The 72,089-nt window shown below is 27.7% G+C and overlaps 1 protein-coding gene and 1 long non-coding RNA gene across 3 annotated transcripts; both read right to left on the reverse strand.

Annotated features, from left to right (window-relative positions):
* Positions 1 to 1,753: 1,753 nt before the first annotated feature.
* On the reverse strand, positions 1,754 to 10,824 carry LOC107163446 (calmodulin). Of its 2 annotated transcripts, none has more exons than XM_015510890.2 (4): positions 10,225 to 10,818; positions 6,472 to 6,646; positions 6,164 to 6,406; positions 1,754 to 3,385 (listed from the first exon to the last, which is right to left on the reverse strand). In XM_015510890.2, the coding sequence occupies exons 1-4, from the start codon at positions 10,225 to 10,227 to the stop codon at positions 3,357 to 3,359; spliced, it is 450 nt and encodes a 149-aa protein (XP_015366376.1). In that variant the 5' UTR covers positions 10,228 to 10,818; the 3' UTR covers positions 1,754 to 3,356. The 2 variants fall into 2 exon arrangements, with proteins under 2 accessions (XP_015366376.1, XP_089081603.1); XM_089225477.1 differs by having other exon boundaries at positions 3,355 to 4,047; positions 10,225 to 10,824.
* Positions 10,825 to 20,080: 9,256 nt separating this feature from the next.
* LOC149055936 (uncharacterized) lies at positions 20,081 to 51,215 on the reverse strand. Its single transcript, XR_016191718.1, has 4 exons — positions 50,971 to 51,215; positions 31,185 to 31,298; positions 22,130 to 22,220; positions 20,081 to 21,047 (listed from the first exon to the last, which is right to left on the reverse strand). It is a non-coding gene; the product is annotated as an uncharacterized LOC149055936 (long non-coding RNA).
* Between the last annotated feature and the right edge of the window lie 20,874 nt (positions 51,216 to 72,089).

Raw genomic sequence — 72,089 nt, forward strand, 5'->3', positions numbered from 1 at the left:
CCACTATATCAGACATCATTTAAAAGCAAACCAATTTCTGAATTTTAGGCTCAGTTAGAGAAAGATGTTTCAATAGTATGTTCAAAGGCTAAATTTCTCTTACTGCGGCCTTTTGATAATTCATATTTTTGTGAAACAGATTTTTCGAGGTGCACAGATACATAACAAAATTATAGAGCCCGTTTGGACCCAGTGACGATATGCCATATGCGTCTTGAATTGACTTCTGTGATAGTGGACATTGACGAACTTGGTCACAAAAATTAGGCACATTGCTCACATTAAGACGTATACGTGAAACGGTCTATTATTTTTCAATAGTCTTCACTAGTTTGGTTTTCATTTTGTACATTAAAATTTTAAATAATATTTTCCCCAGTTCTATTAATAAAGATTTTGTTATTCTTACCTATATAATATATATATATACATATAGCGTATAATATGCTTCATAGAGCACAGGCAAATAAAATTTGACTTAATATATTTCTTAGGGCTTAACGAGAAAACACTGCTTAAAAAACGCTCAGTGAATGAAAATGTTCAGGTAACCGCTGACAATAAATACAATTACATTGTAATATTGTATTATCTTAATAAATTATTATATTTAAATTTATATTGTTATTATTCAAGTACCTACCTACATATATATGATATTAATTATATTTAGGTACCTACTGCAGAGCCACGTTTTAATGGGGAACAAGGGGGTTAAAATTGCCTCGGGGTGGCAAATTTTTGAGGATCAACATAATATAAAAAGTATATAGCTTAACGCAGCTCTCAAGGCCGTAACTTGGAGGGAGGGGGGTCCGGACGTTGTCTATATGATTATTCGTCATTCATTATTAATAAACTGACGTTTTCAATTTGGAATATTTTTTCAGATGATTATCATTTAAAAAATTAATTATATAAATATAGTGAAGATATTAGAACAAGTTTTGGTTTCATAAATAAATTAAAATATGTAAGCCACGGCTAAAAGTAATATGCATGTAACTATTGAAATTTTCAATAGGAAGGATTGTATTTTTATAGATCATAAGTTCAAATAAAATATTGACATCCAGACAAAAAATATAGATAAGAGTATTGAAAATATAAAATATGATACACAAAATGATTCACCAAAGCCTCCCATTTTTCTTTAAATAATTTATTCAAATTCTCTTCTTAGAATTTGTAAGTGTACTTAAAGATAATTTATCAAATAATTATTGTTTATACAATAATTAAAGCATCGTTTTGATTTATTATTACTTCTGTAAAAATTTAAAATAGACATAACATTGAATCTAATATTTATTATATGTACTCGGACAATTTTAACAAACTATAATATTTCGATAAACAAATATTAATTTATATAATTTTATAATCATAATAATCAATACATCTACTGAACCTATATTAGTATACAGTGAATGACTCAAAATCTACTCGTTTAAATTTTGATGTACATACCCTACATCAATATTTTCAAAAAAGATTATCTCCAAACAATAACAGAAAAGATAACAATGGTTCAGATTTGAACAAAGAACTTTGTACAGTTGGTTGGTATAATAATAATGTCAATAATCAATTATAGATAGCCAGTATATTTAATCTCTGTCCAAAAACAATTTACTTCCAGTCGGCCAATTGCCTATTGTTTTAAATTTCCTTTATACTCCAGTAGGTATATTACTTTTTCAATTACTAAAAAAAGGTGTTTATTCAGCTATTATACCATTCCAAGAACAAGTAAACAATGATAAAATGTGTTTATTAGACAAAAAGTAGGACAACTGCGGTTATCAAACAAAAGTCTAGTAAAACAGATTAAAATATAATATAACCTAGTAAATAAATAAAAAATATATATATTATACGAAGAAAAATTTCAAATTCAGTACACTAATGCGCGTCAAACTAACAATTATTATAATACTGCAGGCGCAGGATGGTGAAGAGATAACGGAAAAAAGCTCAAGTCGATAAATGGCAGCAATCATCTGATACACATGGCACTTCTGTAACTGGTACTCTTTCTTATCTGAACATGTTTCTCCATTATAGATAGACGTTTTAATTATAATGAAACAAATAATTTTCGACATACACCATGCACCGCAGAAACATATATTAATAAATAATTTATTTCGAATACATCAGGTATTTATGTATAAAAAAAATTAAATAGTTATTCACGTCCGACACCACAATATATGATATACCATTGACTTTTGACTAATACACTAAGGTTAAGGTAAAACAAAACAGTATAGTATTGTCTCAAGAAATGGTATATAAACAATAAAATATATTATGTGTATTCATATATAATATATATATTATAGTATATACATCAATACAGTGTATTCTTTGCATATTACATTTAACCAAATGGATGTGGGTGTGTATGCGTGTGTGGCAGACGTGCATATTATAATGTTACCATAAAAATTGAAATTAAATGAGGATTAAATAAAAAATTTCAATTTTCTCTTTACAAGTGAAGAAATAAAACGTTTAATGTGTCTTTTTGTATACTTTTCAAAAATTATAATAATCATAAAAAAAAATTACAATAACTTGTAATAGGCTAATAAATATTATCATGCCAAAATAGTATGTAAAATGTTTTGAATATCATTGATTGATTTATTATAGCTCGTTTTTAAAAAAAAAAAATTTAACTTTATCGGTGAGTGAGGAATGTGAAAACGTCCCTAATATTTAATAATTAATATTTATATAATAATAATAATAATAATAATAATAAATTACTAAAACACTGGAGATTATAATTAATCGTAAAAATTACAAGATTTTAAAATTATGTTTTAAAGTGTAAAACAACAAATTATTTATAATATAATTTTTCATACTTAAGATTATTATTATTATTTTTATATCATATTATCATAATTTTATGTATAATAATATAATATGTTAAGATGAAAACATTGCTAGCAAAAACTGAAAAGAAAAATTGTAATATTTAAAAAAGAAAAACACGTTGCCGTCGGATAATTTTTTTTGTTTTTTTATGTTTGTTTTTTTTTTACAAAATTTACACAGCAGATTTACTGCTAAACAAAAGAACTGATTTTGGTGAAATTGAAAAAAAATTAACCATATAGATGATAGTATAACGAATATCTCAACACAAAAAAAAGTTCACAGAGTTCCACATGTGGTAAAAAGATAATTAATCTTTGTTTACTTTTTGATAATCACATTATCTTTTTAAAGCTTACTCGAACAAAAAAAAAAAAAATGCAGGTTAATTTCTTCCTTTTTTTTTTTTTGAAAAAAAAATATGATAAAAAATTACATAATAATAATTAATAATGAAACACATTTCACTTAGAAGTCATCATGGTCACGAACTCTGAAACAAAATACAAACAGTTGCATAAGTTATAATACCAACACATAAAATATCAATAATATAGTTGGTTACAATCATTTACAAATTCTACCTAATAAATTAGAAACAAAGAAAATTTTGTAAAAATATTGAATGGCCAAAGTACAGGAAATAGGGTGCATGGAAGGTTCTAAGTGTTCTTTTTGCCTTTTGATTTCTTTTGTGGTGTTTTTTTTAGAAGGTACTTTTGCATTTGATTTTTCACCAACAAAATGTATGCTAAAAACAAAGAAACACAACCAAGGAACAAAGGAAAATAAACAAAGATAAATAGGAAAAATGTATTTAAATAGAAGTAACACTCATGCGTAAACACAAGACTACATCTAAATTCTCACTTCAATCAATTATTTCTACATGCATAATATATTTAGAAATTGTATCATCATGTAAAAAATAAAAATATTGATCATACATTTAGTATAATAGGTAGGGTTACTAGGTTGATAACGTCAATCAAATACTGATAACACATTAATGATGGTACGTCACAATTCAACGAATTGAGATATCAAATGTAATTATAATGGGATTAAAAAAAAAAAAAAAAACACAAATAGAGATATGAGCACTGACCACAGTCACAGTACGTACAAAAATGGTCCGAGCTAAAGTATGGAAATCTGCAAAGTTAAAAAGAAAAAAATCTAAAACACCTAACTATCTGTGTCCTCAATAATTAGCAAATGCCAATGGCTACATAATATTTCAAACATTTCTAAACTGATTAACTAATTAAGATAACATTTTGCCCAACTAAAATATTATATTTTAGGCTGTAACTACAAATATTGTTACATTTAACTCATTAATTACCAAACAAAAATTGTGTTTAAATAAATAAAAGCGATTGAAAACAATTTAATATGAATTAACTAAATTACTGTTTTAATTATTATTAATAAAATTAATTTAAAATTTTTAATTTAATAGGTATCATTTGAAAAAGCATATTAATTAATAAATACTATCTGTAAACTACTAATATTTTGAACATTTTGTCTCCTATAGTAGGTATTATGTCATCTTAATTGAAATAAATTGATTAATTTTATGTTATATAAATATTTAATTGAGTCGTATACTTTTTGAACAATCTGATTAATTTAAAACACGATAAATAATAAAAACAATTAAAAATTGTTGATACCATTAACGCATATTAGAAATAAGTAAATAACTAACTATAACACAGGTTTTGTACAAACAAATTAAAACTGTTTTTAAGAATTTAGATAATATCTTAACTACCAATCATTTTTAACAAAATAAATTTTAAAGCAATTATTTTAAATCCAATTAATATTGATTCAATATAACAAACAGAAAAATGTGTATATGTGGCACTCAGATGTCTCAGAATAAATAATAATTGATGGGATAAGCTATTTAACAAAATATTATTGTTAAGGATATTCCATTAATATAATATAAATCAAACTCTTTCAAATTTTAAATGGTCATCTATTTTTAATTTCCGTAAGACATTTTGATGCAGATAGGATCCAATAGTTTATTACTTTAGATAAAAATAATTAAAACTTATATAAGTGGAACAAGAAATATTTTATACATCTAACAACTTATGGAACCAACACAATTCACAAATATTTGGAATATCAAACCATTACTACTCAAATAAAAAAATAAATAGATCAAGTTGAACATATAGAATATAGATAAATTAATCGTTTGTACTTAGATGGACAATGTATTGTATATTTTTTTATAGTTTAACTTAAATTTTAAAGTAGGTGCATGTTTAATAAAATAATCCATAATACATTTTTTCAGTTAAATATAACATATCTCAACTCCAGAAAGTTTTTAAATGTTTCAATGATTTACCAATACATTTAAAAAAAAAAATAATTTTGGTGTTAGTAAATATTTAAAGTTGTAATGGAAATTTTAAATAAAATAAAAATAACTACTGTAAACAATGGATGAATCATTTTTAGCAGGATATGATTTTGTTCTCTGGCAATGTAAGAAACTATTTATTTGTTCGTAGGGCGTTATGTTCAGAGTAGGCCTGAAGTCCTTGTTTGGGCGTCTATATAACAGAATTTCTAGTTATTTGGGTACTTGTAGGTTTCTGCCATGTCCAGTTCGGAAATGACGTCTCCCCCCCTAAACGGTTGCCTGTCCAGAGAAAGATCCCGCCCATGGCCAGAATTTGAACAGGCAATGGTACACATTAGATCCGACACCGTAGTTTGCTCAACCACTCCATACCCCAGTAAGTAATTATGAGATAAGTAGTATGAAAATATAATTTTTTTTTTCTATTAAATTTGTACCTACCCACTATTGTTAACATAACATTATATTATATCCACCTATAGGATAAGGAAAATGTACTTCAACAAGAAAAGCATTTGCATCTGCCCATTTGTACAAGTACCCACGGTAATAATGCTGTAACATGTTTATAAACCACTATCCACTATCTGAGTAGGAGAATCAGCATTGGAACATTCACTAATGTAAAAACAAATTCTTTCTTTTGTGGTCCAGAATATAGTATGAGTGAGAATCAATATAATCTGTTAATACTAATAATATTAAACTGATTTACAATATTATATTCAACAAGAGGTTAAATGTGTTATACACTTCTCTGCTAGCACTTCCCATATTAAAATATTGTCTCACATAGAGAATCGATAGGCAATTATAACATATTTTGTAATAACATATCATAATTATGTGATTATCTAAATTCCCATTAAATACCTTCATAGTTGACTTGACCATCACCATCAATATCAGCTTCCCTGATCATTTCATCAACCTCCTCATCGGTGAGTTTTTCTCCAAGGTTAGTCATCACATGACGCAGCTCAGCTGCACTAATAAAGCCATTTCCATCCTTATCAAATACACGGAAAGCCTCCCTAATTTCTTCCTCACTATCGGTATCCTTCATTTTGCGGGCCATCATAGTCAAGAACTCTGGGAAATCTATCGTGCCGTTGCCTATGAAAAATATAAACAAATTATTTAGTTGAAAATTAGTAAAATATAATATAATGTATCATTACCATCAGCATCGACTTCGTTAATCATATCTTGGAGTTCAGCTTCAGTCGGATTTTGGCCTAAAGACCGCATTACGGTTCCAAGTTCTTTGGTAGTGATGGTACCATCTCCATCCTTGTCGAATAGTGAAAATGCCTCTTTGAATTCGGCAATCTGTTCTTCTGTTAGTTGATCAGCCTAGATTATTTAATAACATATGTTTTAGAAGTAGCAATAAAAAAAATTAAGTATTTAAAACCCTCACAACTATTTTTCCCTTCCACTTTTTGGTATTACAACTTAAATATTTTGATTATTAATTTACAAAGTACTATTTAATTCAGATATAAAATGTAAGATACCCAATGCAAAATAATTCAAAATTAGGTACCTACCTAATGATTGTTATAAAATTTAAAATAAAATAACATTATTTAAAGTTTTAAAATTACTAAATTCTTGAATAAGATACCTAGATGACAATAAAAACTATATAATATCAATCTATATATCAATTAAATGTAACTTAAACCACTATTGAATACCTTTCTTTAGTAAAGTTACATTGTCTTAATATAAATTATTATTAAATAATCTCATACTCACATCAAGGTACCCACCCAAATTTATTACATATCTATATTTAATGTTTTTTATTATTTGGATAAAATAAATATTCTAACATTTTTAAATAAGTAGGAATTTCTTATCATATTATGTTTCAATGTAACAATTTGTTGTTTATTATTCATAGACCTTTTCTTAATGAACCGGCCTGCTTCATGTTTCCACTTTGTTCAGATAGGTTTTGATTTTTCAGTAATCGAGTTACTCTGACATGGTACAATACATATATTAAACGGGCTACATCACTGTTCCATGTCGGAATGTGACTATCAATGAACTTGGTAACAAATTGGGGGTCTATGAGTAAATGGTCTAAAAACATAAGTACTTATTGTAAGTTTAAGAGGGAAAACTAAAAACATTTTTATCCCCGAAGATATTATAAAAAAATAATTTTCATTAATTAGGTACATAATTTTATTTGTAGGTACCAATTCAACCATCAAAAACAAAATTACAGGTTATATAATATGTATAACAAATAAAAGTAAATAGTAATAGTACCTAATTTAATCACTTTGTACAAGTAATTATGAAAAAAATGCATAGGAATCATATTATTAACAATAAAGTTATTATTGATAGGTAGGTCTTTATAAACTAGGCCATATTAATATTAAACACATAAATTTGCTAAAAGCAATACCATGTACTGTGGATGAATAATATCAATATACATTTAGATTAGCTAAACCAAATACGACTAAAAATGTATATTATTATTATTTTAAATGCATGTAAAAGAGCAAATAACATTTCTAAAATGTTACTAGCACTATCACAAACTTTTGAATAAAACAAACAAGTAGTTACAATGTTAATTGGTATTTATTTAATTTATAGTTAAGTCAATGATGTTTATATATTTTAATGCAATAAAATTGAACTACAGAAACCTATCTAATAAAGTTATCATAAAACTTGATAATTTTGTTGTTTTAATTTACAAGGGTATTAAAATTGTAGTTAATGATAGATACATAATAATCATAAGTAGGTACTACTTTAGAATTTTAATCACAGATTTCATACATTAGGTTATTTTTCTAGTTATTATGTATTTGCCTATATATTATTGATGACAATACTTATGAATACCTATTTAAGCAAGGTTGGTCTAATTTTGGTAAGTAGGTAGATTATAGACTAAAAATGAAAAATAAATCAAACCGAGTAATAATAAATATAATAATAAAATAATATAATATAATAATAATAAACCTAGGTGTCTATGAACTTATGTTGAGCCTCAAAGTCCAAAACAAAACACAAACTCTAGTCAACAGAATCAAAAACACAACAACGATTGAAAAAAATTCAATCAAAGGCGAAAAGGCCAAGGTCATAACCTTTAACAGGTAAAATATCCTTACTACCCCACGAGATAAATTTGTTATTACTTATCAGAAGATCAGTGTCATAATTATTATAGCTAAGCAATTGTCTTAACAAAAATAATCAACAGATATAAATTAATCCACCAGAAATGTTAATAGGATAGGCAGTACAAAACTATAGCATTATTTATAAAAATTATAATAAAATTGATCACAGTAAAAATATTTCTGTTAAAAGAGTGCACTCAAAAAGCAAGTTAGTTATAACAATAGCCATTGGGCTGTTCATAATTATTAAAATAGATTGTTTTAAAAAAATGATAGCCCTCTAGATTTTCACAATAGTTGAGAAATTGGCTGGTGTAAAAATCACTCGACAAAAAATGTTGTCTACATATTGGTCAAAACGAAAAGTGTCCAAAAGCTATGAATGTTACCGCCATAGGCTGAATTTGGTCGAAAAAAAAAAAAAAAAACAGAATGGGGGGGGGGGCGAGAGGGCACAAGAAACGCCCTAGGGACGCGCATAAAATCCTGGTTTGGTAAGGTGGCTTTATCGTGAGGTAAAAAGGGGAAGGCTCGGTCAGGGGATAAGAGGAGGGTAGTCGATGTGCAAACGTTCGACGCTAGATAGCGTTCGGGGGCCTTTGACGGAAAACTACAGCTCACAACTACACAACACAGTACACACCAACACAATTCACGAGCAATCACGTAATGCGATGATCGTGTGGGTGCGGGGAACGAGGCAAATAAAACAAGAAAGAAAAAACTCGAAACGCCGCCAAGTACCTTATTGCCGGTTTATTATTATTATTATATTCTTTTACTCAACTCATAAAAGACGTCGAGTCTAATAATATAGGCAGACCATTATTATTTTTATTGTGTATGCCGAGTTATCGACGACCCGACCCGGCACTTTCTGAGAATGTCCACGGCCGCCGCATATTCAGACAGAGGAGCCCCGCTACCAGAATGCCTCAGCCCCTAGCCTCCCACTGTATCCGCCGAAACGGCCGATGAAATCGTTGTCACCGGTCAGCCGACGACCGGGGAATTAATAATAATATAATGCACATTATACACCGTATCGTCGTCGTCGTGCGACAAATAATAAAAATGCATGACGGCGTTTACGCACGTTTTAAGGATTCGAAAAATTAATAAAATCATAATGAACGACGAGAATTTTTTGACCAACACAGTGCGGCACACTGTACAGAAAACCGCGTAGTCGTCGATGTCAGCCGCCGTTGCCACCGTCATCGACGTTAAATTAAAACGAATGAAAAAACCCGACCACGATAAATACCTACCTACGCGAGAACAAAATCTTTGTGTCGCGCAAAGGTCAAGGCCGCCGACACTGACAGACCGTATAAATATAAAATATATAGTCTAGGTAATTGATTTTGGAAGGAAGAATTGTAGAAAACGATTAATAAAAACGTTTTCAAAACGGCCGCCGCCGCAGCCACAAATGAGGCGCATATGTACAGCGGCAGCGCCATGTTGAACACCTTGGCGGCTTGGCGACGACTAAGGCGGCGGCAGTTGGGACGGTCTAGACGACCACAAACGGTACAACCGATTACGAGAAAACAAAAAAAGTAAAATCATAACGGTTCGTCTAAAAATAAACGGCCTGGGCAACAACAACCGCGGCTGCCGCCACCTTCGGTAATTATTTTTTTTTTAACGGACACCGACTGGCCGCAAACGCGGCCGCCCATATCTTATCGTAACAAATAATACTAATGATAATAATAATAATTGTAAATGTTATAACATTGTATTGATGTCACTCACCATTTTGGTTATGATGTCGGTGTTACGTCGACGAGAAATTCAATAACGGACACGTTTGGCGTGGTATACGAGTATACGACGCGTTGCTTCTGACGCGGCGAGTGTATGTGTGCGTGAGTGCGTATGTCACCCGGACAAGCGGCGGTGGTTACTCTGTAGTAACGCGCGCGCTTCCGACGGATACCGCGATAACCGCGTTTCCAATGAAATGCTCAGGTCTGCCGGCCGGGATACTTGCCGCTGAACACCGTTTACCTCTCACTCGGTAACTCGATGACTGACTGCTCACTGCCTCTCCTTCTCGTATCGTATCAACGAAACGTGGGGTGCCGTCGGTAGTTTGTCGGACGCGACGGATAGAATACTTTTATTTCGAAGAACGAACGACGGTATGTATGCCGTTTAATGACGGAAAACAACTGAAAACGATGCGAAGCGACCCGGCGCGCGCGTGTGCGAGAGAGAAAATATAACCACTGTAGTACCTACAACACGGCAGCGTTGTATGTATAGTCTGTAGTCGCACTGGTGTCGTAGTGGGATCGTGCGCGAAAGGTAGACTGTGTAGTACCAGTAACCGTGTTCAGTCTTCAGTGTAAAACTGGTGTTGGTCGTCGCGGTAGGTGTGTGGAAGGAGTAAGCGCGACCGGGGCGATACCGGTGGCGGCCGTCACGTCACCGGCGGCGCGCGCACTGCCGTACGCCCCGGATGTGTTCTGGCTCTGCGCAGGAGAAATACGAAATAACACTCGCACACACTGAACTTCTACTATTACTACTACTGCTACTACTACTACTACTACTACTACTACTACTACTACTACTACTACTACCATATACTACACAACGTACGCACATATAATACGATAATATTATATTATACTACCTACCTTCCGACATACACCACTACGACTACTACTACCACTGCACAGCATTACTATTTACTACTTAACGATGGCAAACGAATTAAATTACAGCTCCTAAAATTATTTCGCTTTTTTTTTACTAGAATTTAAGTATGGTAACAACAATTTTTTTTCTTTTCATCTATTGTCGGGACCAATATTGTGTAGGTATAAATTAAAACGGTATTTATTTCGTCGTCATATTATTATTTTACATTAATAATTTATTGTCCGGCGGCGGCGATTAGGTAACCTCTCCGCCGCCGCCCGGCCGGAATATTTTTGGGTTGACGCGTTGCGCGCCACGGTGTATCGGATTTTTGCAGGCAAACGGACCTTGGCAGCCAGCCATTGGCCCGCCGGCACCTGCAATGCGCCAAGCGGCGCAACCACACTCGGGGCGACGCCGGGTTTTACCAGAGCTACGGTGAGCGTCGGCCGCCGCCACACGCTAATGATTTCAAAAATCTTACCGCACTTGCCAACACTTGGTCAAAATTTTAGAGTACGATAATTGATACGGGCAACTCGTACCTGCAACTGTCCTGCGCCGAGTCCACTGTATTGGCTGTTTTGTAACAATTTTACAGTTACAAAAAACATCCCGTCCCATAATTAGATCTATATAAGAATATATCAAAATTACATACATAATGCACTTACTACCCTTAGTATTTTGTGCTTTATGTATTACTTTTTGAGACTGGCTCAAGTTAACCTGATCCGTGTCCATGTCAAACATGTAACAGTCATGAATAGGTACTATAGGTATAATTATTAGTTTTTTCAGTATTTATTATTAGGTGTTATATTAAGATTTCAATAATGTAGTTATATTATTGCATTACGAATAAAACGTACACTTGTACTTTAAATTAAGAATCTTCTAACTGAATCAGTGTCATATATTTAGTTATATTTATTTTTTTTTTAACGATGAGGGTGGAGTATCTAGGAATCTGGTAAAATTAAATGATCAAAAAAAAGAAAGGAAGTATTTCAGTAAAAATTGGAACATCCCCAAAAATGTAAGAGGTGTATCTAACAACTCCCCAATCATAAATACGCCACTTTCAAACTATTTTTCTTTTATTGGAAAACTATTTAATGTATGAGAAAATGATAAAGTGTAATAATATGCAGTTAATGAGTGAAAATCAAAATTAGTTTTTCGTCAAGTTATACCTAAGCCCAAACTTTACCATTTTAGTTGAATATTTAAAACGGTATACAATAAAAACAGTTTTTGTTTGCATTACTTATTTTTTTTTTAAAACTGCGTTTTAATTACCTAGATTGATTGTTTAACCATTTTTTATTGTTAGATATAAATAGGTAATGTCACGCGGTACAACACTACAATATGTCGATATAAACGCGTTATCTTAAAATATATCGTTTAACGTTGCTATTATTATTATATGCATAGGCGTAAATGATCAAAGAGAAAGTGTTTGGTTAAAATCGAAAAAGAGAGTAAACGCGTACCTTCTATAGATATATATATATATACCTGTTGCCCTAGACGATATTAAACTTAGAAAGTTGACCTGCATGCTCGTCTTCAGTTGAGGACAACGGAACATAATAAAAATGAAATGATTATTAAATACGAAATAAAAATCAGGTAAATCGTGGATGTCGCTCTGCTGTACAGTAGTTTACAAGTGGGTTACTGTAATGGATGGAATTAAATTTGAATCCAATGATATTATATCATTGCATACGACAGACGACTCTGAGCGGAGACGGTTTATCTGTCTAGGATATAGGTATTATAGATTATTAAAAATTTTCAAATCTTAGATTTAAAAGTAAAAATTTTTAGCCTAGATAATTTGAACATTGTCGTAATTTTCATGTATTTAGTCAAAATTTGAACTTTAAATGCTTAAAAAAAAATCGTGCCTATGTATTATTTTATTTTTCAACTGCTATTGTAACAATATGTTAGAAGCCTTGTATTAAATTTTCAAGCTTTTCTACCCAACAAATAAATTTTTATCGATGTTAATTTAAAAAAAAACTAATAATGATCGAAAATTGCATATGCCTATAAATAGTTAAACTAAAGTCGAATTTTTTTAAAAATTGCATAGTGAATAGAATGTACTTATATAAACATTCGGTAAAAATTTCATTTATCTATTGGTATTTTTTTTTAAAAGTTACATCAAAAACCAAAATCGATTTTGTCGAAAACTGATTGAGCGTTTCCCCCTTAATTTTTAGGTTCTTTAACCCAATTATTTAGAAAAATATTGAGAAGTTTTTACTTTTTACCCCTCTAAGTACCAACTAGATTCACTTTCTGATCGAATGAAATACTGAAGTTGAAAATCGAAGCACTTTTACTGCCCCAAAAGTTGATTACAGGCACAAAAAAAAAAATTTAAACAATACACATCATGGTATTATGGTAAAATCAAATACATTCCTCGCTCCGCTCAGAATCTAAAATTTTTTTAAACGTGAATATTAAAAAAAATTAATTTAATTTGCAATCGAAATATTTTTTAATCAGTACAAAAGGATAAGACAAAATATTATGATAAATAAATTCAACCATGGGCATTTTGCTTTTTAGGAAGTCGAATTTACAGCTGTCAGGTGGAGAAAACAGAAAAATATGTGGCCAGAATAAACTAAAGACTATACGCACAATTTTAGCCATAAAAACATGTAAAATAAATTGTTATTGTTTCAAAACTAAAAGTTACAACAATTCATTAAAAAAAAAATAAACAATTACAGTTTTTGAATACCTACGTAGTATAAGTACAGGAAAATGAAAATAAATTATACATTTAAAATTTTGAATACAATTATTAGTTTTGGTATATAATAATGTACATATCTACATATCTATTCACCTACATTGATATTTCATTTTAATTTAAAGTTTAGTGGAAAATAAATTAGTTTCATTCGAATCCGTGTTAGAAAAATTGAAATGAACTATTTTTATAATTAATATTAAAGTAATACTGGTATTTTAATTAAATGATTGTCTGCATTTCGTATTCAACTAAGCTTTTAACTATATACAATAAATAAACTTAATATATTTTTTTAAATAATAATACTATTCAATTTTTTTATTATTCATCTAACAGATAACACTTTGTTGCAGGAAGAATCAATAATTATTAATTATATACTATAAAGTATGAATACATTTTAATTATAAAATTGTTTGCCATTTATTGTTATAAAGGTATCAATTAGTATGCATATTGCATTTGCTGCATTTATCCTCATTGAAAATGATTGAAATGCAAATAATCACAATAAAATGAAATAAAATTAATATTTATTACTAAATTATAAAACTAGTTTAAAAATATTTTATAGATAGAAGAAACTATATCAATTTGACTCTCACAATGAGTTTTGAATAGGTATTAATATAAAAGTAATTTTTGTATGATAATTGAGTCTAGGTACTATTTAATTTTGCGTTATTTTATACTGAATTGTTTATATATGTAGCAAGTTATCATAAGACAATTGTTTTAAAATGATAAATTGCTTTTTAAAACTACCATCTGTGCAATTGGAAGTATACCATATGGTTAACCTGAAGAATATCATATTTATTTAAAATGGTACAAACAGTTTTAACAATGTAAAATATATTTTATACCTACCTAATACCTGTAGACCATACACTCTAATATAGGAATATGATTAACCAGCATTTAGGAAAGAAAGGTACAGTTACTGCAGTGCTGCGGCGCAGGGCAGTGATTTATTACCTAATTATTATCATACAGTTTAATTTCCAATACTTAATATAAATTTATGCCATACATTTTACCATGTTTCGGTATTTTTTGGTAGTTTTTTCTTATACGCTTGCTTCTTAAATAACTAATCAAAAATTAAAAACACAATTATAAAGCAGATAACATGTCCAATTCATATATAGCTAAGGTTGTAATATATATTATTGAACATATCCCTTTTATGCTAAGTAAAATTATTTAAAATTAAAAATTAAAAATAATCTTTATTCGTACAATTATTTGATATTTAAAAAACGGATTTCAATGCAACATATAAAATATTATCCTCTATTAGTTCAAAACAATATATATATATACAATATATACATATATAACAGAATCATTATTCCCGTAGAGCGTATTTTTATAAACAAAGTTACATTGGCACCAGGCGCCTTAATGCATTGTTATAATATTGTACGTATTGGCTATTAATTTTATGAGACCTAATGACATTATATTGAGCAACAATATAGTAACGATTAACGAGAATGTATATAAAATTATAAATACGTCTTAATGTTAATAGTATAGCCGTATAGGTAATATACTACTACTTTACTTAAATAGTAGTTAAATCACATAATTAATTAATTAAATACAACTTTAATGTTTTTAAGCATGTGATAATTAATTGCAATATTTCCCTCGAATAAACTATACTTTTGACTTATTTTCTTTGACTTCAGATGCCTGAAAACCGTTTAGAACATTCATTTATGAACTTCACCTACGTCCTTGGATTAATTTCTATCAATAATTTTTACAATTTATTTTGACTACCTAACCTTATTGTACTTACGTTGATGTATTTTTGTGTGTGTATATGACGTCATTTTTAGAAGGAGTAAAGATGATTTTAAGCTTTGAGGATGTTTTATACTTTCTGGAGAAAAATTCTATTCAATATCTATTTTTGGTACTTAGTACTTACTCTAAAGTAAAATACTCGGGCTTTTCACTAATTTCGTAGTTCAAAAATGAAAAACTATTGACCAGAATTTTTCATCAAGTATCTATAAAGCATTTTATATATAGTTACATATAGTTGTTTTTATAATAATTTTGCTCTTTTTATAGTTTTTTATAGACTTATCTGCATAGCAGAATCACGTCTCCCCCCTTTTTTTGTAGTGATTTTTAAAGAATAACCATTTTGGAACATCAAATATTGTGTAATAACAAACAATAGTTCTAACTTCTAACACAGAACCACTTGTAAGGTACATTGTATAAGTGTAAATATGTTTAAGATATAAAACTTTAATATTTGTAAATTGTAAAAATTTAATTAAAATCCTAAAAAACTTGTTTTGTGGCCTCGGAATATAATAAATCAATAATTATTATTGGTAGCTGTCTGTTATACCTAATATATTTTAAATAAATACCTAAGAGAAAAGTTTTTTAATGAAATTAAAATAGTTATTGCAAAATACGGAGGTAATATTAAAAAATTATTTTATATTGCATCTCCATTTTTTTTCCTTCATAGAACGTATATAAATTAAATATTTTATTTAATAATTTAGATTAAATTCAGTATTTAAATAAATTGTAAAGGAATTAATTAGTTGATAGTAGCTGGTATCTATATATTTCGAGTTTATAATAAGCAGTATATTTTAGGTGCCTACTATACATTTTTTATAAAATAAAGTGGTTTTAATAGGCCTTTTAAAATGTTGACTTTTTTAATAATATTCAAATTAGACTCTTTTACCAGTGTACCACTATAAATTATAATGGTAAAGAGTACTTATTCGTTATAGACTGTAGTAACAGTATCTCTATAAAACAATATATTTATGAAACTATGCTCCTGTAATTAGTTTTAATCAAAATAAATATTATTAAATTATTATAATGTAAACATTAAAAAAATAGCTAGTGTAGAAAACCGAGTGTACCTTATCATTGAGTTTGTCATTATAATGTTTATGTTAAATTAGAATTCAATTATAAATAGGTACCATTGTTTACAAAAAATGACTCTGAACGAAGATGAGTTATGTAAGGGGCAGTAGCCGAATTGGTTCCCATTTAAAAAATTAATTCCCGTTTGAAATATGTATTTTATTTTAATTTGCATTTTAAACATTCTATTGCAATATTAAATCATATGTATGTATAATTGGTACAAAATATAAATTAGGTAGCTTCAATTATATATGTTATAAAAATGTTATTTCGATGTCTTACTAAATTATTGTTGATACCTCCATGTAAAGCTTACATGAAATTGTTTAAGTTAAGAAGTATTAACATAAAACTACGAAAAGAAAGGTGATAATACACTTGCGTGTGACAACAATTATGAATAAATTAATTAAAAAGAAAATGTAATGAAATACATTTTGTATATTTTATTTTATTTTATTTTATTTTGTGTACCTACCTTAGTGATGACTGATTTTCGTCCAAATCAACGATTTAAAATTTTCAATATTATATTTTAAAGCCTACTTTAAAGTTGATAGTCTTAAGCCTGTAAAATTGAGTAGGAAAACATGCGTAATTAAACGAGAACCAATTCAGCTTACCTTAATAAAATATCTTTTTTAAACGAGAACCAATTTGGCACCAGTCCAGTTATGTTTGGTTATATAATATAAGCATATTAATCTAACCCGATAGATCGTAAGCATAGTAGGTTTATATTATATGTTTAGATATACCATGTACTAAGTGTATTTTATGATATATTTATTATTTATATTTTACTACATATAAAGGTACACAATAGGTACCTACTATCTATAGAAATTGCATTATTTGTTTTTGACTAAAACATTACATTTATCTTTATCATATTATTAGGAAATATTTCATTATTGCAATTAATGTAGCATGTATTTATATTATATTATATTAATTTTTCATAACTTGTAAATCAATATTTAATACTGACTTACCCATGAAAACGTAACTGGGTATAATAAAAATTATAATATATTACGTAAATGTTTTTAATCCCCTCGAAAAATAATAGTTGAATTACAACAAAATAACTCAAATCGTTCTTATTATATAAATAATAAATTTCAAAACTAAAAATATATTTGAAAGAATATTTTTCATAGATATTTATAAAAGAACTAAATAAAGATAGACATTCGTCTCGTCTAATAGCTTTAAAAAAAGGTGTAAAAATGTTATTAAAATTAAACCACATATAAAAAGTCTTAACATTCTGTAAATGTTTATGTATCTACGGTTATTCATGTTTCGATTAGGTAAAGCAAAATATATCCTTCGTCTTGTGTAAAAATACCAGTTTTTCCTATTTATTTGTTTTTATTATTAGGAAATCTGATAATTTTGAATTTTGAACTTCTAAAACTACCAACTAGATTTATTTTTCTACCAGTACATGATGATACTATATACTAGCATCTACCAAATCTGTATAATATCAGTTAAATATGATACGTGGTATTATCATATATATTATATTATAGACATGGATTTTCCAATATACTCTGTAGAATCTGGTCCAAAAAGGATAGAACGTAAACATTATAATATTATACTGTTTAAATAAGTTTACTTTTATTACATATTAATTTAGTCAATAGAATCATTACTCTCAGGTAAGTCAATATTTCCTAACAATATTTTACTATAAATATGTTTATGATAAGATATTATAACGTATAACGTAATTAGAAATATAAAAATACAATACAGCATCACATAATTGAAAAATAAATTCATCGTTATAACATAATAATAATATAAAATATAAACTATATAAAAATCTTACTTACATGCCAACCAACTTAAAATTGTTATTATTTTCCCAAAATGCAGTAGGGTTCCAAAATAAATCCACTTTAAAACTAGTAGTTCATTAGATTTTCAAATGAGAGATTAAAATAATAGATTTTTATATTTGTCATTTAATGTTATATAAATGAATAGATCTTGTATAGATTATTCCAATTTTACTCAAATGATCTTAAAACTCCATCTTTTTTTAGCACATATGTAATTTTAAACACGTACCGTATAAACACTGAATACCTTACACAGCGTCACTTATAATTGTTTTTGAAGTCATTGATTTATCATTGTTTTCAAATTTATAATAAATAACTTAATAATACAATGGCTAGCGTCATGACGAAAACGAATCGAAACAATAAGTGGACAAAATCTATATTTTTGTCAGTATCTATTTTATTCTTTATTACCATTATAATAATTATAGCTAAATATGAAATAAATTACAATAGGTAATAACATTACTAAGTATACTTTATACTCTAGAGGATGAATCTTAAATTACTTATGATACCTAAGTAACTATTACATGAATTTACAAAAAATATTAACAATAGATTCAAAAAGATATTTCTGTTTCTTTTTTAATGGAAATAGACTCTTGATCGATACCAAACGCTTTGTTATAATTGCCATCGGGGGAGAAACTTAACCTTACGTTCCAATTTTTGAAAACTAAATTATTAGTTTAAATATTACTAAAAATTGAACTTAAAATTAAAAACATTATCTGTGTTTGTATGTTGCTTTTTTAATGTGTATGCCTGTTATATGAGTTTGAAGAACATTATACAAATGCTCTCAAAGTACCTATATCACTGACGAATTGATACATCATAACATAGCCAACGTAAAAAAACTATAAACATAGATAATGTTCTAAACTTAAAGTTAGATAGCAGATAAATAAATTCATTCTCATATCCAGGCTAAAAATATAGATTTGTTCGGTTAAACAAAAATTTGTCATGTGCACGTGAGTCAGAAAAAGAAAACAAAATGTAGTGCGTTGATATTTTATCCTCTCAGTATAAAATTGTCTTATACTGTAACGATCATTTCCTTTTTGATTTTGGCTAGTAATATTTTCTTGTCGTTCCTTATTTATTCGTTGTAGATGTGTGCGTGGTGGCGGTGGTGCCCTATACACCCATTTACAAAACATATTTGAGTAGTAATGACTATTTATCAATAGAATATGGCGTGAAAATCCTGTCACTTGTAAAATAAAAAAAAATGATTAAAACTGGTATTAAGAATGTTATGAGGATGGAGCCTCGCCGCATAGCTTTGTTTAGAGTAATTTTTTTTTAGTCTACCCAAGAAAAAAATTGAAAATGTGCTTGAAAATATTATGTAAAAATTGAACAAAGGTGTGGAGCTGTCCGTATTTGAAGGATTATTACGAACACTAGGCAGTAACGTAATCAAAAGTAAGAAAAAACCAATTTTTTCATTTTTTATTTATACAATAAATATTTTTTAAGTAGCATTGATGGTTAAAATAAGTCTGTGGCGCTTGTGTAAAAATGTAAAATAATTTTGAACCTTGTCACTTGATATTTATAATTATAAAACTAAAATATTATTTCTCGTATACTCAGTACCTAACACATGTTTCAATGTTTGTCATGAGTTGTGAAGTGTCTTGTTAGTTTCGCTAAGAGCAACTATAGTAGGTACATTTGTTGCTGTGTCAGTGACTCAGTGTCATTACTATTTATAAACCAGTGTCGCTATAATATTTCAGTTGTTGAGCAGTATCTGGAGAATGGACATTTATAACATACATGTTAGAATTAATGACAACGAGCGTAGTCTCTTCCATGAACTCTATGTAAATATAATAAGTAATCATTCAAAGAATACTTTTTAACCTCAAGGGTTCTCTAACTCTTTGTACATCGCTATAGATATGCTTTTAGTATCGTAATGTATATTGTGTTTTAAATAGTAACAAGTAGCTATTAATGTTTGAGAACCCTTTGAAATAGCAGGAAGTGTCTACTGGAAATCTCTACTCAGTAATATCTCAAATACTTAGTGTACTAATCTATACATAACATATATATATTTAATATTGATTTTCTTTGTTGATGATGTCTTTTTGACCTCATATTCCTCTTCTTTGTATTATTTATTATTACGTATATATGCGCCTAGCATATAGTATTATTTTTACTTGACATTTGAATTAAAGAATTAAATTTTTAATTAATATTTTCAGTTATTTCAACTCCATAACAAAGCACGTATTTTTCACTTTTCCACTTGCCACGTGTGCGCTTGCTCGACGCGATGACTACTTCAATGTCGTGGACTGTCTTCAACTGTTGTCTGCAATCTGCAGATGATTTTCGATTTTATTGTATTTCAAAATATATTATGTTAAATTAATATTTTCTGTCATTTAGCTTAATTATTATTAACGACACTTTTAATCAAATTATGTAATACCAAACAATTGAAATTGTTACTTAAAATATTTATAATAAACCGACAGTACCTATCTGTAAGTATATAATAATACTACTTTATCATTATTTCATATACACTCTCGAGCAGAAAAATATTGAATAGCAACAAAATGAATAGGTAGTTTACTAACTTTGTTTTCAAGTATCCACTTGCATATCGCATAGTTGTAGTCCTATGTATTATCATATGTAATTATAAATTCAAATAATTTTGTCTCTTCTCTAGGATAAGGGGTGGTAGTCGTTGGTACGGTATGATACAAATGGTTAACCTTATGGATCGATTGCGTGTAAATTGTCTATTTGAATCGCTTGTGGCCTTGCTCTACATATTATACCATACTATTGTCGTATTTGCACCTGATAATATAATTATTTTTGGTTTCATTTGATGTAGGTAATTTCCTACAGTCTATTTCCGTATACATTTGTACTTTATATTTTTATTCACGAGACAGACTTAGAAATGTTTCAAACATGAAATATTAATTAATTAATTAATATTTGTGTACATTGGATCTATACATTATATACTGTACTCTATATAGTCTATACTTTAATATATATATAATATATATGTAACCATGTATGACAATAATAGTTTAAACAGTTTAAACATTTTTTTAATAGTATGTTTTTTTAGTTTTATCAATAAACATTCTAAACTAATGACGAGTATACAATTTAAAATAAAGTAGATGTATTGCAATTTGTTTTTGTAAATATTTTATTATTAATTGTATGAATCCTAATACAATAAATTGCAATAATAATGGAAAAATATTGAAAATTTGATATTCAAATAAAATAGCTTAATTACCGGCTGTTAAATTCTTATAATTATGAACGTCAAAAACTTAAAATATTTTAAATACAATTTTTACAAATTGTAATACTATATTATAATAGCATAAGACATATTTTAAGTTTATAATTTGTATTTACTTACTCAAATTTTGGTGATTTTTACGAATCTATATGGAGTTGACAAGCTTTTCTCCCTATGCTGAACTCTCATTATATTTCTTTACGCTGAAAATCTAAATTATTATTAAATTGTTAAAAAATATACAGTAAATAAATTGAGTTAATCCAACATTGTTTTTAGGAGGTCATATAATGAGAGTACTAGTAATTTATCTTTAAGTTTTAAACATATACATATCATCTTGTGTAAATATGTGACAAAAACAATAATGATAATTATGAAGGCAAATATATGTATATACATTTTTTATATATATTTGAAAAAGCTCACGTTGAATTTAATCAATGGAAGTACCTTTAAGATTATGAACAGAGCAAGAATGATGTTTAGTTCTACAATGACGTTTTTTAAAATAAGTTAGGTTATAGATTGGGTAAAATACAATAGTGTTGATGGTGAAGTGAGCGTTGCTATCGTGTGCCATCTCTACAAATCGATCGTCCAACATTTATACAATATGGCTTCTTAATGGCTGAAGACTTGATATTTTCACAAAATGTTTATAATATATGTGTATCAATATGTTATACCTCTTATCAATGTATACATATAGCAATTTTAAATTATTAATTTTTATTTATTTATGCAATATTGAAGACAAAATTATTTCAACTTTCCAATTTAAGAAAATACGTATAATTGTAGACATTACTCATAAGTTACTTATCTCCTTTGCTCAAATATTTTTTCATATGTTATAATTATTTATTCAGTAGGCTATCATGATGGATTTCCAGTTGCCCCTTTGATTTTTTTTTTCAGTGACTAGAACCAAGTAGAGATATTACATATTAAAAAATTGTGATGGTCCCCCAAACGTAATAATTGTAAATGTACGTATTAAGAAGCAAAACAATAACAAAGCGTAGTATTTAAAAATGAATTGGACTCCTCCCATCAAAAAAATCTTATTTTTTCTCATTATATTTAATATTGAATTAGCATTTTAACACGTTATTGATTATAGAATATAAGTCAATTATAGCAAAACGAGTTACATGATATATCGTTTATTAACTTGATATGTTCAAAAATATTAATTTATTAACACAGGTAATTATGTTTTTATAAATTTCACAAAATTAAAATTAACTAACTAAATTAATTTTTTTATTCATATTATACTCGTACACTTAATAATGACCATGCTAAATAGGTAATGTTAATTGATTAAAATGAACAACATACAAATATATGATTGCTATATATATATATATATTTTTTTTTTAGTGAAGCACGACGAATGTATGGGTTTTACAATGATGTGAGGGTATTTTTTAAATTCTAGTTTTGTGTCTATTATTAACATTTGAAGCGCTAAAAATCTTTTGATCATTAATTTCGAAGATCTTTTCTGTATCAAATTAAATTTGGTTGGTACGCTGAATTGTACTGATAAAGTTGAAAATTCTTAGTAGAAATAAAATTAAAAACTGAATGTTTACGGAATATTACTTTTTAAAACAAAACGTTGTTGTTTTGCTATAGGTAATTTAAAAATGAATATCCATATAAATACTTGAAATTTTCACCAAATATATTTTGAATAACATTTTAAAAGTTAAGAAGTTAAATACAAGGTTCTTCATATTCAATTGTTTATAAAGCTGTTAAAATATACCAAAAACACTAACACATATAGTCGCCACAATTGTTGAAGCCAGAAAAGCGTTTGAAGTACTATTTTCAATAAAATTCATCAAAATCGCAAAAAAATATAGAAACTTTTTTGAATTACTTGTATACGTATAAGTCATCATATTTTTAATTTCAATACATAAGGCTTGGAATTTATTTTAATTGATGTCTCATAAGAACCTACATATATTTCTCAATACAATTTTTGAAATAAAGTTTATAGTAAGTATATGTATCTACCTATAGGTACTTTTTATAAACATTTAAATTTAAATGTTAATGAAATTGTATATTTAAACATACAATTAACATTTTTTTATTTATTATAATTTCTGTACTATTTTAAGAGCATGCAGTTTTATATAATTAAAATGTGTTACAGTTAGTTTTTTTTTTGAAACCCAATATCACAGTTAAAGAATAAAATGAAAAATTTAAGCTATTTATTTACTAAAGATAAAATATGGACAATGGTTTTATAAAACCTGCTTGAACTAACCTAGATGAATTTAAAACTACAACTAGAGCTTCAAAACCTACCGCAGTTTTGCATAAAAAAGAAAAAAGGTCATTTATACATAACAGATGTTTAGTTTTGTTCAACATTTAATCGTATTAGTGATTATAATTCTGAGTTTGTAAACTCCATGTACATTCAATATTACCTAATGGGAACGATGCCAAAATGTGTTTAGTCAAAATACAAAAATTCCAAATGTAATAAACTAATAACAACCCTTTTTAATAGTAAAGCAATAAACTTTAATAAACATAAATTCTAGTTGGAACTAATTTTTGTATGTATGGGATTTTCTAAATGTTGTTACATAAAAAGACACTACAGTTTATGACATGAATTTACATTGTAAATTATTATTTATTATATTAGGTATGTTTATGCCGTTTATGGAAAGTAAAAATCAATGTTAAGTCTGGATACCTGTATTTTATTTTATCTTGATAAAACTGTTATAATTTTAAATGGAAATTAAATAATATAACAATATGATTCACAACAAAAAAATGTGATTTTTATTACACTGCCGACAAACCAATATTTATTTACACATTGAAATTGAAAACAAGATAAAAAGTTATCATTGTAATATTATCTAAAAATGCATTCAAGTAATATAAATGCTATACTACTATGATTCAATGTTTGAATTTTGAAATAGACATAGACTAATAACTTTAAAATATTTAACATGCATTTAATATGACTATTGACAAGACTTAGAATTGGCCACCCAACAACTAAATGGAAAAAGAAGATTCTCCAACATGCACTTTTTGTGGTGCTCAATATCAATATAAAACACATTTAATTTCACACACAATATTGAATATACCCAGGAAAGAAAAAAATTCTAAACTTCAGGAAACACTGGCCGAACCATTCAATCAATCTGTAATTTTCACCAATCTACTACTCAACAAGTTTTGGGTCATACAAATCATATAATATTATGTAAATTCATACACTCCACTGCCCACTGTCCACTGTTCACTGTCCACTGTTCCCGAAAGCTATGTTAAATAAAATTGAATATATATATATATATATATGTATATTTATAACTAACATTATAAATACAATTATACAAACATTAAAATAAAACAATGTTCAAAATAAATTCATATTTTTTTAAATTTCAGCTTAAGCAATTATATGGGGTAAGTAAATTAGAGAATTTAAAATGTACGAATTCTATCCAAAAGTAATGTAGCTAAAAATTTAGATGGTAATTCAAGATTTTATTTGTGCCAAAATGTTAAGTATAGCCACGATAGTAATGATATTGAAATAAACGCGTGTATAAACGTTTGACATAATTTAAAATTTATTTTGTTTCATAAAAAATTCTTGGTTATTTGGTTAAAAAAAAATACATTAATTTTAGTAATACTCGTAAAAACGAATAACAGACTTAACAGAAAACAAAAAAACATTTCTATTCCTAACTTTTGCAACAATCAGAACACTCGTTCTTACTAAAAAAAATATATTCCGGTGTAAACAATTGACGACTGAGCATTTTTTAGATGCTCCGCAAGGGAGCTTTAAAATATGAACATTAGTAAAATTCCCTCGCTCAATCTTTTTAAAACGTATTAGTGTGACCTTATGTGTTTGTACTTTTTTTTACATTTTTGAGAACAAACTTTTTTTTGAAAAATATTTTTTATTACAGCTTATATAAAATAAATGCATAAATGCATTGTTCGTGTATTTTTAATAATATAAATACATTTATATTAAGGAATATTAAACTAAAAAAAAAAACAATAAAACAATTACCTACCAACCTACCAACCTACATTTTTTCTCAACTACAGGTGTTATTTAATTTGTTGTTATACATTGCTTTTGCAGAATATATTATAGTAAACCTGCAAGCCTATATCGTGACTAAAACTCATTTATTCTTTTGATTGTAACTTAAAACAAAAATTCAATGCATTGAACACTATAACGTGGCCAATGAACATAAAACATGTTATGAATTTGGAAATGTTGTACCTAAGTTATATTATATAAGCTGTTCAAATATAATACCATGTGACCTGATTATATTTATACAAAACTTCAGCATTCTATTATACAATATTTTGTGTTATTATATTAGTTATTATACATAACAATTACATTTGTTTTTATTCTAAATACCAAATATATATTTCTTTCAAGTTAGGTTTATTATAAGGTAAAGGTTTATGACCAACGGTATGTGTGTCACGTTAGTACTAAATGTTGTGAATAAAATTGGTTTGAAACGAAAATAGTTAATATTTCATACCCGTATAATATTGAATAATAAATATATATTTCTAAAGCAACAGCTTATGACTTATACGAGCAATAAAACTCGAAATATGGATAACAATATCGTATAAAACGGAAACTTTAATTTGTCAGGATGGCGAACGGCACGATATACAGGGAGTGCGCTAGCACATTCGATGAAATATAGATCCTAAAAATCACTCATACAATATTCAAATTCTATACCATAATATCATACTTATGAACGCAGATTGAAATCACATCGCCCAAGACTGCAGCAGTGACGAATATGAGTTGTAAAAATAATGAGTTGCAAGAATGATGTAAATCGTCCATCATCATAATATTATATATATATTATTTGGAATATAAAATAATGATTTGTCATGTAATAATATAAATACATAATTTATATCTAATATAATGTTTATTACACGACACATTCTGTGTAGCGTGTACGTATAGTAATATCTTAGTGTGCGTATGTGTGAGCAAAGGTTTATACATATTATTTGATGGTGAAATAATAATATTATTATAGCGACGATGTGATTAGAGGGATGTGCTGCTTGGCAAACACCACTTGACGGCGAGAAGTGGTGCATACTTTTCGAAAACTCCACGTGGACACAATGATGTTACGTATATATACTCGCGAGAGATATATATGATATATGTACGACGTATTGATAGAGGGCCAATAAAAATTATCCCGTGAAAAAATAAAATTAGGCAGACCACGCCCCCACTATATACTGTACGAGCTATATACATATATATATATATATATAGCTAATAGCTATATAGAGAGAGAGATAGAGGAAGATAGTTGTAGAAAGAAAGAAGTAGAGAATCATCTTCGTCCACCACCGAAGCCATTGGCGTGTTTTTGATTGAAATAACATATATATATATATATATATATTTATATATAATAAAATATATAAAATACACACACACATTATACCCATAGCCACACGTACATGTGTGTGTGTGTGTGGAGCGCGTTAGCGGTACATCGGAGAGGGTGAGCGTTATGTGCCTTTCACTACGCTCCGCTTTGTCTGCCACACACGCGTGACATATATACTGCGCGGGTAACTTGCCGCTTGCGTGTTGATGACACGGAGATGGTGTCGTGTATAATGGGTAGGTAGCTGGTGTGTGTGTGTGTTTGTGTGTATATGGGCTACAAGGAGTAGGTAAGGGGTGGATGGTCCGGGACTGACTATATAATAGTGTATGGGTTCTAAACGAGGACGGGTAGGTATAGCGCTATGATGGCGCGCGGGAGTTGGTGGGAAAAAGCGCTATATACGTTTTGCGTGTATATAATATAATACATATATAATATGTATATATGTGAAACGCCTCTCATTCGCGGCACGTAACGAGGCCAAAAAGCGTCGGCGAACCGGGCAGAGCTCTATATGGAGTTGCTAGTGTGAGTGTGTGTGCGTGTGTGTGTGTGTGTGTGTGTGCGATCGTGTGGCGGTGGAGCTTTTGGACCGCGTCCCCGGGACTGGGGCAGTATCGATCTCGTTTCGCCGTCGTTCCTGTTTTTACGAACCCTTCTCGACCCATGCCGCACCCGAAAGCACGGCCGTCGTCGCGACCTATTCGCCGTGTTACCTCCCGTGGTGGACGTGGAACTCCGCGGTGGAGAAGCTTTACTACGCGCGCGCATATCTCTCTTCTCTCACTCACCCCCCCCCCCCCTCTCTGGTATCTTACCCACTACTCCCACCTACCCACCCCTGTTCTTCCCCAAACCCCTAACGCTCGCCTGCCGAACCCCCTGCTTCTTCCACCCGTCGTCGCACATATACTCACTACTTCTCGGTTTCTCGTTCACGGTGGCGGCGGTCTTTGCTTCGCTCATATATATATATAATAAATACATACAAATACATACATAATACATATATATTATGTATACTTGTACACTACAACATGCCGAATGAATGCTCGCGCGAGGAGAGTTTTAAGAACAAGGCAGCGATGCGTGTAGTTCGGAGTGGCTGCAGAGGCGAGGAGAGGCGGAAGCTGATGCTGCTGCTGCTTTGTGTCTGCCACTGCCGCCGTCACCTCTATTATATTATACAGTAAAATATATACACGATCCGGCCGTTACGAGCCATAGTCAGTGGCAGTGGGGATGGTGGAGGTGGTGGTGGTTTGCAAATAGGCCAAGTGAAAAGAAACGTCGCACAGCCCGGGCGCCTCTTCCAATCCCCAACCACCCACACCCGACGTTAGCCCATCGCTACCACCCTCCTCCCCAAAAATAATCCAAAACGTTTATGTGGCCTCACTCCGCCACCGTCGAGCCAACAGTATCTATACCCCCGTAGGTATAATACGCACATATAAGGCATAACACCGAGTGTACAACACCGCGCCACTATCCTGCGTTTATTCGGACACCTAAAATGCTAAAATTATAATATTATTCTATTATATAATATGCGTCGTAATTTGACAGGGATATGTTTACATTTTACCGTTTGAAATGTTAAGTTACACAATTTTCGTTTATATTTTACCGTCGATACATATTTCAGTGTACAGTGTAATGAGTCCGTAAATGTATTTATGAATATAACGACTGACTTGATGAGCAGTATAAAAGGGGCCTCTCAACCCTAGAGACCAGACCAACATTGTGAAAAATCACACTTGAAATATGAAAAAACAAATTTTTCGACAAACTCATTTATTGGTATACATAATAATCATGTAGCTACTTGATGAGTAAAGACGATCCTCCACTATGTGAGTCATGCAGTGTACTTTTAACCGTCAACCACATCATCACCGAATGTCAAAAATACAACCAGTATCGAAATCAATTTCACATATCCGAACAAATCTGTCAAGCACTTGGACCAAACCCACAGGATGTAAAAAACTTAATTTTATTCTTTAAAAAAAAACAGAATTGTACAATTTAATTTAATGTAGAAAATGTATACATAAAATACTAAAAATGTAACAAAAAAAAATTTCTTTTACTAATGGCCTAGTTGTCGATGTACTTTGATCAATAAAAAAATAAATAATAATAATAATAATCATGTTAGTAAGCCTTCAAAAGTAAAATTGCGTACTCCATAACATGTTTATTACGAGTATATTTACGATACTCTGCATATCTGTTAAATTTTTTGTAAATAATTATTTTATCACAATTAAATCGGTGTGTGATTTATATTATTTTTACTTCACACTTAGCGTTGGTGCTAAATGTTTATCAAAAAATACATTATTTCTAAATACTGGAAAAGTAAAATCACATAATAAATACACACGTGGTACACTGCAGGTACCAAATACAAACCGTATTGCATTATTATTACTACCAATTCATGTGGACGACATATAATTATGATGGAATATTATGCAATAAAACTTTTTTTGAATATAAAAAATAAATCGATGCATAAAGAAATATCCCAGATTTTAATATTTTATTTAAAAATAAGTACATATATATAAATCTTTTATTTAAAAAAATATTTTTATAAATATTACGTCTGCAAAAAATATTAATTATTATTTACGGATATATATACGGTCTAAACATGGTTAGAATATATGTATATCATATAATATAATTTATTTTTAAAGTATACGCCATAACTCTCGAAAGAAATTAAATAGGACGATGAAATATTTCAATGTGAAAAAAATTGGAGAAATGAAACCCCATCATAATACTTTCTTACTTCACTTGGTTTTAACTTTTGACTTTTAATGTTTGTGCAGAGTATATAGATATAAATACATATAATATATGCTCATATTATTCTTTTAAGATTTGTAAAAAACATTTTGTCTTTGCAAGAGTCACATAAGAAGTTAACTAGAATTATTTATAAAAAATAAAATATCATAAGTTTTGTAGTTAAATCGATTATTTCATTACTTTTTAACTAAAATAATAATATTAACTGTATGTATAAAATACGTTCTTCATAAAAACATGGATATTGTTGAAAATAACAATGAATATACTTCTACGTTAAATTAAGTTAAATTGGTTGTCCTATTAAGTAAAATAATATGCTAATAGTTAAAATATTATTTCTACATCATTAAGAAATTATAGATTGATTTAGTAAATTAAATAATTCTTCAAGCCACCAATAACATGCCTTACATGCAAATATCCGACCTCTATCGAACACATCATCACAGAATGTAATGATACGCAAGAAGTCTGACAAAAATACAAGATACCTGAGCACCTTCATGACGCACTCCCGACGAAGAATCCATACAAAATAAATTATTGTTTATGAAAAATATTTATCAGTACAATTTAGTTTAAAATAATTAAGTACTTATATGGCTATATGTTAAAAAGCCAAAGGGCACGCTATTGAGGCTTTCTTCTTTAATATATATATATTACATTTTATAAAAATTATAATAATAATTCAATTAGGTAACTGAATGATATATTATTTTTTTTTCACTTAAATATCCTTTTGCATTAAATCTGATTTTAGATTTTAAGCGGATTTATGAATGTATTGATTATACAATGATGTCTATTAAAAAAAAAAAGTTTGTCTTCATCGTCACCTTTAGGTATAGGTACGTATTCAGTTTTCAGCTTTGAGAGTAGATTTTAGTGGATCTGGTTTTTACTTAGTGATTGATAGAAGTAAAAAAATTCTCAGCTTTTTTCAAAATAATCTGGAAAAACAAAAATATTTATTTATGTAAATAAATACCTAACCTAACCAGTTTTTAATTAGCTGACAACTCGTGCTTTGAAAGATTTTGGTAGGTAATAAGTAGGAGAAGTAATGCTAACGCGGTTCCTTCTCTGGCTCTTGATACAAAAGGAAAAAAAAAAAAGGTAATTAGATAATAAATAAACATCACTCCAATTATATCGATTTAAAAAAAAAAAATTTAATTTAAAAAGATAATCACTGATTTATTCAGGTATAATGCATTGTGTAGGTACTACACGTAGAATATAATATAACCACGGATGACGGATCATCTTTTACATATCACCATTGATTATAAGTACTTTTGTGTATTGCATATATTGTAATACGTTATTTATTCCGAACGTTGTAACTATTGTTCCAATAACCAATACATACATGGTGATTGACAGGTCTTTAAGCTTTAGACTATTATCAATATATCTACCTTTAAGGCTTTAACAACTGTTTGTACAAAGATCGAGATGAAAATTGGGTTTTCTGTTTTAGTCCAACACATATATTGAATCTTAGTTAAGTAAATATTGACTTTCAAACTACTCTAATGGTGTTCTTATCCATACAAAACATACCGTAAAGTTCAATTTAAGCCGTTTGGGGCTTGAGTTTAGCCGATGTATCATTTAGAAATAACAATAACGTCTTACAAAACTGTTTTCTTCGTTCATCTCAGATAGGATAACTTTATAATACTATAATTATAAAGTATATATATATATATATATTTTTTTTTTAGGGTTAAGGCTTCGACAACTGAGGTCATTAGCCTGGGGGAACTGTAGGGGAAGGTACTGTAGGTTTTAAACACGTGGGTATTTTGGCAGAATTTTTAATGGGCACCCGTAGGTTTCTGCCATGCCCGATTGGGGGGCGGCGGCCTCTCTCTCCAGACACCGCGAAATGCCCAAAGAGCGATGCCGCCCGTGACCGAGGTTCGAACCGGCGACTGCGTGCATGGCAACAGACGCCTTAGTCCGCTCGGCCACTCCACCTCCCAAAAAGTATATTTTATATTTGTTTAAGTATACAATTATTTTTTATTTAATACAATACATATAGGTACAATGGTACAAAGTGTAAGGCACCATCATAGACGTAGACAGATAAAATAAACCATTTTACCACAAAAAATATTTTATAAATAAATGTGTACACGCATAAAAATGAAATATTGTATAGGTACTTATTACAGTATTGCGTCTATTTTATGATTTTTTTTTCAGACAATAGCAAATGATAATTAATATCCGACTGCTGACATATATCGTATAATTACATTATATGAGTATAATTTGTTTACTACTGCACAAATACATTGTAATTTAATAAATATCTACCAATAAACATTTTCAAGTTATAAAGTTATGTAGTGATATTAGTTTTGTTCATGGTTTTTAAAAGGATTCTTAATGAAAGTTAAAGAGTTTGAACTTTTGAAAGAATTTAGAAAATCAATTTTTGGTAGGTAACTTATTTTAAAAGTGATTATAGATGATCGAATTTAAGTCTGAAGAATATTTTATACTTAAATTATACATTATCTCACCGCACATCTGATGGTATTTATAGTTTTTCTTAAACCTCTTTAATTTAAAACCTTTAAAATGTATTGACTACATATATTTTTGAATTATACAATATAATATTATATAATAATATTATTAATAATATTATTATTACAATAATATTGTATAATATTACAATACCTACACATCCATTATAAATTATTCGAAATAACACCATAAGATATTTATGGTGATATTTATTGTGTTGATCTATATATATGCTTAAAGTACTTACATTAGTTCATAATTAAATGATACAATTTAATTATTATCAATCTTTTATCAAATTATATAGTCTAGTAATGCGTTATTATACATAGTACTAAATGTTTTTAATTTCAAATAGATTCTTCAATAACATTCATTTTAAGGTTTAATTACCTACCACCAGGGGCGGATGGGCAATTTTTTCGGCTCGGGAAATATGGATCAAATCGGCCCTGCACCGCAAATGCAACCCCCCCCCCCCCCCACCACCATCTGAAAAAAAAATGGTCATCATCTTAAATTTCAAAATTTGTTTAATGTCACCCGTAAATATAAGTAAATATGTTAGGTACCTACCTATCATTAATGCTATAATGTTTTGGGCGAGTCAGATAAGGTTAACCTGTTCAGACTGTTCTAACTTGAACCTGAAGTTTAATCTTATTTTAATTTTTAAATATATTTATACAGAAAATATCATTTAATATTTTGTAACTAATAGACATTCAATTTAAACTTTCATAATGTTCTAATCCTTTTATATAGGTAAATACTAAATACATTTTATTGTTTCTTCAACTGTTCATAATATACCTATTACTTTGTCAGTTGTCTTATACAGTAAGAATAAAAAAAAAATAGACAGTTTTAATTTGCTCTTGTTTTTCAAAAGTTTAATTACTTGGTCAGAATCTAAATTATTTAAAATATCTTTATTTATATTCGTTCATAGTATTTCTCAAGCGAGTTTTAATTATTTTTAAAATTTAAAATGAGCGTTCGCAAACCACCTAGCTTATAAATAAATATTAAAGCAAATAAATTCAGTGCAATGTATGGTAAATATATAACATTTAAGTTAAAACAATAGAAATATTATTTAAAGCATTACCTGGGTCGAAGGAAATGTAAGTAGATACTTATACCCTAATGCAAGTTGATAATATATACATCACTGTAAAGCTTATATTTCATCAATATACATTAAAGCAGCAAACAGCACACTTTTTGCACACTTTTTCATTACAAGAATTTTTGAAAATATTTAGATCATTTTTTTGAATATAATTTTTTTTTTTGTAATTATATTATAATAATAATTATAGCGGCCTTGCCAGCCGTCACAAGAACCGGGGCCCATTGGAAAGATTCCCGATTTCCCGATAAGCCAATCCGCCCGTGAATTTTCCACTATAATAATGTTAGTAGGTATTCAGCAAGCTTCTGAAGTTTCATCAGTTCTATCTCCTCCCTTCTATATATTGATATATAAAAAACGTTAATTTTTTTATTGCCACTAATTATTTTTAATTTTTTTAAGTACTTGTTAAAATCCATTAAAAAGACGCGTTGATTATTATTTTACGGTTATTCGATTAAATACATCATAGACGACTCTTCAAAACATTTGGATTCTGAAACCGTCATGGTTGAAAAATTAGCTTTCAGAGATGTACTATTCATGTAAAATGTTTGCTGTTTAGTGTTAGATATAAAATTCTGTTTTTAGTTCTCAGTTGTTTTTGTAAGAAAGGTACAAAGTCATAGCCCATATAGGGTTGTATGTAAATACATGTATATCTCATCGTCAGACCATTTAAGGGTAAAACCACAACTTCAAAACCGTGTTAAATCTTATAAAAAGTACATACCTTTTTCTTTTTTTTTTTAAATGTTACATCGAACAAAGTTTCCGGCAACACTAAAAGAACCTATTGATCTTCTTTGGCAGCGAGACCTGGTCTTGTCGTTTTCCTACGGTATTTTCCCGGAAATCAAAGGGGAGAGAACACGCTTAAATTTATAGCACAGATTGGTATCCCCCAATAATAACGAGCTCGATAAATTTTCATGGTTCATTTGAGAGTAACTGGTAACTGCATCAAACGGATAACTGTATCAAATAATAACGAACGAGTATTACTTTTTGAAATGAGCCATTATATTATATTATTAGATCAAATGCGTATTACCCGATTTAGAGGTAAGTATATATATAGTAGCAAGTATTATATTCGTGCAGCTTTAAAAAACAATTTAGTGAGAGAGACAAAAATTCCATTTCGAAATTGATTAACATTCGCAGTAGTATTAACTATTATTATTTATTTATTACAGTTGTCAAAATAAATAAGTATTTTTAAACAAAAAGAAGAATCTGAAATGTTTCATAATTGCGTTAAGACAATAACACATTAATTCAATATATATCTTATGGTAATTTTTTAACTTAATAATGTATTTATGTCTTATGAAATAGATACCTGCTAATATTAATTTACTATATAGTTTACTGGTGTGTTGATAATGATAAATTACATGAGCTTCATCAATACGATTAAATTTAATTATTTTGAGTAATAATGATAATTAACCGTGATAATATCTACACTGTAAGTCTATAACTACAACAATACATAAGCTCAATAATATGAATTAAATTCATTGTGACGGTACTATAATAATTATAGGAGTAAGGTTTTTTTTTTAATAACTCTATATATTTGTTACATGTATGTTAACGGTAAAAGTTTTCCGTTTAGCTACTCTATATTCGCATAATAAATTGTATGGCGGTATAATAGTTTTTTAACACCAAAACTTTATTTTATCAACACACGCAAAACGCACTCATATCCATTATTCATAATGTTAACTTTTCGGAAAATCTTAAGATATAATTTCTTTGACAATCAAAAGATTGTCGCGTGAATGATTGATGTATATTATGCATTATTTATTTTTATGTAATTTCCTTGGGACGTATAGAAAAAATATTAGCTGGAATATCCAAACAGCAGAGAGATTAATTAAACTATTTAAATTTAATAGACCTTATAATGAGAAATATTTTCTTGCGAGGCTCACAAACATTATATCGTGGTGTATACACTTTGGCTCTTTGACCATTATACAAACAATTTGACGCATATTTGAAATATTTCTAAAAATATGTATTTTAATATCATTCGACAACAGTTTTTGTATCTAATAAATTTCAGTTTTTTAAATAACAAACTCATCATTTTTATACAGCTTAATAATTTGATATTTTAAAATTTTTATTTTTATTCTGACTTTCAAGGGCTTTTGTGCATTTTCAAAAAGGTTCTCTGGTATCTGTTTCCTATTGTGTATTTTAGTACTTTAAAATGGAATCTTTTTATTTTAACTTCAGTATAAAAATCGGAATTTTAAAAATATATGACATAATATAATGGATAGCTAAGTGTTACTGATCCTTGAATCATGTAGGAGTTACATGTATTTACACAAGTGTAAAAAACAAATTTTTACTTTTTTCAAACGATCAAAATAATTTTACTCTGAAAAGTCAATTTTAAAATATAGTTTTTAATTAATATTAACATAATATTATGTAACATGCCCCACATTATAAGTTTAGATTCAATACGGTTATATTTTTGTTCAATTCTATTTATGACATTTTTCGTTATTCTCTATTATAGTATGCAGCAGACGTACGTATAAAACACAGAAATATATTGATATATACACAATTATATACACAAGTATAATAGTAGTATAACCTATTACCTAAATGGACATTTTAAATTCTGCATGTAACGAGTTTTGTGAACTAAACAGAAGGGATTTTCAATTTGTATTTGTATTTATATAATTGGTTTTTAACTACTTAGTCTATTTTTCCAACCATAACGAGAATTAAATCCTTTTAAGTGAGGATTTCGTAAATACAACTTTAGTACCTAGCTATGTGAATAGCAAATAAGTTGCTATTACAGCGTTACCTACTGGTACAACACATTATATTCAATTTGAATTAAAACCAACTCGTAATCAACCGTATGATATTTCCGGAAAAAAGATCCATAAATCTGTTGCATATTATTCAACTAATTATATAAAATAACAATTATACTAACTAGAAACATCAAAAGACCAGGTAAACATTTTTCTCCGTGTTATTGCACTCGTATAATATAATAAAACACTAAAAATCTTCTCTCCGTATTTCACTTATAATGATTAGGTACATTTTAAAAATAAACTATTGCTACCTATTATTATTTATTTCAATGTTATAGAGAATAATATTATATGTGTTTTATTAGAAAATGTTATTAATATTTCGATTTTTAAGAAAGCAGTTACCTATAGTATTTTATTTTTATTTTTTTTGACATCTGCTTATACTTATTATATAGGTACTTACTTTTTTTATAAATTAGAAGCATAGACAAAGCTTCTATGGACAATACACATAAATTTAATTATATTGGACTTGTGTAAGGTGTATAAAACATTATACTGTGGTGCCTTTTTAAGAATTACATTACCTATTTTATTAGTAAGAACTAGGTAGGTATAGTATAGCATTGCGTATATTATACAATAATATTAGCTTATCTATATCTATTATATTGTACAATACAGATTGATTTCACTAATTACAATTATTATTAAATACTGCCGAAGCCATCGCCATAATATCAGCTCTTAAACATATTGAAAACTATCCTCAACAAAACTTCAATATATTCACAGACTCCCTAAGCTCCATCAATAGCATCCAAAATATATTCCAAACCAACGACATTGCCGCCAACATTATAAATCAAATCGATTATCTAAAAAACCAAAACAAGAACGTCCAGATAATTTGGACACCAGGACATTGCAAAATTCACGGAAATGAATTAGCCGATCATCACGCAAAAGAAGCCATAGTATCCGAAACTTCCAAACAAAAAAGTAACACAATATTAGAAACAAAAAAACACATAAAAATAATCACTCAAAATATATGGCAAAATCACTGGTCAAACCAAAACAACAAATTACGTGAAATAAAACACAACATAAATCCCTGGCTGCAATACAAAATTTCAAGAAAAACCGAAATAATAATAAACCGACTCAGAATCGGACACACCCACCTCACACATGGACACCTCATGAAGAACCAACCACCGTCAGAATGCACCACATGTGGAGTAAACCTCTCAGTAAAACACTTGATGACAGAATGCCGATCAAATGAAGAAGAAAGAGAAAAACTAGATATATCGACCAACTTATACGAATCAATTGGACCCGACTGTCAACCCGAAAAAATCATGTCATTCCTCAGGATAACCAAAATATTTAATACATTTAATTAGAATAAATATAGTTTTAAGAATAGTATAATGTAAATTACGAATCTATAAAGATCAATAAAAAAAAAAAAATAAAAATATTAAATAATAAGCTAGAACTATTATTGTTAAATAAACATTATTTTATAGCTATGTTTTAATTAACTAATAAAATGTAGACGAACATAAAACTATATATTATAGTACTTATTTTACTATGCACTATATTTAATAATTATATAGTTATGATATGATATAATATACTCAATATATAACTTCATATTATTATAATGATTGTTACAATGGTTGTGAATTTTGAAGTATTTGAATTGCCCAACAAAATATATTGGTGTTACTTATTTCATTTATCACCAAAGTCTCAATATTGTTTTAAAGTAAATGTTAAATTTATTAGAATGGTTAAGCTATACGTTTTGTATTACTGTAAATAAACCATATGCTCATGAGTTATGACCCACCCATCTCTACTTTACAAAGCACGTACCTACTCATAATTCACAACGTCGTATTGATATGACAGCTTCTAGTTGTGATACGAAGACACAATTATTGTACCTATACCTATAGTCGGTAGCTATTTAGCTATATTGCCTATGTACGAATGAAAAATGGCTTTAATACGATTTCAATTGAAAAGTTCAATTATCCGCTACCATCCACTCTCTATCGATAAAATGATTCGGATCGCGGTTACAAATGAACAAATGAATAAAACAACCAAATACCAATACAAACATGTATAGACTACAGATGAGCGTAACAGAAATATCTAACAATTGCCATTAAATAACTTTAGTTTTTACCAATATTACTATTTTTTTTTTATGTATATAAAAATCAATATTCGGTGAAAATGTATGAATTTAATAATAATGGAAGTAATTAAAATATGTAAGCGTAGTTTGGTAATTCTATAATATTCTGTTAAAGCTTACAGGAATTGTCAAATTAAACTAGCATTAAAATCAGGTCATATGTTCGAATAGTAATTGATTATTCCGTAGAATTTTAAAATATTAATTTTAGTTGAAAAATGTATATATTGATTATCGATTGACATAGTTTTAGATACCTACAGTTAGTTTTCAAATAGTGTTTATTATTACAATGACTTTATTGCAAAAATACGTACATAATACTAATTTTAAAATTTTAAAAACGTAGGTACCTATATTTTCATTTTATTTTATTTAAATATCTATAATTGTAAAATATTTAAATTGTATAAAGTTACTTCATAATTAAATTTGAATGAATAACTCGTTTTTAAAAAGGAAACGCAGAAATAATATTAGTGCAATTCAATAAATTGAAATACAGGCCATAGGCGTGTATAGCTATTAGCTGGTAACGAGGGCAACCATAGAGTTTTATAGAAGGATGATGTCTCCGGCAACCTGGCAAAAAAAAAATAAACGATGTGTTGGGTGCTATTCTCTTGCTTATACTATATATAGTTACTAAACACTATACGGTGTAGCTACTTAACAAATTAGTTTATCTACTTTCCGTTGCTGAAGAATTTTTAACAGCAGGCGTTCTCGGTATAGATATATGTATTATAGATGTATATAATTGATACAGAAAATAGGGTTTTGGTTTGTATTATTTAATAAATAATAAAATTATGAACGTAAAAATTGGGCAATTTTATTTCATTCGAAACAATATTATAAATTCAGTGCCGTAATAAAGGTGGAAGGGGGGGGGGGTATTTCCCATTACCCCCGGTAATGGGAAATTTTCTCCACGGGATGTCACAGTTTTTTAAAACCACAGGGCGCACTGCTCAATATAAGAGATTAAAACTTAAAATAAAATCAACTATCTTATGAATTATGTTCGTTATTCTATAGATACTATATGTTTGTACAATAATTAATAGCTAAATTGGCTTGCGCTTTACATATTTGAATATTTCTATACTACATTAATATTAGATACTATTATAGTAATATAATGACTATAAGCATTATAATTATACTATAATTTATATTTTATGGTGCAAGTTATCACAGGTGTACCTATGTATATAGTATATTATGTTATAATATTATATGTCATATGACATCAATCAATTTTGTCCAAAGACCCGTTGTACCCATGATGATATTTCGTATGGAAATACTAATTATTATAAATCGTCAACAAATAAATAACATAATCAATCTATAATAGTATAATATGAAATTATGTTTACTTTTCTCGTTGTTATGTAAAAGAATATAATTTTCCAGAATAGGATTAACCCCACATACAATCATCCCTGTGTAAGCCTTAAGAGGGGGGCGCTTAAAAATATACGTCCCCGGGCACCTTGATATGGCTTAACGCAGTTCTATAATTATTATTTATTATTATTTGTAGTTTTTGGTGTAGGAAAATACAACTTTACACAGGTACTATCTGCAACTTGAACGTATCGATATGCGGTTATCTGACTTGTATTTTAATAACGAAATCCCCAATCTTACCGATACGCGATTTGTACTTATAAATTGTATTGGTACGCACGAATTATTATGTAGAACCTACGTATACTATTTTATACACATAATATGCGGTATATCATAATAACGTGCATAATATTGTACCAATGATATTACTACTGCAGCCACGTACGGGAATGTTACTATAGTAGTTGTACAACAGACTGTTTATCGACTCAACCAGTGTCTATGTACATGTGCATCTGTGCATGATATTTGTTGAACATTGCTGCAATGTACTATAACACTGCACAATGCACATAATACGTATACTGCGAATAATACCATTGTACACGTCACAATATTATACATTGTGTGGTGCTGTATTTTATATATTCTACGTGTATAACATCACACTCACGAGAAATGCGAAAAATTTTATTTCAGCTGTTTTAATCACACCTAATAATAATATTATATGTGTATACTTGCATTCGATTGATTTACTTTTTCCAATTACGACGAAATTATACAATGCTTCCTGGTCGGTTTTATAATATTATCATTACTGTCGTGAGCATTATAAAATTGATTAAATATCCATCGATATGATAATAATAATGTCATGCGATTTGCCATGAACTTATTGCAACGCACGAGCCACCTGCAACGGCTGCAACCGCAGCAGATAGGTTGATAATCGATATATTGTGGCATTGGTCCGATTGCCGATGGAGACATCACCGGAATAACTTGCAGTGTTTTCCTTAGGTATACCACTAACTGTATTATTTATTTATATTGATTGACATCGCGAAGGGTAGACGTACGGCGAGTTTCTTAATCTTAACATACAATATAATAGAGTTAAATTAATTAAATTAATTAAAAACATGTTTTTAGTTTGGTGACAGGATCAACATTTTATAAAATTCATTATCAGTAAATTAATTAATTACACGACTTGGAAAAGTGACATAATGATAATGCACTATATAATTTACATTCCTGGTGCTAAAGAGATCACGAAAGCTGGATTTATTTCTTACAACAAAATCAGTGGCTAAAATCACAACCAGTTGGAGATAAGAACTCGGGGCAGTTAATCATAGCGTTTATTAATTTTTTTTTTTTTTTTTAATTTTAAATGAGCCTCAACAACAAAGGTTATTGGCCTGTTTATTAATTTGTACGCGTACAATACTTCAAAATACTTTCGGCTATATAGTATTAATTTACCAACCGCGACCAATTCGGTTTGCAATATCGGAGGTATGCGTATACCTTATAAAGCTCATTTTATAATCAGACGGGTTCCAGACCACAGAACCAAATTCCTAAATTTACCTAACCAATACACAGTAAAGTACAATAAACAAGAATCTAGAAATTTAACACATTTTTCTGTTATATAATATCCTAATCGCGGAGAAATAATCTCAAATACCACATTCGTATTTGTATTTGATTTATATATTTATTTGTACAGTTTATTACGACGTGATTACATACCATATGCCTTGCGAGTTGCGATCAATATTATTAAGTCGATTAAATATCCGGTGATATAATAATATTATTATCGTCGGCCGTCGCAAATGTAATTTGTCGTGAACTGCAGCAACGAACGTTAGAACGATTTTTTTTTTATTATTATTAAAATGTAACGCAAATCAATCCATAAAATAAATATCATTATGATTACAAAAATAGTTAATATTTCAAAAGGCGTAAGTGGGCATGAGCCGTTAATACGAGGTTACCCATATTTTGTATTAACTCATGAAATCATATTTTATTTATCAGGTGCCTAATATTTAATACATCGCTGTTCCAGTTTTGTTTTATCGGTTATATCGTAACTAGTAGGTAGTTCATCGTTTTTTATTTAATGGTTCACGTTGGAGATTAATCGGTAGAAAGATATACGGTGAAGATTCACGTGCTCATCCGGGTTTATCTGTCTGTATTAGACGTCTTTGGTGCCGTGTTAGCGAACGAAACGAAAACACTCCTGGGAAATAATTATTTAGCACGCAAGCAGACGTGGCGTTTATTTATAGTTATCGTCTCGACGAAACGAGACGTAAGCTGTCATAATAGCCGTCTAATATCGTTATTTATTAACTAATATGATATTATACGTTTAAAATTGCTAGTGGATAAATGTTATTTATAACCGTTATCGGTAATAATAATGGTGACAATATTGCTACACTTATTATATTGTTTTGTACAAAATGTTGTTCTGCTCGCTATTCCCATACTGCACCACAACAAATTTGACGTGATCTACACCTTAATTTTTCGTAAATTGTCCACGTTGAACTGTTAAAGTATTAATGTGTTGCAGATATGTAATCATTGTATACCATCACAAAAACGCAATTTTAAAAAAAACACACACAACTTTTTAACGACGTGTTATGAAAAAATACAAAATGCAACATTACAACAAAAAGACTGAATCGCACATATGGCCAAGTAGCGTATATTATGTAAAAGTCCCAATCCCCATAAAATATTATCTTACAGAATATATATTATTTTTTTTGTTTTTCGAAGAATTTGTAATGTTGTTCCTACTTGGAATGTATATAATTATATATTTCTATTTACTGCGCACTTGCATTTTCAAAATATTGCACACAAAAACAGCTAACATTGGTGGGGAGGAGGTGATGTGATGTGCAAGCTGACGACTACAGAAACGCTGCCTGCTGTCGTATAATACATTATAATATATTATATATAATACGTGTCAGATCTAGGACAGAGTTAATCATAAACATATTTTCGTAAAAAAACAGCGATGTAACGTCTTCTCTCACGTAATAAATCAAAAACACGAAAAGTAATTCGTCAAATATTTAGTTTCGAATAAAAATCATATTTTTTTTTTATTCATTTATTGCACGTATTATAAAATTAAGTCATGAAATAAAATAATTTTTGGTATACGTTTTCTGTAGTTCTGACCGTCATAATTACTATCGATATCAGAAATTATCGATATAGAATCTGTTTAGAATTTTGTGCGTATTAGGAATCATTCCGTGCAACTTTCATACTTTTTATTTAAACTGCTGTTAATAAGACGAAATATTGACGTTCGTTAAGTTACTACCTGCAAGCCACTACAAAACATCGAATTATATAAACGACTTACGTCACCATAATATTTTCCGATGTATTAATACAGCACCATTACTAGTTAATCCCTTGCCTACCTGAAAACCTATTTTCAAACCTTCTTAGTTGTGCTAAAAATTTTAAACTAGTACCAGACGATAGGAAACATGACGAGCTAATGTCCTAATATTTGGAAAAAAGAGATTTCTAAAATGCATTAAAACGTAAGATGCAAAACGAGGAATTTCGAACCAAAAAAAAAAAAAAAAAATGTAGGAATAGATCGATTAAATATACGACAAATTTGACCAATGCATCTTTTTACGAATATCGTAATTTTTGACGAACGGTAATTTTTCATTAACTATCCAAATATACAGATGCTATAAGCGTTTTAAACTCAAAATAGGTATCATAATATTATATAGTTACTTTAAACAAAGGCTCCCGGCAACAAACCGAGTTGTCTAACATTATGACAGTAATAATATGATATAAGCCATAAGGACGACGACGGGCGGCGGTTTATCATTCCTTCTCTTCTCGTCTCGTTTGACATATTATTATAATTATTATTATTATTGCTATTATTATCTACCAACCTGCCAACTAACCGGGATGGGTATTGTATACTTACTGTATAGTACTATAGTGTATATAATATTATACTTGTGCAACGCGTGTAAACAACGCTATTAATTTGCACGTTTAACTTGTCGTTTCTCGCAGTCATATTCGAAACACAATATTATTATATATTAATATTTAATATTCGTGGTCGACTGTATGGATGAGAGGCGCGCCTAAATACTATATAGGTACACAATGAGTGTATAACAATATAATAACAAATACGTTCAGATGGGGTGGTGGTGGCCGTGCTGGTGGTACGCATTTTCATCTAACAACTAAATATTACTGTTCTATACTCTAACTGTGATAAATATTTAGGTAATATATATATATAGATCACGGGTATACGAATTTGAATAATATATTATATTTATTCCATCCCAACCCACTGATATTTGATTTAACCACTCATACAGTCCCTTGAAACTCCCCACGACGTCTGAAAATAAATTGGTTTAGAGACGTTCTTAATGATTATAACCAATAACAACAACAGAAAGAGAGAATATATATATATATATTTATGTAAAGACTTAAGATAGCAGTGCTATAACTGGATGGCGTTTTCCCTCACATTTTTATTTTTTATTCATGTTATATTACTGTAGCATATTATGTTCTTATTGAGCCCTAGGGCTCAGATTATATATTTCTAATAAATAAACACAAATATTTATAAGATTTCTATTCTACTTGGATCAAAATTATGATGTTAATTGACATTAAAATATGTTGTTGATGATGACGATGATCAAGCGGAAGCCACATCCGCATTTGTCGTTTTCGTCTCACAAACGCGTATAACATAGAAAAAACTGTTTTGCGTGGGACAACTTTACTTCGTTTGCGTTTATAGTAGAGTTACCAAAATTCCACAACGCACGGGGAAGAACTTTATCTGTATCGTAGCGATTTTATTATTTGGATAACATAAATACGATAAAAATTAGGTATTAATTTGAGAACATAAGTTTTTTTTCATTTAATCACCTATTAAAAATTATTGGTTAGTGCTATCAACAAAATAATAATTCTACGAAACAACGAAACAGATAAAGTTCTTGAGTTCTTCCCTATGCGTAGTGGATTTTTGGTAATTCTACTAACACATAGGGAGTAAAGTTTCCACGTGAAAAATTGTTTTTGGTATATTGTTTGTTAGTGAGATGGAAACAGCACATTCGGATATGACATCCTCTTAATGATGATCATTATATTATTATTATATTTCGCAACTAATTTTCTGCTATATACATATATTTACTTTAGGTACTAGTTAAATTTTACTGTATATACATATGTAATATATCGTAGTAACACAATTTATCGGTATTATCATTTTCGCAATTGTTCGGAACTTTTAAGTTGTAACGCTAAAAAAGGTTAAAATAAATTCCAAAATTTAACCAAAAAAATATATACACAACTAATTTTGATTAATTTTTAAACGTCTTATAAGAACAACAAACAAGACATATTGTATGTTATAATAATTTATAGCCTATTAAGTGAAAAAGAGTTATTATATTTGAATATGAATTATTAAAAGAAAAGATTGTACATTTTTCTTAAAACTGTAGGTTTATACCTTATAGTGTTCAAACAAATACGTAGAATAATGAATTCAAAGAGTTTGATTGAACAATTTTGATTGCGTGAATGCGTGATCAAATTATCAAACTCTGTATATTATTATATTTGAGACCTAAAAGAACTGTTTAATATTTTTAATTATTCCATTAAAAATTTGAATAGTTTAATTTTGAATATTTATCCATCATACTGCATTATGAAAAAAATCGTGGATAACGCAACGAAATCCTAAAAATATGCATAATCATTAACACAAACTCGTTTATTATTCTGCCATTTTCTTCAACATTTTATACAGATATACTACTCATGTAAAACCTGAATCCTGCAGGTTATTAGTTATGTACGGTATATACATAACAATTAGCTGGACCGTTTTAAGAATATTAAAATTCACTATTTAGAAACACCGAATGGAACTGAGGAGTTATCGATCTAAAAATGTGGTGTTTTTTTCAAATAATTTTTTGGGATAATTAAAACCTCAAATTGCACTGTGTTATATTGTAATACGATATCCAAATCCAACCTACAGATTTTTCTTCGGAGCATTGGCGCACATACGGGGGGTGCCAGGGAGTGCTTAGCACCCCAAAAATTTAAACTAGCATCCCCAGCTATTTTAAGCTAAAAATATTGTTTGAAGTGTAAATTTGCGTTTATAAGAATAAGTAAATACCAGCTACTGTTATTGGTAATGCATTATGCCACAGACATACATACTTCATATATATATATTATATATATACAGTATTGGTTATTTGGGTTTGAGATATTATTCTTATTATGTTAGGTACTTATTTATAATGCATGTTATCTTTTCGGCTGTTTTAACTCAGGTTTATCTATACCTATTTCTTCGGCAACGTGCGAAAGATCATTTTCTTCCATGCACCGTATAAAAAATTGGTTAAGTACTAGTATGGTGCAATCTAGATTAACTAATCTTTCATCTTTGTATATAAAAAGAGAACTGACGACCGATTAAGAGAGAGGACTGATTAAAAAATGAAAATATCATCGACAAATTTGCAAAAAAAATCTAGAAAATTAGATTTATTATAATCTCTTTCTAATTTGTTAATTGTTTCAGTTTTTATATTTATAAATGTACAATATATTAAATAATAAAAATTTGTTATTAACTGATTTCATATACCTACTAAAGGAATGTATTCTGCAGTGTTGGTTATAAATTTATAATATATAAGACAGAAAAAAACATTGTTTATTGAAAACTAATTAAATTAAAAATTATATATTTTTTTAAAATTTAATTATTTCTCATTTTATTTGAAAATAATAATGTATGTTTGATATATATAATCGTACGGGGGGAGGGGGTATGGGGACGAAGCCTCCCACGGGTCACTTTAAGGTAAAACATTTTAGCAATCCCTAGTTTAAGACTTAATGTGCGCCTATGCTTCGGAGAGGTTATTTTTCAAATATCCTAAATTTATAGATTTAATACTATAGTAAATTGACTTTTTACAAAACTGTAAGTTGTTAAGCATGTTATTCGTGTTCCTTCGTCAGTTCATTGCAATATTTTCATTTTTAAACGAGTTATGATCATTTTTAAATGCTAATATTTTACATACTGATAATAACTCGCCTAAAATTTAAATATTATGAAAAATATGAAAGAACGCACAGATTTTGTTTTTAATTTTAAGTTTGATAACAGATCAACTTACTCAATTATAAATGCTGTGTTTCTGTAAGCCACGGAGACGACACGCGCGTCCTCTTAATTAAATTGTTATCATAAGTTATAGCTGCAGCTGGATTAATTAAATCAAAAAATATATTACTTACAAATTATATATAAAGTATTTATTTGAACTGTGTATAAATAATTGAGTTGTAGTTTTAGTTTTAGAACTGTATCAATGTGTATTTTAAAATGATTATAAGTTTCTGGCAGCAAAATTTAAATATTACACAGTAAATTATTTTAGGTTCTATGCGATTTGTAAGATGTTAAACTTTTTTTTCTAAAAGGGGAGGTTTAGAGGAGTTTCAGTTATTCTTACACTAATAAATAATACTGGACTAATCGTATAATTATAATATTATAATTTTACCATTTTTTTTATTATTATTATTATTATTATTATTGTTGTTGTTGTTGGTTTTTTTCGCAACAAGTAAATTTAGAGTGGGCACTCGGCCAAAGTCACGGGAATGGTAAACATCGGTTAATTTTATATTTTATATTTCATAAATATTAATAGATGGGTACCTACTTAAAAATGTGTCGTTGAAATATTCTATTAAACCGATTTAGAATAGGTGCGCGTTTTAATTGATTGACAGTAGACACATTTTATGAATCCTATTTATTTGGACAAATGGACAGTATTGATTTGCATCAAACCTTTGATGAAGTAATAATAGTAATATTTATGTTTAGTATGTAGAGGTACTCTTAATAAAATTATTATAAAAACTATTATAATTACCTACAATTTTCATTAGGCACTAATTCAATTATTTTTTGAAAGGTAATATAAGTAGGTACTTATTAAGTGAAATCTGTACGCTTAAAAAAAAATATGTAAGTACACATATCTAATTAAATACCTATAGTTGTGTTTTTCATAGATATTATTTTTACACTATTATAAAAAAATTGTGTCCTAAATAATGTAAGTACTAGTCATTTTATTATTAATGACATTTGGCATTAATTTGCTCTTTTTAAGTGCAAACGGAATTTAGAAGGATTTCCTTGAAAAATATAAAAATAACAACAATTTATGCTTATGTAAAGAGCTTGCTGAATGCGTAAAATTTAAGGGAAATTAAAAAACATAGAATTATTTCAAAGTTGTTAGTTTCTGAAATCCGAATTATTCCCGATTAAGAACTTATATATTATACTTAACATAAAATATTTTAATAATTTTTAAATTAAAAAAAAAATTATTAAATATTTTAAGTATTAAATTTATAAATTACAAAAATAAATATCATACAATGCAATTATTAAAAATTTTAAATTAATAATTCTTTGTATTTAATACAAAAATAAAAATATTTTTGTAATAATTTTATTTAAGAAATTAATATAGGTACAAAACAATGTGATACTTAGTATAATGCAACACATTTTCATATATTTTCTTATTTTTTCTTTCGGTAAATTTAGTGACAATTATTCATTTTTAAATCTTCTTTGTAAAGTTAAACTAAAAACATAAAAATTAGATTTTAAACGATGAAAACAAATGATTGAGGTGTTAATAATTTATGTAATTTTTAAGATAAATCTCAGTAATTTGTTCATTGTGATAATATATAGGTACCTACTACCTAGGTTGTTAATAATGAGTTATTTTTGCTTGTCATCTGTCACTAGTTGATGAAATATTACTGATATTTTGAGATGGAAATCTTTTGTCGTTAAATGTATTCTAAATGTAGGTATGCCAAATGTTCTTCCATGACGTCATGTCAGACTATACATGCATTTATAATTAAACAGGATATGAAACAATCCAATTATTTGTCAAAACCAATATATTATTTTCTTAATATAAATACGAACAAATGTAACGTGCAACACATAAATACGCCTGCGTCTGTTCCATAGATTTGTTTTTTTCTATATATACATCTACCTGTACAAACGTTTAATTTAATTCGTTTTACATATTGATACATTATTACTATACAGTGAAGTCGATGTAAGTACTTGTAACATATACCTTATACCTATGTAATAAGCAATAACAATAATACGTTTAAATATAATTACGATATTAGAGAAAACACACAATTTGTAATTTGTAAATATCCCATCCGATGGGAAATGGGTGTTTGATTTAAAATCCAAGACACGTTCGATCGTTAAATTCAAGAGAAAAAACAAAAACAATGCATATTATAAACATTATTTTTAGATGACAAAAACATTTATTTGTACGATATATACCATATATTCTCGTATACCATATTATTATGGCTATCTAATATATATTATAAAATATACAGGGCGTTAACTGGATTTCCGTTCTAATAATTTAGACAATTGTCTAGAGTTTGCGATGAGTTAAATCGTAGACATTATTTTTTGTTTTTCGTAGGTATGTCGGTATGTGAGATTTTTAAGGATATTTCTTACTAAACCGATGATGGTATTTTAATTAAAAATTGAATTGCTTGTCGTCATCCAACCCCTTTTAATAGAAATTTTTTTTCCAAAACTCTCTTTTATATTATATACAGGGTTATAAATCAAGTATGTTTCCCCTTTTTTCTACAATAATGAAGTCATTCGAAATTTGATTTTTGAAATTTTTAAACACGAGTACCTATACTTAAATACCATATTTTCAAATTCTTGAGATTTTTGTGTTATTCATGGAGTGTCCTGTTGAGATATGAACTTCTGTTTTTCAAATGAGAATCTATTATTTATTTAATAGATAATTTTCTAAAAATGCTGATGTATGGTGATTTGAAAATATTAGTGATTAACATTAATCCAGATTGATAATAAATTGTAAAAATGTCCTATGCATAAAAACACTACATCCAATATAATATTAAAATATCTATCTTTTATTTTTGTAAAACAATTTTTTTAGACTCACGTATAAATATTTTAACAACAGAGAAAGTACTCATTGGAATATTGATTTTGATACACCAACAGTTACAAAAATGTTATTCACTAAATAATTTGCATTGAAATAAAGAGGGTTTATACCATTTGAAAAATGTGGTTAAGTTTGTACAGTCACAAGACACTCATTAAATAGAAAGTACAAAGAAAAATGCAATAATTTTAATAAATTTGTTAATAAAGGATTGAGAAACATGGGATTGATCATGAGATTGAGCATGCTTGGTGAATCACCCTGTATATAGGTAATAACATATTAAAATAATAATAATATAATATGGTATACTACCTATTCTGTAATTGTCTAAAGTCTAACGGTAGCGACTGATGACGAAACGTTTATTGTATTCTGTCGTCTAATCTTGCAGAGGTTGGGCTGACCTTGAATAATTACCGTCTACCGATGATGACTAACCACGTCGGTTTGGAAAATAAAAAAATTAAGTCAACAAACAAAATAGTACAATATATGAATGTACGACAGTAAAAAAAAAAAAAAACGAGATGACAACATCACAATCGTGGAAGCGTGAAGCCGAGTGTAGCTCTCACTGCGGGGATGTACCTATACATATCATAACGAATCATTTCCTGTAGGAATATAATAATAATAATAAAAACTTGTGTCCCCACGTATATAACGTATGCGATTATATATACAATACAATAAAACGATGATGTGTACGATATGTGACGACAACGACGCGTTGTGCAGCGTATACGATTTTTTTTCCTCACAGCTTCCCGTCGCCATAAAGAATGCGATTATATTATACACACACACACACACACACACACACACACATACCCACACGTCTTGTATCATGCACGTTTTCGTCTTATCAGATTTGCAGTGGGTGGGCGCGATGCTCGAGGGTTTATTGCCGCTAGTCGTCATCGCACACGGTACATGGAGCCTGGGCTCTAGATAATAGCCATAATATTATTATTATTATACAATATACACGACAGAAATAAACGGGTCGAAGGTATAGGTGGATAGTAGGTAGGCATTATATAAAGATAGGTTCACTCCACACCGGCGAGATTGTGTGGAAGTGCAAGAGAACATAACACACAAGTACACAACTCTGCGTCATATTTTTATTACGTGCGCCTATAAAAAAAAAGTGTGGTGAGTGTCGATGGCGGTGGCGGCGAGGACAAAGTCGTATAACACACGACGAGGTAAAAATAACAAAAACTTACGTGTATCACGCTTACATAGTTAAATGTATATACCAGCAATATAAATGTACATATATATATATATATGTATGTGTGTGTATATATGTAGGTAATGTATGTATATATTGACAATATATATTGCATATTATATAGTCTGATTATTGTTCGGGCAGATTGTGTGTGCACAGACGAAGACGACTACGATGAGCTAAGAATTTATAAGAATAGGTATATACATAGCTTATATTATATGGTTGTGTGCGCGTGTTGGGTCGACCGCGGCGAGAATGGATCGAGGGAAAGGGTCGTAGTTCGCAAAACCTTTTGATATTATATATATGGGATTTTGTGGTGTTTACTGTGAGCATATATATATAGTAATGGTTTCCTCTCCAGCGGTATATTATAGATTTATCCACTGACAGTGTCCTTTGGCCGAGTATAGGTATAACGGTGCAAAGGCCAGATTTTTTTTATCACTACTACACTCTGCTGTCATTTTCATGATAAATTTATAACACGAACGAAATAAATGATGTTTTCCGTTATTTTCTATTCATATAATTTCTTTCAAATTTCTAAAACGTTTTAAATTCACATTCCAAAATATTTTATTTTTCTGAGAAGGGAAATTTAAATTTGTATTAGTGCAGCTAATTTAATTAGTTATAATTTATAACTTAAAAGTTGTCTTAAATAAATAATAACTATTATAACTTATAAATATCAAAAGTATTTAGATGATCGGAGTACCTATTGAAATAACAATTGCACGGTAGTGATACAGATTAGTAACTAATATCTAGTAAAATCCTATACAATCATTATACATCGAAATTTTCAGTAACATATTATACTGGACACTGGTTATACAATATGGTTACTAAATTAAAACATGGCCATCAAAATATAATATTATCATAAAAGACGTTTTGAGTCACATTTTTAAGATCATCTTTATTCAGTGCATCGAAACGAAATTAATTAAACCTCCGAGAACGTTATTAATTTTCAAAACTATATTCTCGAGAAATTTACATAAAACATCTGAAAAATAACTTATTAAATATTCAACAGCATATGCTGTATATCTTGAAAAAATTATTATATTTATTCAATACTAAAATATCGTTAAACATTAGCAAAATATTTTTATTACAGTATTTATAATAAAACAATAAATACGTAATCATTTCTCTTTTTATTAAATATTATAATTTTATTAGTTATTTTATTTTCATTATTACTTAAATTACATTTTACTTTTATAAAAGAGTAAAGAAAAAATAAAAGAATTACAATTACATACTTTATACTGTCCATACTTCAAAAGAAATTATTTAAAAAGCAAATTCAAGTCAATTAAAAATTAATTATAAAATTTGTTCTTTGTGTCGTACTCATAAATTAAATATTATTTAATGTAACAAATTAAAGAAGTATATTTATGGCTATAAATGGATAATTTTTATGAAAAGCACAATGATAACAATTCAGTTTAAAATTATCTCTAAAATAAATTACCTACTTATTTAGTTATTTTTATTCATATTAAATAGTTTTCAGAGGGGGCAATCTGTTATATTTGATAAATAATAACTACATTGTTATATAACAATAAAAAGGAATGGGCACAATAGTTATTTTAAGCCCCTTGAATTCATCAATTATATCACAATACATATTATTTAATTTAACAAAAGTTTTAATGGTGATTAATGGTAAAAATAAATTCAAGTTTCTTTGGTTACATTTTCACTTTTTTATTTTAAATAACTGTTAAAAGTTTTTAACTTTTTAAATAAGATTGCGTTATTAATGAAGGTACATTCAAATATAACAAAAACAGTTAAATAATATTAATAACATCCAATATATTTAATATTTATCATAAAATTACAGATCAAAGTTTCCAATGATGTATTTTAACTAAACTTTAGCCTTTATATAACCTATAACATTTTTATACCTATTCAATACCTGATTTAAGATTTAAAATATTAAGTTATGTTTATGCCAACCAATTAATACTGTTTATTTTATCACGTTTCAGGTTCATCCAAAGAACAATACAATAGAAAAAAGAAAGTTATAAAATACTAAAACTATGCTAATTTTTTTATTTACTATCAATAAATTGTAACTATTTTATATGGCTATAATAATGTTGTGTATTTATATTAAAAATCTACTACAAACATAATATATATAATATCATATAATAAATAAATTATAGATAATAATCTATAACTAATAATTTGTTTTGATGTAATTATCTAAATTAATTAGCTGAAAAAAATATATAAATATTAAGTTCTAAGTCTTATGAGTGATATTTTATGGTTACTGCCTACCCGTCTAAAAAGTACATAACTAAAATAAACAAATATTTTTGTTTCTTACGCAGATATAAAATAAATAATGTTTAACAAGAAAATATTTTTATAATGTTATACCAAATGGGTCGTAGATAATATATAATATGTGATATACATGACAAATTAATATTTATATAATATCTTCTATAGAAGGCACTGATACATAATTTATTAGCATATTATCATAAATAATTTATGACTTAATAATTATGTTATTATGGGGGCTGTAAATTCATATTATACATACTCGTATTGTATAGTGATAGCATTATTCTACTGAGCTTTTAATACTTTTAGGAAATAATGATAGTTAGATTAATGATTATATTAATAATGGTAAAATTATATAGACAGGCTATAGTGTTGTAATAATCCAAACAAATTTTTTTACAAAATTATAATATTTATAATAATCGTAGATTTTCCTATGTTTATCTCACAAAGTCAGGATTTAAATACTTAAATGTTTAAAATATATTATTTGTAATATGTAAATAATATTATACCCATTTATTGTATAATTGCCTTTACGAAAAACGTTTTTACTGCGTAAAGTAGTAAACTTTGTTTTTAATTACCTATCAAAATAAAGTATTGGCTAGTATTTATAATATCATACATTTTACCTATTATTTATTATTCAGATTCATAAAGTTATGTATAAGTTGGGTATCCATCTACTGAAATTTACATAAAAAGGACTCGTGTAATTCACTTCCCGAAAAAATAAGTTTGAAAAATGAAGGCATTTTCCCTAAAATAATCAATGATTATTTATCCTTCTTATTACAGCATAGGTAATCATAGAAATATTATTTTAATCATTTATTTAGTAAAATAACGAACTTTAAATGGTAAGATACCTACAAAAACATTTTTTAAACAAAAATCTTTCCTATAAAATACAAAATAAAATAATATTTGTTTTACAATATTATAATTTCAAATTAATTTTTAGAGGTAACAATAATATAGTGTGCAAAAATATTAAAGAGTAATCATATGATATCATTCAATAACGTTATTTGTAAGGTAAAAGTATTGAATTAGGTGGCTGTTTTAAAATATTCAAAAATAACGTACCAGCAAAATATTGTTGACATTATAAACTATGGTATAATTATGGTACCGCTGGATCGGTATTAATTACCTTATAGTTAGTTTATGGGTCAAAACGCATCTATGTGATCAAAATTACGAGTATAAAGTAAATCTGTAATAGACATTACAGTTTTTAAATAATGAGAATTTAAAAAAAAATACTTTTAATTTTAAATTGATCCTTAGTCTGATTAAGAGGAATCCCCTTTTGCATTTGTTGTCGCCGTTGTCGCCGTCTTACAAATGCGTGACATGGACAATTTACATACAGCTGCGCACTGCCCGTTTAGTTTTGTTAGTTTTTATACTACAATTACAATGAATTTACTGTAATCAAATTTTACGATAAATCCACTATCTCTGTTCTTTCTAAGAATTTTAAGTACTACAAATTATATAAAAACATTTTTAGAAGACTTACGGCTTTGTATAAAGCTTATGATTAATCAAAACATATAACCTCCAGATCCCCCACTACTGGTTGTACCACTTTTCTGTGCCAACATTAAAACATATTCTCAAATTAGTATACAGGTATCACTCTATTAAGGGTAACTTTACGTCCAATAAAGATTTATAAATACAATTACTTTAAGTCCCGAACGACCCAAGCCCTGATTACTTATATTATGATTCTATGTTATATTAGACCTTATATGTTATATTATGTAATTAGTATTACTTATCTTTGGTCCAGTTTCAGATTGAATGCATAAGTTCGTATAAGATTATCCGAGGGGATACTATTTTTGACTATATTAAATTAATATTATTAATTACATTTAGCAGCGATTCGATGTGTTATTTTGTAAGGAACACGAATTTATTATTCACAAGAATGTACAAATTTGAGTTGAATATTTAAATAATGAAGTGAACTGAGCAGATAAATTGAGATATCAAATTTTAATATAATAATAATAATAATACATATTTTAATGACATTATAGTTGTTTATTGTATTCATCACTGTATATATATATTATATAGTTAATAGACATAGAAAACATTTTACATAAATTATATTTCATTTAGATCATATGTGCACTGTTCAGTAAATTACTTAATTAATTAATTAATATATTTCTTATATATTTCTTATAGATTTATTTGTTTTTTTAATTCACGTGTGGCCTGACCTCGATTTAATAATTTTCAAAAGCAATAGGAATGCGACAAGAGTTATTGAAATATTTTGTATGGACCAAAAATATATCGTTTTGTACCATCAAGTTTCATGATAATATAGTGGAAGATCAAATATATAGCTATAATATTATTTTGTGTTTTAAACGTATGGTCATCATATATTATTTATTTTTTTATTCCCCTCCTTAATCATTATTCCGAATCAACCGTTGATTTTGTATATGATTTGTAAACAGACATTACCAGTGAATGAAAATCATCGTACTGCGGTAAAAATGTGCACTGCAACGTTATAAAAATGTATATTATTAAGTTGAAAAATTGTGTTATGATATTAGGACGTGACATTTTATTAAATGCATTATTCAGTTCACTCACAAACAATAAATTATATAGTGCGCGTACACGTATATGAACTGCAAGTTCCCGTTTAAAATAGATCGGAAGTACGATAAGACACAGTTCAAGTACCTATGTATATGGTTTATATATTTTTTTATTTAATATAATATGGTTTCCATTACACCAGAAATGTGCTTGCAAATAATTTAATAATGTGCGTAAATTTTGTGTTGACACAAATGTTATTGTTTCGTTTTTTTTTTATATATCTTTTGTTCTCGCCATGTAATAAACCGAAAAAGTTAACATAATGCAATAACGCTGGTTATAACAAACTATTGTATTCCTTCCGTTTAAATAGACAGTACCTATATTATATTATTATAATATAATATATTGTCAATTTGTATTATATATTTTTATTCTTCATTGGCGGCTATACCAACTTTATATAGTCGTCACATCCTAAGAAAATGTATAATTTAGGTAGGTACCTAAGAAATAATAAATTAGAATTATTGTCTTATAATATATAAATCTGTAAATAAAATTCTTCTGGAACTCAAATAAGTATAGTGTGTTATCGTCGAGTTGAATTTTACTGTATGGGTTGAAAATTATACAAAACAGCTAGAAGCATTCTATTTTTCTCTGTGGATAGTAGATACTAAGTATAATTATATTATTATAATCAAAAATCTACATTTCAATTATTATAAAAAAAAGATTAAATAATTGAATATATTTGATTGTGTTCACTTCAATTTGTATTTTACTTAGCAGCCTTCTGTAGTAAAAGATATTTTTTACAAAAATGTATGGATCAAAAATTAAAACGATCTTCTTTATAAATGTATTAAATTTAATCTAGAGACTTATTTACCATGGAAAGTATATCGTGGGCCTTTCATTTTCGTTATTAGATCAAAAATAACATGTGTATGTGTGCCTCAATATATAGGTATTGCTCCAATTGATTCGATTTATTCCGTGTTTCCTGTATTTTGAAAAACAACCTTGAACCACATTACATTTTCATACTAAATCACGAACAAATGATGAATGTATTCGATGCACCAGTATTTTATGGTAAATATTTTAATTATTCAGAAGCACCTATTGGCTATTTGAGATAAACTACTCGTAGAAATATAGATATGATATATGAAATCTATATGAAAAATAGATTCGTCGTCTAAGTTTTTCATCATTATTTATTAACATAATTTGAAAAATGTACAATGAGTTTTTTATCGTAATAAAATCGATAAATTTATATTTATGATAAACTTGCTATTCTATTTATATTATGATTTTTCAATTTATATGGGTATTTTCAAATGTGCTATTTAAATGCAAATGACATTATACAAATATATTTCATATTTTATGATTATAAATTATATCCATGTACTGAATACGAATGCCAATGGTGTAGATCTTTTAGTTCGGCTGAAAAAGCACCATGCTTGAAATCAAATATCCGTTCTATGTTGATGTTATATATATATATAATATTTCCGTCTAAAAATATATACATAAAATATAAAATCGTCAACCAATTTTAAAAAATATAGTTTTAGTTTACGAGAGACCGATATGGTGACCCTACATTTTTTTATATGTAATATTATAATCTCGTAAAGCTAAACGACTATATATTGTTCATAAAATATATATAATCCATCAATCCGCCATAAACTACGATATTTAATTTCACTAACTCTTCTTTTTCAATTACATATTTTTTGTATGAATTAATTTTTACTGTTACAGAAATATTATAGACATATACATGTATTATAGAATACTTACCTATAATGGAGGTTGGAGGTTTAAAAAAATTAAATCACATATTTTTAAATTTAATTAGCTACTATACAAGTTATAAGTGTTGAACTCTCCTTAAATCAATAAAGAATTGGGATAAAAGTTTGATAAAATCGATATTTAAATTCGTCAATATTTTGATTCTAAAAAATATAGTATGTCATGTTCTTAATTATTGAACAACTCTCATGTATACTTACTCATATACATATAGCATATATTTTTAGTGTTAATTATAGCGAGAAAAACAAATTACTGGCGCGAGTACTTTCATAATTTAAAAATATACGTTGTTTCTCAAACTAGGTCGTCTATACCTAACTAAAAACAATTAAACAATTACGAAAATATAACTGAAATTTTATGTAACTAATTTATATCAAATGTTATACAGTAAGCTTATATTCTAAATTGTGTAGTTTATTTTTCAAGTTTATAAAAGCATAACCTAAAGATAATAACGTAGATTTTTTTGGATTGATTCAACCAAATCCAGTAATATATTAATATATTATGTTAAAACAACGATTCCAGGCATGACTTCTGTGTACTGAAATCCATAAAATAATGAGCATCTAAAAATTTTAATCGTCACCATAATCCCATCTACATACAATATATTTAGATAATAGAATGGGAGGAGATCATTCGTCGTTAGCATAAACCAATAGAATTAGATTTGAAAGTGAAAGCGGAGCTTTGGTTGTCTACCTTTGTTAGTGCGAATTTATTGCCATGCCCACAATCATATAACATTATTATGTGTTTTAATTTAAATAATAACGATAATAATAATAAATATAAATGATAGAAAAAATAAAAATAATTTGTGGAGGCAATAATAGGTTCAACCCACCTCAATTTATGACGTGAAGCGCAATCAATACATTCCCGAATATTTATTATAAATTTCGTATTGTTTTATTATATTGTAATCATATTTATTTATAACTTTATGAGGACACAGATCCGAATAAGAAATAAAAAGGAGTAGTATACGACCTAGACCAACACTTAAATATTATATTTTTGTATTGAAAGTGTATAGTAATATTTATTATGTTGTTATAAATTTCAGAAACTAATTTATAACATGTAAAAACCAACATTCTTTTTTAGTTCGATACCAATATGTTTTTTTATTATTCTGTTTTGTTTTTCATTTGATTCCATAAATATAAAAATGTAATCATGTGTGAATATTTGATCTGTTTGATCCTATTACTTAACTATATATTTTATTACATCAGGTATGTATAGAAAAACAATAAACACCTATATTTTACATTATCAAAATTGGTAATAATGAAATATTTTTATATATAAAATTATATTTATTATCTTAGGACTTTAGGTGGTTTAATATCAAAAATATTTTTGGTGCCACTTGATTATTGTTTTTTTTTTTTTTTTTAATTTCACAGCTACAAATAAAACTACTTATATAGGTCCTATATACGGCTATTAATTATATTTCACTCATGTAATTAAGTAGATACCTCATTTCAAGACACAATCGATCTTATTTAAAAATATTTACAAATGCAATATACTTTGATAGGAGAGTGATTGTAGACGTCTTAAGTAAATTAATTTCTAGCTTAAGGTGAAACCAAAAAGGTGTTATAAACTATGAGCAAATTAATAATATACGAGCTAGATAGTGTTATACTACCTATTATACCTATAGTACCATGTTAGTGTGTTACATAAAAAAAAAAAAATAGAGATTTGGTAAATATATCGTTTACTATTTTTTAGTGACCACAAGTGTACAAAATATGTACATTACACGTAGTGGTGCATTTAAGTTAGTAGACGATGAAAAATCCCGCTTCCATTGAAGTCGAGTCTATTTTTATTTTATTTTTATATTTTTTAATGTATAATTTTATTATATCTATTATAGTAAATCCATGTAGTTTAAGAAATACGTTCATAAAAATGTAATATCTGTTTACATTTAAACTTTAATTCATCAATCGAATCGCCTATATAATATATTCAAAGTTCGTTGCGATAATTTAAATTTGGTTCCCACGAAATTGTATAGTACGATATAAACCTTAAAAACATTAATAAAATAAATCCATTTTCCAAGAAAAAAGTCATATTGCATATGCTCTGCAAAAAAGTATAAAAAGTTAGCCATTGTTTTTAAAACTAATAAACTACATTTTACTAGCGTATAAAACCAGTCTATTAAAAAATAAATGTATTTATTTATATATATTACAATTTTCTTTTTTAATATTAGTTAATAGTTAGACGATGTTTTTACAGTTATGGTTTTTATTACAACCCCGAAAGGTTCTAGCATCTCATTGTAACCCATTATAATAATATATAATAACAAATTGCAGTATATCTACATATACAAGTTTTAACAGTGCACGTACTATTATATGCATAATACAGTGACGTAATTCACATAGTTATGAATACAAATGTGAAATGTTCAATACGTTTAAAATATTAGATTGTTTAATTGTAAATAATGCTGTTGAATATAGCTTGTTGAAAATAGAGCAGTTAATTAATTTCATTGTATTCAGTGCACATCCTTATTATAGCGTATGCACACACACGTCTAGCAATTTTAGGTTAAAATGTAATTATTATCAAATAGCTTTTAAGTTTACAGAGAATATCATAACATACCTACATACAATATACATTATACATTATACATTATACACATTGTGTATTGCACGAGAATTAAACAATGGTATTTTATGTATAAAGCAATATACTATAGATGAATTAGATTCACTTAAAAGATTAAAAACAGATATTTTTATCAAAGAGTTGATTAGGTATACAAAATTTGGTAAAATTAGTTAGGTTAGTTTTAAATATTGAATTACTAAAATAAGTCCTTAAATATACCTAATCTAAATAGTTATAGCTATACCTATGATATTTACTTGCATCTATACATCTATATGGTGGTTGTAATAAAACATAAACGTCATATTTATTAATACAATATAGGTTGAACAGTAAAAACAAATAGTCCAATTTTCAACAACTTTTAAGGTAGTTTCTGAATTTCTGATACCGAATTGGATCTAAGCAATCATTTTATTGAGATGAAATTCGAAATTCAATTATTTTCAAAACTATTGGGAAAAAAAGAAAGTAATTAAACTAGAACTAAAACCAAATTCCATAGGTATATATTTTTGGCGTAACTCAAAAATTTAATACCGAAAATATTTGAAATTATCACCAAATATTTATATTATATTAATTCATTTTAAGAAATATATAGACATTTTAAATTTATTATGTTATTGTTTTTATCTTCCTTCAATAAATGTCGATAAAAAAATGTATTACCTACTTATTTTGCAGAAATTGCACAGTTTCTAAGTAACACTTATTTATGCACTAATTAAACATTGCCACAAATACATAGTCGTAATATTTTATTATATTATGCATTAAAATTTTTACTAAACATTTATCAATATTATGAACATTTGTACCTACACTATTTTGTAGGTAGTTAAAATTAATTTAATTTTTAATGTGCATAACTAAGGTTAGAAAATTAATTCAAGATTCTTCAATAGTGTTGTATATTTAAATCAAAAAATCTAAAAAATTAAAATTTTTTATACATACCTAGTAATATTTTAGATTTAGGTTTTGGACTGAATTAAAAATTCTAACTAAGAATAACGATGTTAGTACTCCAAACTTTTACGTGAATTATAATATTTGATACACACAATTACAATTTCAACAATTTTAGATTCGTTTTAAGCCTATTTATAACGTATAACGCCTACGTATAATGCCATTGTATCAATGTAAATATACTATAGTCATACTAGTTATAGAATGATGTATATAGGCTTTGTAGGATTGTCTTTGCTCAGAATCATTTTTGCATTTAATGAATCCTCATTGAATTCAATTTTAGCATGATATTCATTACAGTGACTTACCCAATGATGAGGTACACTCGACACCCACTGTATAGCAGAGGGATTACTTACATTCCCCTCCCCTTTTTAATAGCATATTTAATATTTGGTACTAATTAGTCACTACAGTCATTAGTCATTAATATAAACATTATTATACATTATAAGCTAGTGTATATAATTATATAGTTATAACACCTACACTTGCACTCATACTACCTATAAATGTATACATAATATTATTTATGTATTAATTATTACGCTATGTAATATAATGAGCATCTTTAAATACTCTGATTTACTTATTTACAACAATTATTACCAACCATAGTGAATACACCAATTAATGAAAATAGTAAGATTTAGAATTTACTGTATGTACAGTTCTTTCAATTTTTATAAAATACATATATGTACATAAGTTTATAATTTTGAAAAATAATTGTATTGTTAGGAACTTCTCTATTGACGTTTAACTTTTAAAAGTAACGGATAACGATTTGAAATTGTTGCTTCAAATTTAACAACTAACGATAAATTATTACATAAAGCAAAAAATAAAAATACATTCAAGTAGATTGATTTTTTCGATTAATTTTATTTTTTGAAAGAAACAATATGTGAAAAGTTGCGCGTATCAAAAATGACATTTTTCAGGAAATGTCAACCGGAATACCACTGAATACACATAAAAAAAATAAATATAAAATGCTACCATAATAAATAATAATACACAGATACACTCGATACGCCAAAATCATACTCAGTACGTTATATATATATATATATAGACGCGCGCTCACTGACTCACGCATATTCGTTTATTATAATAAATATCCTGTTATTTTCAGAATTTGAAACAGTATATTTCCCAAATTGCTTTGAGTGAACGAAAAAGTAAAATACAAGAAACGTTATTCCATTAAACTTTTGATATTTTGTGAACTGAACTAATGCGCGTTATAGCCTTTGGGTACTAGTTACATATTTTAAATCTATATTTATATGTATCATTGTATATAATTATCTGTGTATATAACGAGTGTTAGATATTGAATTATTCACATAAATTGTGTGTCAAAATGTAATCGTATTTCGTACTTATTCATATAATATTTAATAATTAATATTAATATAATAATTCATTAATAGTATTAGTCATAATATATACTTATTTAACTCTTCCAATTATATTATGCGCATCTTAAACATATGATCATGAATAATAAAGAATGTATAGAGCTTATTCAATTAATTGTTTCTATATATGTCTATATTCAGTATATACTATGTACTGAAAATTCGATTGTATAGGTGCACATTATGAATTTGTACGGTTATATTTTAAATATACTTTTAAAATGATATACAATAATATTTGTAACGTGGCTAGCTTACGTAACAGACTTTAAAGACGTTATAACTAAACGATTTACTGAATCTGAAATTAGCTACCTATACGCTCGATGAAAACAGTTGTCTTTTTTACTGATTTCAATTGTGTGACATTAATTTTGAAAGTATAGTAATAATCAAAATTTTTAGTTAGGACATTGTCTGTGCTTGAGCATTGATGATTTTTTGGATATCTAGTTTAGATATTAAGAAGTTTCTCAAGACAGATATAAATTAAAAATGCTCCTACATCGCTGGAAAATGAAAACATCGAATGAATCACACCCTTAAGCACAGATAGTGGTCTAACTTAAAATTTTTGTGGTAACTCACTCTAATATAAAAAATAAAATCACATTATGGAAATTAGTGAACAAAAATTTGTTATGTCGTATGATAGAGACAACAAGCGCACGAGTAACGCATCTCTTAATATTACTTATTTTACACACATGCAGTTAGGTAAATATATTAATTTTAAGCTGAATTTTATCATCTATTTATAATTGTCCTTTCTTAAAATCAAAAAACCTAATTTTTATACTAATATTAATATTTTGTTACACAAAATTATGGTATAACTTAATAGAAGCAAGAGTTCTGCAGAAATTATTAAAAACGGTATAATATTATATTCACTTATCGATTATTTTAAATAATATAAATTGTTCACAACTATTTTTTGCTGAAATACATTATGTAGCCATTTGGCGTAACGCGCTATATATAAAGCGATGGAAAAAATTACAAGACATATTGAACCGTTTAAAATGTACCTATGCCTCGAGAAAAGTTGGAATTTTCAATTCCCCTGAAAATAATAATTATTATTACACTGCTACGGGAATTCTTATATAGTAACAAGTTATAACACGGGTTTGCACTCTGCGCATTCGTAATATTTACAATTTTGTAACGGCTGGATTTTAATTGTCTAATTAAAACGTATGAACGTAATCTGTGATATGCAATTAATTTTGTATCACGATATTATTATGTAATTAACAGAGTGAATTATTTTGCTCTTAGCATTGTAGTGTATATCTATATAAACATCTGTTTTTATTTATTTATTTAAACGACACCCTCAGTGAGGGTTAAATTAGTAGTGTGAAATTACTAATTTTTGATATATATTTTATAAATCGCAAAAAATACAAATTACAATGCATGACTAATTCTTCAATGTTTATTACAATATAATAACCAATTGTGAAAAAAATCAGAATTAGACGTCCTACATAGTATTATTATATTATACCATTAAAATTCGATTAATATGACAGAATTTAATGGAAATTATAACGAAATATGTAAAAATGTAAAATATATAAACGAGAAAAACGGAAAACTATTTAATTGACTAGCGATTTTGCAGGAGTATTATCACGGGTTAGCTTCTGTTTAGTTATTTTTATAACAAGCAGTACCTAATAGTTGTATAAACGAAAACCCCCAAACTTGAAGACTGACATATCATTATAAAAATTCTAAGTCATAATAAAATGATGAGTAAACATAGTGGAATGAATAAGCAAGCGATTTTTGTAAAAAAAAAAAAACAAATACAATGTTAAAACGTATATTTCAAAAGGTAACAACAACACACAGGTGCAGTGTTGATAAATTAGTTTGTCTTATATTGTTGTATACGCATTCGTCGAAGTTATGTAGGCGATTGCTTTTCAAATGAATGACACCAATCATCGTGGTTGTGTCTAAATTCATAATGATGATGTATATCTTATGTGTCGTGAGGGTGAACTCAAACTTTTACCCCGTTTCGATTATAGATATGTATACATTAAGCATTCAATTGGCACACTGCATGGTAGTTGTTCTAGTAAAAATTTATCGTATTCCTTCTTCGTCACAATTATTGTTATTCGATATAAATTATACGACAATAACAATAATAATAATAATAGGTCCCAGGTACCAGGTGCCAGGTAGGTTGGTACATCGGTGCGTAGGAGTGAAATTATTATTTTGCTTTTCACATTCACATTCTTTTTTTACCGTACACGAAAGCAAAATGCCAAAATGTAATACCTAAATCAAATATTTAAATATTAGATTCTGAGTGGAGTGAGGAAGGTATTGATTTTACCATGATATGTGTGTTTTTTTTGTGTCTGTCATCGCGTTTTGGGGTACTAAAAGTACTTTGATTTTCAACTTCAGTACCTCTGAATTTCGATTTAAGTTGACTATTTATAGGCATATGCAATTTTCGATCATTATTAGTTTTTTTTAAATTTATATCGATAAAAATTGATTTGTTGGGTAGAAAAGCTTGAAAATTTAATACAAGGCTCTTAACATATTTTAACAATAGCAGCTGAAAAATAAAATTTAAAGTCACAATTTTTTTTATAAGCGTTCAAAGTTTGAATTTTGACAACATACGTAAAAATCACAAAAATTCGCAAATTATTTTAAGCTAGAAATTCATAAAATGTTTTCTTTTTAAATCAAAGATTTGAAAATTTTTAATCAGCTCAGAATCGTCTTTCATATACAATGGTATAATATCATTGGATTCAAATTTAATTCCATCCATTACAGTAACCCAGTTGTAACCTACTGTACAGCAGAGCGACATCCACGACTTATACCCGTTCTTTTTTTTTTATTTTTTTTTTTTACACATATTATTCACGAATATAAAACGTCAAATTATAGGTACCGATTACGATATTAAATTTAACGTGTTTTTTTGCAATTTCCTAGAGGAAAACCTGTCTTCTTTTAACACGCGTTTATTATCGAAAAAATATTATATTTTTATTATCGTTTGAAACATAACTATTAGCTGATATATGTACAAATATTATATAATAATTTCGACGTGGTGTTCGTGCTTAGAACCACTATTGGGGGATTAATCTTATATTGATGTTTAAAGAAAGCGTTTATTTTAAGTGTATATATAATAGTAGCCAAGGCATACACTGCGCACATTATAAACGCAAACACGCCACTAAGTCGAGTAAACTATATAATACAGGCACTGACGTGGTGACGCGTGAGTCGTGAGCCGTGACACTGTGTTGTTTCGAATTTTTATTTTTTGTCTAAAGTCTTTACTCCTATGACTTCGTAATATTATTATAATACGCTTACTTATAATACCGATTATGCACCGCGTACTTTCGATAGTGAAGGTATATCGAAGGTTTATAGATATGATAGAGATTTTCGAATAAATTGTTCGTGATGATACACTGTGTTTATCAAAAAAATGAGGCATTTCATTCAAATACTGTTGTCAGGCATAACTCGAAATCTAAATACCTACATAATTATATGTTAATCTCACTCTCGGTCTACCGAGAAATGAATACAATTCGGCCATTTTGCTTTAAATGAAAAAAAAATAAAAAAGTGTTTCGAGAAAATACAGGCAACTCATCATAAATTATATACGAATACTTAGTAAATAATAAAGTGTTGTCAATTACGTATAGAAAGAAGAAAACACTATGTCAAATAACATAATATCGTTTAAATTTCTGAAAATGTTTTGATATATTGTGTTTCATTTATAAGAAAACGGTATTTTTTAAGGTAGTTATTTGTATCATTGTAAATCATAACTCCAAGTAAATGATTCTTTTATTCATAAATATTTCATGAAAACGATTTTTCTTTCATATCGTATAGAATCTGGTTTTTCATATGAATGTTAAATGTACCTATAGGCTATATATAGATGAATGAATATTTCAAGTGAGTTTTTTTCTCGAAAGCGAACAAAAGATATTTTCTCTGAGCATAAATTATACAAAAGTTTCGCTATTTGTGTGGTTTTTCATATTAAAAAAAAAGTTTATTCGACATAAATAATATTATATACATCATTATTTTGTTAAATACTCACCTTAGTCGTTATTCGTTATCTTATATATTTATTTACCATGTATACATATTATAAATCAACATAGTTGTATCTATCTTCTTTCTAAGTTTAATTTTCTACAGTCACATATAGTTTGTTCAAAAAACATTGAGCACTATGGATTTAGTATTGTGAAATCATAATAAAATCATAGGGTATTGTAAGAAGATTTGTTAATTGAAAATTCATTGTGATAATGAAATCCGCAGCCATTCAATTTAAATTAGTGAACCTCCACAAAAGACAGTTATCTGTGGTATCTGCATTTTAGTGTTATTATAATTGTTAAATTAATCATGAATTTACACTGACGTAATGTTTAATGTGATGTATAATACCCATATATTATAATATAGTCATAAATCATACTATCTTTAACGTTGATAACTCTTCTGAAGATAGTTGCTATTAGTTATTGAACTAATATAATTTAATGATTTTATCATCTTAATATCACATAAATTTCATTTGAAATGTTATACTTATTTAATTTGTATTCAAAGATTGTTTCGTCAACTTTATATAATAGTTAAAGTATAAAATGTTTTTGTCTCTAATTTAAACGAATTCATTCTTTCTAATTCGTGAGAAGAAAAATAGTGAAATGAAATAGTAATAAAGTTATATAACTATGTTTATTGAACTTTATTTAACTGAAAGTGAGGGAACAGATACCATACTATAATGAAACGTCTTTATGCGTCACCATTAGTCATCTTAGCCACGAGAAGTATTAAAAGTTGGCACGTCATTATTACCACAACGAGTTCAATGTAAACATTTCCCATGTATAATAATAAACTGTTAGCCTAAACTAAATACATCAATTTTTCAATTTGAGTTACGTAGTTTTTCTCGAATAAATTGTGTATATTTTGTAACATACTCAATCGTTTTATTTCGAAACTATGGATTATAGTACTTGTAAATTATGGTTCCATAATTCCATATTGTTTCCTATGGAATGTATTTTATAGTAATATGTTTTGTTGCTTTACAAAATTCTCTTGATACAAACGTTTCAATATCTATTTCACTCCGTATAATTACAAACACTTCTTTCTATGTTGCGAATCATACACTGCACACAGATCTTGGTATACAGACTGTCGTCGAAGTGACCACACCTTACTACAAGCGCATCCATGCCACCTTGCAAACCAACCAAATCCATTTATTTCTGAACTTAATTTTGTTAACATTCCTGGTAATCAACCGAAAGCTGGTAAAAAGCACTGATGTTGTGATTTTGCTTAATTAAATTAAATAGTTTAAAAAAAAATTAAACTATATCACCTATATACGTAAGCACATTTATATATATAAATGTATATACATACGGCAGTTATATTAGAAATAAAATAATTAAAAACCCGACTGTTTATTAAGAAAACATTTTATTCAACTTAATTACAATAGTTAAACAATTTAATGTGATTTTTACATTGCTTGTCATCCACGAGAGAGTTAATATCTGAATGTTTTAGTTTTAAATCATTTTCAACATTCAGTTTATTCCTATAATATTTATTAAAAAAATAAAATAAAGTAGAAAAAGCACAGATAAGTTGTCGAAAATCCCATCAAGTTACTCAATGCGATTTTAGCAATTGCTGGATAGTCTTTTCGAACATTCAAACAAAATGTCACTAAATATTATTATAACCAGAAATATTATAAAATATAAATTATAAGGTATATAAAAAAATATATACAAATCATATTTAATATTATATGTTTCACGACCCAGTACCATGCTGCTTGATGCCCACAAGTGGGCCGTGGCCCTTGGGTTGAGAACCACTGATGTAGTCAATCAAATTTAAGAGTTACTGCTGGATGATTTCTCTCTTTATATAATCTTCATGTCTTTGTATAATATATTATGCACATATTATATGCATGTTGTAAATACTATTACAGATTAATGTATATATTCCAATAAATGTTTAAGAAATATATATGTTTATGTATAAAAGTGGTAAAACAAAAAGTTAAAAAATGTATTCTTATAAACTATTTTATTTTATCAGTACCTCTCATATCAAACGTGTGTGCTGTAACCTAACCTTATGTAGTATATTATATTTACTTAGGTTTTTGGTTATCTTTACATATTATTTATGTAGCCGGGTATACCGTATACATAATATGTCGCAAACTTAAAAATATTATGTATAATGCGTGCAAAACATGGCTCTTCGCGTATCTACTAAATTGTTCCACTTCTATTATTATTAATTTTTTTGTTACATCTTGGGGCCTGGGAGTATACTTATAATTTGAAAAAAATATATAAACAAATACAATCGTATAGCATACGCAATGTTGTAACTAAACCTACAAGAATGAGAAGGTGCCATGGGATTTAGGGTCAAAGAATTGAAGTAGGTAAATTGTAAACAAGAATATGAAATTTCAAAGAAAAATTAACATAGCTACCTAGGGTGAAAGATCTCAAATTCAATTTTACTGTATATTACAAATATCATGAACAATTCCATTTCAGGCAAATAATATTTAGATGTATGCATATGGTATGATTCTAAATCCCTGAAATATTTACCTGGTATAAAAATAGTTTTGAATTACCTATTCATATAAGCTTGTGACATTTTGTTTAAAAATAAATTGGATTTCAAAAATATGAAATTGTAAAAAAATATCTATACCAAATATAATTTCTTATTTTAGGTCATATTTTACAGAAACTGGAAAAAAAAAGCTTTATAGTTAAAATAAATAATAACAAGAAAAATAAGATTGAAGAAGCATCCATGTGGAGGTACTTAATCATGGAATTGCAATTGTATGTAATAATGATCTATATTTTTTTAGATAAGTAGATCACGATATCTATGTCTTTTTAGACTGCTGCACATTCATTTTTACTAATTTCATTGTGTTGGTCAGTTACCTACATAATTTTAAACCTATCGAGAAAAATAACAAATGCATTTTATTGATCAGTTATAAAAATGCTTACAAGCTTACATAATATTTCCTCAAATAAATACAAATCAATAATCATTGAAATATAATTAATAGTAACTATTTATATATCAAATAAGTAGTAGGATAGACTTAAAAAAAAATAATAACCAACAATTGTATCAAGAATTTAACTAATATTACTATGTATACAATTACATTCAGAAATAATATTTTTTAGAAAATTTCAACTATTTATTTATTATGTTTTGCTTATAATACACGGTTTTATTTAAAAGTATTTTGAAACTAAATCTTTAACACGAAAATAAATTGTCCATTTCTATACTGTTAAATACCAATTTACTATCGTCCGTAAATAATTAATTGTCTAAAAAAAGTATGTCATAACCATACAAGTGCTAAAAGTTCAAAACTATAAATTTAAAAAATTGAGCACATGTGTTTGTTATTCGTTCTCAAGTGTTAGAAAAAAATTTAATTGGTCAAAATGTTAAATAAAAATGACTATTTGTTTAAAAATGTTTGATATCATTAAATTGCTTAAGAACAACATAATATACCTAACTAATATTAAATTTTCAAGCTTTATACAATTATTACAGTTAAAATTTAATACAATTTTAATCAAAAATAATTTGTAAATGTTTAAGTTTTAGACAAATTTTATTTAAATTCTAAGCTTTAACCCTCCAAAAGAAAATTTGACTGGGATTCGAATAATTTTTATGTATCATAAAAGTGACCAATTATGGAGGGGAGCAACTCGTATGCGCAAATTCGATATTTTTTACCTAATCTGTCGTTAATCTAAAACTGAACTACTCGTTTGATTAAAACTTTACGTAAGCATATATTTTGTATTTTTAAATTTGGGCTTGCCTTAACTAAGGAATTGAATTATCGATACAAATGATCAATTTATGACTATTCTATGGCAATATAAGTTTATCCTATAAAACAATTACATAATTAGCTGAAGATTACCACAACTACACCTATATATTATCATAATCAATTTCTAAAACATATGTATTAAAATTAACGGCCATATAAGAAATTTAAGAAATTTTCGTGGTGACTTTGAGAAAGATGAAATAAAGTAAAGCAAATATTTCTTAACTTCAAGATTGCTAGTTGTAGCTTTAATTTAGGAAATTGGTTTAGGTTTACACACATTTGATCGTTAAAATTGAATTATGAAAATTGGACTTAAGACTAGTATAATAAAAATACT

The sequence above is a fragment of the Diuraphis noxia genome, unplaced genomic scaffold (genome assembly GCF_037042655.1).
Source record: "Diuraphis noxia isolate RWA-SAM2 unplaced genomic scaffold, SU_Dnox_SAM2 contig0004, whole genome shotgun sequence".
Classification (NCBI taxonomy): Eukaryota; Metazoa; Arthropoda; class Insecta; order Hemiptera; family Aphididae; genus Diuraphis; species Diuraphis noxia.

Bases quoted from the DNA above. Each gene is read 5' to 3' on its own strand.
- LOC107163446 (XM_089225477.1), bottom strand. The intron at 6,407-6,471 runs GTAATGATACAT...TATTTTTCATAG, and splicing joins TAACGAAGTCGATGCTGATG to GCAACGGCACGATAGATTTC. The intron at 4,048-6,163 runs GTATTTAATGGG...TTAACTTTGCAG, and splicing joins TGGTCAAGTCAACTATGAAG to ATTTCCATACTTTAGCTCGG.